We start from the raw sequence: 72,089 nt of genomic DNA on the forward strand, positions 1-72,089 counted from the left end.
AGAACCACCGGGAAATCAAGAGAGGAGGCTCAACGCCGAGAGGAAGAGGCCCAAAGACGTGCCGAGCTAGCCCAAATAATTTCTAGGCAAATCAACAATGTCATACCAATGGTAGCCGCCCAAATTGCTGAGAGTGTGACCGTGGGCCTTAATGCGGCACAAGGACAAATTGAGGAGGAGAGAATGGCGGGAAGAATGCCTCTGAGGGAAACATGTACAAGCCTTTCACGTCATGCCACCCGAAGGAGTATTATGGGACGGATGGTCCCATTGGGTTGCCCACTTGGTTTCAAGGCACGACAGGCGTACCTAACATCATTGGTTATGCACCAGCAGATCAAGTTATGTTTGGAATGTTCACTTATGGAGCGATGCCTGAAGTGAGAAGGATGGTTACTGTGGAAGCCCCCACCACCATTGGGCAAGCCATAAGCTTGCCTACCCAGTGCATGGATGACTTAGTTAGGAGTGGAAAGTGTTCAAGAGGTGAATCCAATGAGAAACGAAGCAGGGGAAATCACTTTAATGATCGAAGGGGGAATGGACCTGATAAGAGACCAAAGGTTGTGAAGAACTATGGTGATGTTAATACTAATTCAAGTTCGTACCGCGGGACACTCCCAAGGTGCAACCGATGTGGTTATAGCCACTTGGGTGAATGCAAGCGTTGCACATCTTGCAACCGCATGGGACACCTTGTCACATACTACCGAACTAGGCCGAGGAATGGAAGGCCACGAAGGAAATGCCATGAATGTGGAGGCAAAGTCCATTTGAGAAACACTTGCCCATGGTTAGGAAGAGCTCAATGAGGACATGGAAATGCGAACAACCATCGTAGCAACCTTCGGAATGTTGGAAGCCGTGGGAGCCAAGTGAGCCAAGGAAATGGTGGGAGTCAAGGAGCTCAAGTGAAAGGAAGGGCATATACAATGGGCATGAATGAAGCACGTGATGACCCTAATGTCGTCGTAGGTACGTTTTCCACTAAATGATATATGTGCATCTATGTTGTTTGATTCTGGAGCCGAAAGAAGTTTTATTTCTATTGAACTCAAAGAATTGATTGATAAGAAACCTAGTGAGCTTAACGAAATTTATTATGTTAGATATGCTAATGGAAACGAGTATAAAACTAAGGAAGCTATCCCCGAGTGCGTGCTAGCACTAGAGGATAAGAACCATAGAATTAATATGACCCCCAAGGAAATAGGAAGCTTTGATATAATAGTAGGCATAGATTGATTGTCAAAAGTACGTGCTAAAATTACTTGTCATGAGAAGATCATTAAGATTCCTTTAGATAATGGTGAAGTGTGGATAGTACAAGGCCACAAGGCGGGAGTCCAACCTAAGTTAGTGTCGTCTATGAAAGTAAGGAAGAATTTACATAAGGAATATCACCTATATTTGGCGCAATTAGTAGACAAGCGAGTAAAAAGTAAGGACCCTCACAAAGTAATGGTGGTTAGAGACTTCTTAGACGTGTTTCCTGACGAACTACCCGGACTTCCACCCATGAGACAAGTGGAGTTTACGGTTGATTTAGTTCCCGGGGCAGCCCCCGTAGCTAAAGCACCATATAGACTAGCGCCCTCCGATATGTGAGAACTCTCTGAGCAACTGTAAGAATTGCTCGATAAAGGTTTGATTCAACCTAGTTCATCGCCATGGGGTGCACCAATCCTCTTTGTCAAAAGGAAGGATGGGTCTTCAAGATTGTGCATCGACTGTAGAGACTTGAATAAGCTCACCATAAAGAACAGATATCTGCTGCCACGAATGGATGATTTGTTCGATCGGCCCAAGAGAGCGTCGTATTTCTCTAAGGTTGACCTTAGATCCGACAATCACCAGCTAAAGGTACGAGGAGAAAATGTACCTAAAACGGCTTTAGGACTCGCTATGGGCTTTATGAGTTCCTAGTCATGCCATTTGGTCTTACCAATGCACCGACCGTATTGATGGACTTGAGGAAGAGGATTGTAGGCCATACTTGAATAAATTTGTGATAGTTTTCATTGATGATATTTTGATATATTTAAGAAACGAGAAGGAGCATGAGAAGAATTTGAGGATAGTCTTGTAGTTACTCAGGGACGAGAAGTTGTATGATGAGTTTTCAAAGTGTGAATTTTGGCTTCGATAAGTGCCATTTTTTGGACACATTGTGAACGAGGAAGGAGTTCACGTAGATCCGTCCAAGACTGAAGCGATCAAGAAGTAGGAGACACCCGAAACGCCAAAAAAGTCAAAGAGAAATTGTAGAAGCTTCCTAGGTAGCACGTTATTGTAGAAGCTTTATTCAAGGATTCTCAAGAACCGCTATGCCTTTGACTCAATTGACTCAAAAGTCAAAGAGAAATTGTATGGGGTGAAGAACAAGATCAAGCATTCCAAACGTTAAAGAACATTTTATGCGTAGCACCGATATTAGCATTGCCGGATGGAATGGAAGGATTCGTCGTATATTGCGATGCGTCAAATGAAGGTTTAGGGTGCGTACTAGCGCATAGAGACAAGGCCATTGCATACGCGTCTAGGCAATTGAAGCCACATGAGAAGAATTTTTTGACACATGATTTGGAATTAGGAGCTGTGGTGTTTTCCTTGAAGATATGGCGACATTATCTCTACGGCACTAAATGCACTATATTGACCGATCATAAGCGCTTATAACACATTTTCGATCAAAAGGTGTTGAACATGAGGTGAAGGAGATGGATAGAGCCACTCAATGATTATGAGTGCGAGGTTAAGTATCATCATGAAAAGGCGAATGTTGTTGTCAATGAACTTAGTAGAAAGGTGAACACTAAAGTGTCAAGAGCAAGGATTAGTCACTTACGAGTGAAGATGTCTCTCAAGGAGCAATTCCTAGAAGATCAAGCAAAAGTCTTTGAAGAATGGAATATTGAGAATGAAACATTAAGTGGTACGGAGACAAGGTTTGACAAAGATAACGAAAGAACTTTAAACCTTGAAGGAAGAGCTTGGGATGAGCACCTACCGTATGCAGAATTTACTTACAATGATAGCTACCATTCTAGCATACAATGTGCACCATTTGAAGCGTTCTATGGGCGCTTGTGTAGATCACCCATGTGTTGGATTAAGACGAGTGAAGGGAGATTGACAATGGTCGATTATGTCCAAGAAACGACGGACAAGGTGGCGATTATTAAAGAAAAGCTTAAAGCCGCAAGAGATCGGCAAAAGAGTTATGCGGATCAAAGAAGAAAGCCCCTGGAATTTGAAGTTGGCGACAAAATTTTATTAAAGGTGTCGCCGTGGAAAGGGACCGTAAGGTTCGGCAAAGGAGGCAAGTTAAGCCTCCGATACATAGGGCCTTTCGAAATTATTGCTAGAATAGGCCCCGTAGTCTATAAGTTGGAATTACCTCAAGAGTTAGGAGATGTTCATGACCCGTTCCACGTGTCAAATTCGAAGAAATACATGGCGAATGACTCAAAAGTGGTTCCACTCGAGCACCTACGAGTGGAAGATAAGCTCCATTTTCGCAAGGAGCCAAAAGAAATCTCATATCACGATGAAAAGCGTCTCAAGTAGAGCAAGAAGCCTATCGTTAAAGATTAGATGGGTTTTGAAATGTGGACCCAAACTTACGTGAGAGCAAGAGGATTTTATGCGAGAGAAATATCAGCACCTATTCCCTAAGCAAATTCAAATTCTGAGACGGAAGTTTTCTAACGGGGTAAGGATGTAACAAGCCCACTTTTTAAATATTACCTACGTACTAGTTAGGTTGTCTATAATCCCGCAAGCCATAGTTATACTTGAAGCTAGTAGATAATACCCTTAAATTAGTAATCTAAAGCTATTGATTAGTTCTAAATTCAATTTAATAAAATACCATTGAACAAAATTTTTATTAATGTTCAATCAAGTTATAAATAATAAAGTGAGTCTCATAAGTTGAGATGGCAATCAAAAATCGTTGTAAATGTCCAACAATTTGTACCATCAAGTCAACTAAATAATATTTAGTCAAAAAAATGCCATGAACATCTTAAAAATATTTATAACTCCTAAAGTACATAAAAGTATATAAATAATAATAAGTATATGTTTATATGTCAAAAATAAATACAAGAATACAACCAATGAGCTATGTAACAAATTAAAAACACAAAAATGTATACAAACATACATATATACACGACACATATATGCATATGTACATAAACTATGACACACTTACATGTACAACAAAGTACACATGACTCCTATAAAACAAATACAAACACAAATATACTTACACATCTTGTACCCTACATACATACACATACTTACATACACTTTTATAAAAAAATAAAAACAAAAACCCCTTTCAATACCCCCACCCATGGCCGGCCCCCTAAACACACACAAACACACACTTTATTTCAAATTTTGCATGCATTAGTTTTGGAACTCACCACTCCAGCACACTCTACACACCATTTTTCACACACAACTATTATTCTCTCTCAAAAACTCTTTCTCCCTTCCCTTTTCCTTCTTCATTTTGGCAGCCCCCAAGGCAAGAAAAGGCAAACAAAAATCAATTTTAACTCATATTAATAATAAGGGTTTAAGTAGATTAAGCAAGGGATATATCAAGCTATAGATTAAGGGTTGTTTCAAGGTTTAAATAAAGGTTATTGGAGCTATATAGGCCACAAACTTTCTGCCCAAAATCCATCTTCAAATCGTGTTCTTCAAGGGTATAATCTTCATCCTCTTTACTAGATTTATCTTGTTTATGTTTATGTTAAAAAGGTTTTATCAAAAGTTCATGTTTCCTTTATGTTTTCTTTCAAATTTACACTTGATGAGGGCAAAGTTGATAGGATCTTTCTTTCCATGCTCATGCATGTTGAATCTATGAAGAAAAATCCAAGGATTCAACTAATTTAAGACCCAAAGGTGTTGTTATAGATTAAATAGCTTTTAAAGTGATTTTTCCCTTGAAAGATGGTTATATTTTTATACATTTTGAGGACATACTTTCTGGAAATTTTATAAAAATATAGACTTTTGTTGTTGTATTGTTGGATCTATAAAAGTTTGCATTAAAAGTGTTGATATATGTTGATAGTTGTAAGATAATCTTTTTGCATGAAAAGATGAACATGTTTTATATAATTTTTATGTTCATATTTTCTGGAATTTTCTGGAAATTTTCATAAAAGTATGTTATTATGTTGATGGGTTAAAGATGGATAAAGATTTATTGTTAAAAAGTTGAGATAATTGCATGCTTGTTAGATTTAAGAAGGTTAGATCTTTTGTTGACTCATGAGATGAGGCTAGGCATATTCTAAGTGAAAAACGCATTTTGAGCACACACATGCACCACAATCTTTTGAACATGAAACCATGACAAACCTAATGGAAATAAGTTATTTCATATGTATAAAACTCAAGTCATATGACTCATGGCAATAACAAGCTCAAAAATCACCATTTCGGGTCAAATAATCACTAACCGAAAGCACAAATTTGAACATATCACACCACCACCACTACCACGACTTGGACTATCAAAATATGATGAACTTTCTGGAAATGTTGAAACAAGGACAAAAATCCAATTGGGAGTACTTAAATTGCTTGAAAAATGAGGCTCAAAACACGTTTTCGGTAAACGATTTTTGATCATAAAGTCCTCAAATAAGCAAGACACAAGAGAGGTTGAAACTATATGAATTTGAAATGTTAAAAGTTGCCTAGAAAGGCCTGGGATTTTCGGACAAAAGCTTGTATGGTGATTTCTAAGTATTTTTGTGATTTGATGAATTAAAATAGTAATTAAAGGATATATAAGTTAATAAATAAATTAAATAAACCATGAACTTGACTAAATTTACATCACCAATGGTAAAAGTAACTAAAACCTACTGGAGAAAAATAGTTACATGTGAAGAACCAAGTTTCCTACAATTTAAAGGTATTTTATTAAGTAAAAATCACTAATTAATCACTATTATTAAAATTAAAAGGAATAATGCACAATTAAATGTATAAACCATAATATTATAAATAAAAAAGCATAAAAACCTGTAAATAATCAAAGTATACTTATCCATGAATTTTAAAGATGATTTAAGAACTTAAAAGCAATTACAAGGAATTATTTAATTGATAAATCAATAAAATGAATAAATAATTAATTAAATAATATTAAAATAAATAAATACATAAATAAAAATCAGAATTATATATTAACATTTATATTATAAGAGCACAAATGTCAAATATGATTATTAAATAAAGTATGCAAAAGAAATTATATATAAAACAAAGCCAAACTACCGAAATTTCAATAAACGTACAAAATTGTATAATTGACCATCACCACCAAATATCTTCCAACCAAATGATTTGAATAATATAATGCACTTGAATTCCATAATTAAACAACAACCAATGATGGGCAAGCCTACTAGCATACGTCTCATGATCTAGCTTACTAGTTCATGCAACACACACTTACGTTGTGTACATTTTAAATACTATGGTTTAGGCTTGCTTGAGGGACGACACCACTAGCCGAAGATCTCGCTTTTGATCAGCCCCTTTTCATACTCCAATCAAGTGAGTCATAGCCCCTTTCAAACTATTTTACGTGTTTAACTATCGAGGTGAAAAGCATGACATAATGATTCTTGATATTATGATTATGAAATGAAATTGTCTCGTATGTTCAATGTGATAAATGTTTTATGATGAGCTTGAGTTCTGTCAACCCGTTTTCTTTCGGTACACTACTATTTACTCCGAAAGTGGAGGCCTGTAGTTAGAGAGTTGCGCAACTAGGTTTCGTCCACCCACACGGAGCGTAACGGTGGAAGGTTGGTTGCCTTTGTGACGACCCTCCCTTCCAGTCTGACCGGAGCGGTGTTCTAGCTACCTTAAATTAAATGGTCGTCTTCATGGCACGACCCTACTTATAAATAAAGCACTTGATTGACAGCTTGTGCTACAAAATGAAATAATATATTATTTAGACATGAAAATGGTAATAGTAGTGGCTCAAGCATTTATTCATCAAGATTCACTTGAAATATGCCCTAGTGGCTAAACGAAATCAATGTTATTATGTTGGATATTATGAATTGAACATACGTTTTTGGAAATGAATATTTTGGAAGAATACTTGGAAGTTTTATGACTCATTATCTCTAATTATATTGGAATAAACATATGTTGTTAGTTAAAAACCTATGAACTCACTCAACTTTCTTAGTTGACACTTTTTCTTCATGCTTTTCAGGTTTAGAGCATTAGGTTCGTAGCTTGGACCGCCTCTTGGACCTTGTTTGCTTGTTATTCGGTGGACTTGTAATGCGCACAGTTTGTCTTTCATTTATGGATTATGGTTATGTAATGGATTCTAAAACGTCATCTTGAACTTATTGTCTTTTGATCTCGAATGATATTTGAAACTTAATGTTGATGTTTTATCTTTAAATCTTTTGTACCATGTCATTCTGTGGCAGTTCGTGTTTCCGCCTTAGTCGGGGTGTTACAACACTGCCTAGCGCCACTGGAGATTACCCAGGTGAAGCTCAACACCACTGGTGACCCTCAAGGTGCAAACCAGCGCCGCTGGGAGCCCCCAGGCTGAGCCCCAACGCCGCTCTGGAGTCCGTCGGCCCATATTCGCGCGAAACTTCATTTTCATCAACTTTCCAAGGAAACGTCGAGACCCAATTCACTTCCAAATGCAAAATCAAGGATGGGTCGACTCTGACAGAATGGATGAAATTCAAAATCCCGAAGCACCGGATGACGGAACACAGTTACCGCAAGCATCATGAGATCCAGGAAGTTTTCTTATCCCTTGCACTATAAATAATGAATATTTTTCGAGTGCATTAGCTGATTTAGGGTCAATTATTAATGTTATGCGTACTGTGATTTATGAGAAACTTACCATTTGTTTGTTAAAACCCGCTAACATGAGCATTCGGTTAGCCGATCAGACTTACCGACAACCCTAGGGGATTGTCGAACGAGTCCATGTCGGGGTTAAGGATTTAGAATTTTGAACTGAGTTTGTTGTGCTTGATTCGGTACGTGAAGTAGTGACACCCATAATTTTAGGACGACCATTTGTGCATGCAGCGAATGCTACCATCCATGTCCTTAAAAGTGAAATATCATTGTCTGATGGTCAAAATAGGATTAGAGTGTCTGACTTAGAAGAGGAGGATGAATTGATTAAAAGAGAATGTCTTAGGATGGAGATAATAGATGATGATCCAAACCCGAGTGAACAATTATAATTGACAATAAGTGAGGAAATCATAGAAACCAAGCCTAAGAGAAAAATCAGTCATGAGAGTTTCATGGAATTAAAAGAATTAAAGTAGAAAGTAGAGAAACAATTAAGGAATGATAGAGAAGTAGCAAATAGGATTAGAAGAATCCTAGGAGATATGAAGTGGAAAGAGCGTGTAGCCGACCTACAAAGAGATAAGATAAATGAGATAATGGCTAGAGAACCGAATGGTAAGTTTTACGGTGACCCTAGCATTTTTCAAATTCCTTGCTACATTAGCTCAAACTGTTTTGAGGATACCTACATAGACCTTAGAGCCACATCCAATATCTTACCCATAGGAATTTATAAGAATAATTTGAAGAAATATAAAGATAGGGTTAGATGGGAAGATTTAGAAATTAGGTTAGTAGGAGGAGCAAAGGTTTTAACCAAAGGCTTCATAATTGACCTAGCGATTAGGCTAGAGGGATTAGATATCCCCACTGATTTCTTTATAGTTGAAGATGATTCAATTACAAGAGATCACGTGATTTTAGGTCAACCATTTCTGCTTTCGGTAGGTTCATCTGTTAATGTGAGAGCAAAAAAAAATAACCTTGACCATGGGATACAACCAAGTAGTTTTGACTAAAGAAGACATTAGTAAGACCAACCCATTTGGAACTAGATGCAAAGCTCTTTGGATGGGAACTTAAGAAAAGAATGATAGAATCACACCTTAGGGATGAATCTGGCCTTTACATTAGATCTCCAATGGGTACCGGCCCTAGGCCTACCCAATATTCTTCCTCAACCTAGTTCCTAGGCCAAGTTTGGCTGAAGACTCGTTAAACTTAGCGCTTCTTGGAAGGCAACCCAAGCCGTATTTTATTTTTATTTTTATTTTTATTTTTAGGAATATGTGACTAATTGCAATTAAATGATTGTTTTAAACTTTATTATTTGTGATCTATTTAATGAGTATGTCTTTAGAATCATAGATGCAAGCATTCAATGGATCGAGGAAACAAGTAATTTATTACAATTGTAATTTGTTTTTATTTTCATTTTTATGTTTTAGCTTGTTATTTTCCATTTTTTACATTATGATTGAAGTGTGTAGGAGTATATTACTTTGTAGTCTGAAGAAAACCATGTACTTGGCCAAAAGATAAGTGTAGGGGAGTTCGAGCATCATATCGCTGAAGAAATCAGATGTCGGAACATGTACATGAGTCACAAGCGCCGCTGGACCTGCACCTGTGCAAGTCCATCGCCACTCACCTGCTATCTAGTGCCACTCAAGCTTCAGCCAGCGCCGCTCCCAGCTCCAATCTGCACACAAGATCATGAAAAATCAAAAAAAAAAAAAAATTAGAAAAACCCAAAAATCAAAAAAAAAACAGAAAATGCCAAAAAGAAAAGAAGATGGAGACGCATCAATGGATCGCCATCAAATGGAGACGACTCAAGTCTTTGAATATTCAACATCATTCAAGTCGCTCCGCAAATGTCATCTTCAACTGCTATCATGCAATAAAGACCCATGAAGTTTCGTTAGTCCCTTTTACTTTTTACGTGTTTTCCTATTTCTCTTTGTTTTTATGTCTAGTACAACGAGGACGTTGTACAATTTAAGTGTGGGGGGATGAAATAGGAAAATCCCTTGGTCTAATTGTTTGATTTATCACAAGTTTTCTACTTTTTGGTTTTTTCAGTTTTTATGGTTATTTTAGTTTTCGATTCGGTTTTTGCTTACTCCTAATTATAAAGATAGATGAGATTAGGAATTTTTTTTTTAAATTAATTATTTTTTCATATATAAAAAAGGGAAAAGAATTTGTTTGTGTATGTAACTTGTCTTCAGCTACTATTATAGCAAAGAAATTTTGTTTTGGTTTATTGTATGTAAGTTTGTCTCAAAACTAAACGAATTGTGTAAGAAATCGGCGTGACACCATCAAACATCTAATACGTGGCCCATTGAAAAACCACTAGATCAGCATTTAATAGATTATTTACACGATTCGTTCAATTAATTAGCAAGTTAATTACATTAAATGAATCAAAACAAAGTTACATATTCTTCTACCTATAAAAAAAAAGAAAAGGATTCCCTAAAATTACTTCAACTTTATAGGTAAAGTTGAAGCAAATTGAACCATTGGATTAAAATCAATGGTTGAGATTAAAAATTCAAGTTTTAATCTCAACCATTAATTTTAATCCAATGATTAAACTTTAACTTTAAAGTTGAGCAACTTTAAAATATCTTTTATCCATACAAAAAATTGTGATGTTTCCAATGTTAAAAATTCTAGGTGTTAACAAAAATAGACCTCCCTATTCTATTCATGAGAAGTTTTGATACAAATCAAACCCCCCCGCCCTAATCTCCCGCCATTCCACAACCCACTTTTAATTTCATTTTAAAAACACACACACTCCAGCCATCCACCGCCATCATTACCACCATCGACACCGGCGGAAATTATCTTTTTTTCCTACCTAACCTTTCTTCCATCAATAATTCCAACGGTTAGCTTCTTCCTTCCTTCGTTCTTATTTCAATTTCCTTTTTAAATTAAATTTCCATTAATTATTATATATACACACTATATCTATATCTACATGTATCGTTTTTAGGTTTCCTTTTTTACTCTTAATAATAAACTTAAATAAGTTCATCACTCATTATAATTACTTACAGGAATACTCCTATTAACTGAATGTAATGTTTATTATTATATTATTGTATCTAGTTTCCAGGTGTGTGTGTGTGTGTGTGTATGTGTGTTGCCAGTTTAGGGTTCACTAAATTAAATATATATTGCTCAAATTTGGACGTAATGTAAGATGAATCGTAGGCCGTTATCCACAAATATTGTTTTCTGAAAAGCCTTTGTCCTTACATCGATAGAAGATGGTATATGAAGTTAATTTTGATTCAAGATATGTGAAGTTAGGTATTTTCACCAGTAAATATTTCACAAGTAAAATGTAATTACAAGTAAGTGTTTAGCGGAAGAAATCTATCCTGGCAGCGTATCGGCTTCCTGACTTGACTTCTTTGTCCATGTTGCTGATACATGGTGGTGAACATTCCCGTGAGCTAGTTAGGTATTTTCATCAGGAGATATTTGAGAAGTTAGGTATTTTTGTTACTTGTATGGACAGATAGTAACTGTACGGTGGTTGATAAGTTAAGTGTTTATGAGCAAGATGTATTTTTTGGATAATTAGGTATGCATTGCTGTGGTTGACATCTCTTTACCATGATGATTATTACTACCTTAATAGTTCTGCCTTAATAGTTCTAGTTCTGCCTTATGGATATGTATACCATAAGGGTGGTGGTCTAGTGGTAAAAACTTGGTCTCAAGTACGAATCCTAAGAGCAAAAAATATACCCCCTTGTTGCCACAAAGGTTCACCATTGACGACTCTAGTGGTCGACTTGGGATTAGTCGGCTTGCAAGCGGGTCAGATACCTAACCAAAAAAAAAAAAACACTACACTCATCTAATTTTAGAAGAAGAATACTGGATTTATGTTTTGCTGATTTCAATTTTAATGTGTCTAGTTCTAGCTAGACATTTATTTGTATAGTAATCCTATATAGTTATTAAACCATGTGTCATAATGGATGCTTCCACGGTGCCACGCTCACTATCGTATAATCATACATGTATTTGCATTGACTATTTATCCGTGAATTTGCTTGTTCAAGTTGTAATTGTGTTTGTCATCTCATCTGTGTGTATATAACATTCATCTCCAGTTGGCATCAAGGGTTTTCTTGTATCATGCTTCTTGTGCTAATATACAAGATAGTGGAACTTGTTTGCTGGTAGATGAGCATGTTAGTGAATGACGGAGGCAAACCACATGAGGTGAAATCTGTAGTTCCTTTTTTCTCTGTATCTATATTTGATGGCTGTCTTTTTTTCTTTTTTCTTTTTTTTTTATAAATCCTGAATGGCTATGGTTGTGGTGGTTGAATATCAGTAGAAACAACTTTGGTGGAAGTTCTAAATATGTGGACAAGCCTATGAAGGATAATTGGTCTCAGCATGCCAAAATACATGATAATATTTCAAACCAAGATAAATTCTTGAAATCCAGTTTCCTTTTTTCCTTGTCAACACAAAAACCATGTGCTGACGGAGCAATGTCAGCAGCTGTAAGGTATGTTTCTGTGTTAGAAAACTGTTGCAACCGTACATGTTAGATTTCTCTGGGATCTGAACTATCTATGTATGATTCTCAATCTATATATGCTGTAATACATCTTCAGGAATGTAATTGAAATTCACCTTTGAGCACGTTTAGGCTTGTAATCTTTATGGCCTCTTCTTTTGGCTTCAGGTGGTTGGTATAATGGTATTAATAAAATTTTGGCTTTTACATACCAACTTTTCTCCCCACTATTTTGGGTACCTGTACATCACTGTGGTGACCTTTCTTTTTCTTTCTTTTTTTTTTTTTTTGTGTAGGGAAGCTTAATCATAATCTGTTTAATTGTTTATATCATTGTTGTGCTATTAATTCTGAAACCTTACCATTTTTTTCTTTGTTGCAGATCGTTGTCTAGCCAAATTGAAAATGTTTCAAGCTCACATCCCCTTGCTGACAAGGTAAACATGTTTTTTGAGTTTACATGCCTGTGACTCATTTTGTTATGCATTTATGTTGTATCAGTACTTGGTCTACTATATAAGTAAGAAAGGGTAAAGGAGGCCACCCTGTCCCTAGTACACATTGGATCCCCATCATGAACCCCCGTAATGTCTTTGATGCCGGGAAAAGACCTTCACTCAATACCCACATAATTTGGGCATCCTTAAGGATCAAACTCACGTCTATCAACTTCACATGTGGGCCCACGCTGCATTGGTAATGGGTACTTCTTCATCTATTGATGGGTTGGTTACTATATAAGTATAAACATTATTTATCCTAAACTTGGAGGAAATAGTAGTGTTTCTTTTTGTCCATGTTTTGTCTTTTTCGTTATTCCCCTTATAGTCATCGTGTCTGGTCCTTGGCCAACTAATCGTCTTGGTCTGAATTTTAACACCCCACAAACTCGGAACCGGGTAAAGCTTCTCCAAAAGGAGATTAATGCAGCCACAGTGCCACACTAGGCTTGTCATTATCTTTCATAACCTTTTTGCAATAGCCAAGCTGTGAACCCTGGATCGGCAGTTTCCCAAGCATTATTAACTCAATGTTGACACATTGACAACCCTTTGGTGGTTTGTTACTTTGTTTTGTCATTGCAAATGTGTAATAGTCCAGAAAAATTGATAACCATACCAGAAAAGAACTTTGTTTCCTAGAATCAGGGAACACCTCCATGCAACATTTAATAGAGGTGGCAAGATGGGCGGGTCAGTGGGCTGGGTAACGGGCCAAAACTTACCCCGCTCCAAATGGACCGTGTTGGTATGGGTAAAGACAGTTTGGGATGTCAACTGTTTTCTGCCCAGTCTTTAAACTAAAACTTAATACATTTATTTATGTTTGAAGCTCACATTACAAATCTAAATACTCCAATATATGATTAAGGAGGTTGTATGCAGCACAAACAAACTTTGGCAACATCTAACTGGTTCTACTCATTTGTTTGGGACAAAGCACAACCCAAATCAGACCTTTCAAAACTTAATGAGTAGATAGTGCCACTTCTAAAATGTACAGAAGAACTCTTCGCCCATTCTCTTTGCCTTGGCTTCATTTGATATTATATTCCTCATAGGTGAAATTTGAGCCATTGCGAATGATTAAATTACAATATCGAGTTTTGTAATATTAGCTTTTGACAGGCCTGGCAAGCTCTTTCCAACCTTAAATTGTCTTCTAAAAAGTATATCAAACCTGGTAAAAGCCGGCCACTGGCTAATAATGGTGCTACAACCTTCTTTCAAGACGTTAGAAGGCCTACTCAACAATATTCCTCTAATATATATGGCAAAAATTTGGGACAAACTCAAGCAGACTGTTCCAGCGGGATTAGGATCCAATATAGTGAGTCGAGACACATGAACAATGAGTTTGAAGCAGCCGCTACTTCTGTGGCTGAAGCTGTAAGATTTGGAGGAGCACCTAATGGGAGCTTTGCATTAAATTCCATGGATGCCACTTCTAGAAATATGAAAAGCTCATACGGCAATGCCACCAGTTCAGGCCATGGCATAGACAACCATACCAAATATGCAAGCCTTAACGGGGTTCAGGAGGCCATTCCTGGGGACATTGATGATTTTGATGCTATACTTGAGGTAATACATGAGACTCATAAGGCCTGAACTAGACACTTTTGCCCTAGGTGGCAAGATGGGGTGGATAGGATAATGGGTCAAAAGCGGTCACTTTTTTGTACAGGTCATTTGATCTGTATAAGTAGATGGGTTGAATTTGCCTTCTCTATCTTGAAAGTAAAAAGCTTTCAACAAGATATATGTTCAAGCAATTTGCAACTAGACATGTTTTGGGTCTACTTTTGTCCCACCAAAGTGTTTCAGTTAACTAGATTTAGATATTTGTTTTCATTATAACCGATAAGGTAAAATAATTAATATTTGAGTAAAATGTATTTTTTTTTAATCAGATATGTTCTTTTTATTTGGCCAGACAATCACTGTATTTCGTCGGAACACTTCAAGTTTCCGGTGGATTTTATATTTCTCTTTTGGTGTTTTTTTTCTTTTTTAAGGCAAATACATATGGGAAAAGTGAATATGTGGCTATCATGTCCAAGCTTAGGTATAGATTTTCTCACATATCAATTTTTTAATATTTGTTGTAAAATAAATAAATCACATGACCCCCATGAATTTTATGGTTTAAAAAAATGACATGTGAGGGCTTTTATACCCAAGCGTAGGTACATGATAGCCACATATTCTCTTCCCCTATATATATATATATTAAACCTACATATATAGTGAAAAGTGAATTTAAGACTGTCCGGCACCTAAGCTTAGGTGTGGAAAAATGCTAGACTCCCCATGAATTTTATGGATTAAAAAAATAATATGCGAGTGTCCACATCTAAGCTTAAGAACCTAACAGCCTTATATAACTATCCCCATATATATATCACACATATAATATATAAACACACATAAATATTACTAAAACAATAAAAAAGAAAAAGAAATTGGTTAGTGGATCATGACATCAGCATGACATTAGAAAAGCATTGTTGGCTAGCCTAGGTGGCTGATGCATATGCTTTTCTTATGTCATGGGGATTCCTCCTTTAGGGGGATAGGGAGATATTATGGTCCTTTAGTATGCTAACAAAAAATAGCATAGAGGATGCTTACATTTTACGTATCTTACAGTAGCTTACTCTTATTATTAATGAACTTCAAATTTCAGAATCTTGATGTGGATAAAATAATTAGCCAACATTACCAATCAGCTAGCACACCACAGTCAGCAGTCTTAAACTTTCCACATGTCACTCCAGCTGTATGTCACAGTGTTGCTAGACATGATGACAGAAATTTGCCTCCAGAACTATATATGGACTGCAGTCATGGTTTTAAGGCAAGTAACTTGAGCAATTGAATTTTTGGCTGTCATGTTAGTTCTGTGACAGATTGTATGCCTAACATTTGAAATTGATTCAGCTGGGACTTTGTCCAGATGCTTCAAACCATTTACAAATAATGAAGGACAAGCTCATTTCCATATCAAATGATCTGCTTGACAATGTTGATCTAAATTCCAGCCAAATAGAAAAGCTTCGTGAAGATAGGTATTCTTCTTTCCCTGTCTTTCTAAAAGGAAGGAGTCTTACTTAATGATTTTCTTTGAATTCTGGATCATCGAGAGGCAGGTACATTAACTTACCACAAAAAATTGAGTCAATAAACAGGTAGGTTTTTATGATATGAGGTGTCAATTGAGATCCATTTACTTATGTATGTGTTGGTTTGGGTTGTGTTTTTATTTCCTATGGGTCAAATAGGGAAAATAACTAATTGGGAATGACTCAAATGAGCTTAACAACTTGAAAGTTGCAAAGTCTGTTGATGCATATAACAATGATTGTTTTGAACATTTACCACATTAGTTATTTATCAAAAATAAGAAAAATGGTCGTGGGTCAACATTCCCCCTAAAGGAATGTTATACCTGTTACATGATATGTTTGATCACTTTCATTATAGGCAAATGTTGAATAAGCAAATTCAACAGCTTGAGAAACGTCTTCAATTTAGTTCGCCTGCTGATAATGTACCCAGATCAAGCTTTGCTGTACATACTACAAGCACAGATTTTCAGTATGAAACTCATTCATTTGCCTCGAGGGTTGACCCCAAGAGACTTGATGATCAGTTTTACATGCATAACGAGGCAAATGGACCTAGTAGATGGAACTCATCATCAGCGTCATATTCCTCAAATGGTAATATTAGTATTTCTTCAGCACCTATAGAGAGAGAACTGTACATTCGAAAGTATGCGGAAGTCAATTATATTGAAGGTTCAGATGACAAGAACTGGAGTAAGCGAGATTTCCCATGGACCAAGAAGTTGGAGGTATGTGCTGCAACCACCATTATCAATTTTCTTATAGTTGAAATCTTATCCTGATGAATTTAGATGTGGCAATTCGAACTCATTTACACAGAGTTGATTCTTGTAGTTGCTTTTCTCTAACAAGCTAAACATTTATAAATTTAAATAGCTTACAAGAAAACATCTAAATGGGTTGAAAGGCTTCTAAAATTTATTTGTAGTGCACAAAACCTCTTATATCATCTAATATTTTTTTGTTATCAATAAAGCTAATTGAGGCACCGTCCTCGTTTTGTTAAAAAACATCTTAATTTATGTTTCCCAAGAAATGGATTGTTTCTGTTTGAACATAGATTATGTAATCACAATGAGCAAACTAATTTTTTATAGAAATGTCAAAAGAATTTGGACAAAAAGTGGTTTGGTCTACCCGAGCTATCTGATATGAACCCATCCCATAATAGGCTAGCAGCAAGCCATAAGCTAGGTGTAGAACTTACTTCCAAAAGCTAGCTCAAAGAAGGAAGGGACGCCTAGGCTTATAAACCACCGACCAATCCCATACTTGGCCGACGTGGGATCGTTACAATACCCTACCCTTTGAAGAGCGAACGTCCTCGTTGGTCACGGCTATGTTAGTCGCGGGTGACACGCTTCTTCATTTTGGTCCAACCCACCACTCCGAGCTCGTTGGTCATGACTATGTTGGTCACAGGTGGCACCCTTCCTTTTTCGGGTCCAATCCACCACTCCATAGGCCACCACTTCGAGGTGTTGGAACCTCGAAAGGTAGGGTTGGCTTTGATACCAGTCGATACGAACCAATGGCTTGTAATCAACTGATAAAGAACAATAATATTGATAGGCTAGTATTCGAGAACCAGTAAACTCCCAATCTAACTAACAAGAACAATATACTTTTGAAATAATATTTCACACCCTGAAGTTACAGCCTTAATTCTCTTTTTATACTAATCTTATAGCTTTGTTAACAAGCTATTATCTATTAAAGAAACTAAATAATAATAATAAAGATATTCTCAAACATCTAAATCTAAAATATAATATATATCTCAATTATAGAATAGTTATCTGTAACTATTATTTGCTGGAGAATATAATACACCTTGCCACAAAATTCACCTTGTACTCAAGGTGTGGCTTCAAAAATTTCTTCAATTAATTCCCAGATCTCATATCATAATTTGAAAAACCATATTTTGATGTAGAGTTTTCTTGATTTGCCTGGTATAATCATGACATCGTTCGGGTGTGCTTGCACGGACTTCTTCCAGAATGCGGCCTGCAGTACTTGGCCTACTGTCGATGGCATATGCGGTGCGGTTGGCGGTGCTTGTTGCGGGCCTACTTTGGATGGAACAGTTGGTGGTAGTGCTGGGACTCCTTTGAAGGTAGACCACCAAAGGGAATGTAGGGGCTGCTTTTGATGAAATTGTGGTGGTAGTGGCTGGTGTAGTTTTGAGATAGGGGATGTTTTTGATGGAGTTTTGGTGTTAGCGATTGGTAGTTCTGAGATAGGGGCTGTTTTTGGTGGAGTGGAGGTGGTAGCGGCAACTTGTTCTGATCACCATAGGGTTGCTGGGTGGAATCTGATTGAGTACCTTCAACGCTTTCAACCAGCCGATGAGGGCCAGTCAGACACATCGCAGCCCCTTGAAACCGTTAGCTCTCTTAATAACATCATGATCTCATTGTGTTGCCTTTCACTCCGTTCCATGTATTTCTCTTGTCTCCTATTGAAATCCTCCATCTTGGCCCGTAAACAATAAAAAAAAATTTCCCTATAGGTTGCAAGATCGATGCTCTGATACCAATTGATATGTATCTGATAAAAACAGAAAACAGGAGAGAAACAGAAAAAAATAACACAAGAACACAATAGTTGGATGATAGGTAGATAACTAGATTCGAGTTCTAGCAACTCTTAAACTGGATTAGAGTTCCAGTGACTCCTAATCAGATCAAAGAACTGACATATAATTTCCTGCCTATATTAATATGGTGAACAAGTAGTTACCAAGAATAACAAATTACTATTAAACAACTAATTCTGCAGCCCTTAGTTCTTTCTTTCGGGCTATGCCCCAGGTCCATATTAATACTTCCCCAAAACACACCTTGTCCTCAAGGACTTCGTGTGATTCCTGGATCCCATTCGAAACACCATCTTCGGATATGGAGAGGACACCTAGGCTAATAAACCACCAAATGAATCCCATACATGGCTGATGTGGGATTGTAACACTATATTCTCCCCTAAGCTGTTTTGACATGGTTTCTAATCTGCCTCTATTGCCAGCTCTACTGATAATTGTCCCTTTGTTTTTCTCAGATTGATAATAAGAAGGTTTTTGGTAATCACTCTTTTCGACCTAATCAAAGAGAGGTGATCAATGCAACAATGAGTGGAAAGGACGTTTTTGTTTTAATGCCAACTGGAGGTGGAAAAAGCTTGACCTATCAGGTACTGCCCCATTTAGTTTTCAATATTCCAAGTTAGTATATATGGTTTCTTGGATTTTTGGTTCTAATTATTCAATCTTTTTATCATGCAAATTGTATATTTTCATTTTCAACAGAGTCAAAGACTTATGTTTTGATGTGTCTTACACTCTGCTTTTGTTGCAGCTTCCTGCTCTTATATGTCCTGGTCTGACATTGGTAATTTCACCCCTTGTTTCTCTGATCCAAGATCAAATAATGCATCTTTCGCAGGTATGCATCTTAATTTTTATAAGCATATTTTTAATCATCAGTTTTTGCTGTTAATCTCTCTTCTTTCAAATGTGTGTTGGGTTTTATTAAATTAAAAAACTGTTGTTGGTTACACTATAGGCAAACATTCCTGCTACTTACTTAAGTGCGAATATGGAGTGGACTGAGCAACAAGAGATACTAAGAGGAATTTGCTCAGATAGCTGCAATTACAAGCTGTTATATGTCACCCCAGAGAAAGTGGCTAAGTGAGTGCTTGTCATCTTTTCTTAAAAGCAAGTCATCAAATTATGAAACCATGCAGTAAGTTTGTAGTTGACTAGAGCTAAGTATAATAATCTCAGATGTATATAGAGTTCCTTGAAAAAAATGATGCAAACATGTGACAAGCAGCTCATTTTGTCTGGGCCTTTCATATTATTGCACAATCAACTGATGACATGCTCCATGCCGGAGTTAAAATGAGTTAGGACTTGTAATTTGTTGCTTTCATCGCAAAATATGTTTTGATTTCATTAGATCACTGAAACTGAAACCTTGAATATTTATCTTGTTTTATACATTCGTTGGACAGATGGGATATAACTGATCTCTGGTTGTCATCAAATAATATTGTTTTGTAGCCATTTGATGGACTAGCGGTATATTCAAAATAAGATTCCATGCCAATACTTAACGGGGAGAAATATGTAACGTGAGGGCAAAATTGCATCTTGCACTTAAATAATAAATTAGGGTTTTTAGTAATTAAACACTTCATGCACTTATTTCCAATGAATATGAACTTTCTTACAACTGTAAGCAAGAGTAATATTAAGGAAAGATAAGTGAAAGCATAAATTTGTTATAAGTTCATTTTAACCGATGCTTCTGCCTATTTTTGTTTTGCTAACTACAAATTTGATTGGTATGTGAGTGCAGAAGTGATTTTTTGCTGCGGCAGTTGGATAACTTGCATGCACGGGAGTTGCTAGCTAGAATCGTCATCGACGAGGCACATTGTGTGAGCCAGTGGGGGCATGATTTCAGACCAGATTATCAGGTGATGGCTTTGAACAGTAATAGATTATGCACGTTGTACCAAAATCTGTAAACAATCTCTATATGTTTTTAATAAGGGTTAAGGGTGTTTGTGGTTTGGTCAATTTTGAGAAGGATAATGATATATCCTCCTACAATAATCTTCTAGTAATCCTCCTAACAACAAGAACATCTGCATGGCAAGATCAAGAGATGGAATGATGAAAGCGAATTAGTGGATTACATGTGTCATAAGGTTGTAGTTTTATGAGGATTATTAGGAGAATTTATCATTTTCTTTTTGAAACCTTGAATCTATTCTATTCCAGATAGCGTGTCGTTCGGTTAGCTATTAAAATCTATAGGATATAGGAAAGATAAAAAAGAACGCATTCTATGATTATATTTATTAGACAACTCTAGCATCAGAAAAAATTGATATATAACAGACTCGACTTAAAAAAGGATTAAAGAATTTTTTGGACGTTTCCGATGCTTCGGGAAACCAAGATATTGCATTCGAACTCATGCTTAACCAAAATGTTTTTATTTTCTGGTTAAGAACTGTAGCTTAGTTTGTCTTTGATATGGATTATGGACAAACGAACTGTTTCAGTTTGGTTAACCACTTTTTCATGGATCAGAGTTTTATTGATATACACCAGTTTTCCAAACCTAAAACTATTGACACTGGAAAGGCAATCTTTTTTTTGTGTTCATATATTATTTAGTAGTATATTTTAGCAGCCCTGATAAGGGTGCTATGTACAGAGTCTTGGTATATTGAAGCAGAAGTTTCCAAAAGTACCCGTATTGGCTTTAACTGCCACTGCTACCGCCAGCGTTAAAGAGGATGTTGTGCAGGCTCTTGGTCTGGTTGACTGTGTCATTTTTCGCCAAAGTTTTAATCGCCCAAATCTAAGGTATGAGTTTAGTTTAGATAACTGTTTCTATAATTTTTCAATTGTCTAATATTGCTAGTATTGCAGGTTTTCGGTCCGTAAGAAAAAAAAATGTATAGAGGATATTGACAAATTCATTAGGGATACTCATTATGAACAATGTGGAATCATTTATTGTCTTTCGAGGATGGACTGCGAAAAAGTTGCTGAGAAGTTGAAGGTTTAGTTTCTGATACTTGTTTTTCATCTTTTGCTGACAGTGAAATTTAGAATGTAGTGTAAAAGGTTTAACTTGTGAACTAGTTTTTTAATATTGTTTTGCGGTTTTGCCTAATAATGGGTGTATGCGAGGTAGCAGTTTTTTCTCATCTACTTTATGTTTTAATGTCCAGTCTATATACTCTTAAAAACCAGTGTTGAAACTTTTTATTTTGTACTATACCTACTAAGTAATCAGTTATGACCAACCTAAGCTTCAATGCTAGAATTAGAACAATTACAGTTAGAAGTTTTGAACCTTAAATCTAGTTACTCATACGGAGAGAAACACCTTTTCAGGAGCGTGGGCACAAAGTAGCATTTTACCATGGTTCAATGGAACCTGATGTACGTGCCTCAGTTCAATATCAGTGGAGTAAAGATGAGATTAACATAATATGTGCAACTGTGGCATTTGGAATGGGTATAATCCAGTTCTCTGTTACTACTTAGATGAATTATGAGTATTTATCTATATTTGCACGATTATTTTCAGGAATTAACAAACCTGATGTTCGGTTTGTTATTCACCACTCTCTTCCTAAATCAATTGAGGGGTATCACCAGGTAATTTTCTTGCAATCATCTATGTTACTCTTGTACCAAGAAATAATAACCAAGATACAATGGGTTTAGTCGATAATTAACTACATCCTCTGTAACTACATTGTAGGAGTGTGGCCGCGCAGGTAGAGATGGGCAGAATGCTTCATGCATATTGTATTACAGTTACGGTGATTATGTAAGTCAATTCACTAGAAAAAATGGGAAAGTTACGAATAAATGGATTTGGTAATAGACCAATCTTAACCAATCTGGGACCAGTCACTACTTTTCAACAGATTTAGTTCCAAAACAAACCATATACAAGGTGTATTACCTTGAAACATATAAATACAAAACGATATAGTATCAAGTTTGCAAAATTAAATATTTTGAACAGAATTACTTTGGTTCTGGTTTCTGATCGGATTGATATAAAGTCCAAACTAATTCGGTACTGGTCTGGGTCTGAGTTTACAACTGGTGGTTCCAAATCAGATGTCAAACTAAATACAAAATGATGGCTATGTTTGATTTTTTCATGTTTAAAGATGAAAAAATCTAGAAAAACAGTTTGGTTCCAGGTCTGAGTACCTGACTGAACCCTGAGTGGTTTTCTAGTGATTTTAGAACTCAATTAAACTGGTTATTGCCTGTACCAGTTTTCTTCGCTTTTTGTCTTGGTTGATTTTCGGTTATCAGTATGAACTGATTTTTGCACACCCTTACTTTCAGCTTGTAAAGAGTCATAAGTCTGCTAGTCATTTGTTTTGCAACTATGAATTTAGTTTATGTTCAATGTCCATCTAATTTTCACTATTTCAATTCATGATGAGCATCTCTCTTTGTGTTAAAGCTCCGGGTCAAGCAAATGCTTAGACATGGGACTGTAGAGCAAAGTTCCTTCGCGTATGGACAACCTCGTACAAGTTCCACAAACTCAGGAAGGCTGGAGACAAATTCTGAGAACCTTCTACAAATGGTGCTTTGCTTTTTTCTTTTTTGTGACATATATTGCAGTCTGGTACTTTTATTATATACTTATTAGAAATATGTACTGAATTTAACAGGTTAGCTACTGTGAAAATGATGTTGACTGCAGACGTTTTCTACAGCTTGTTCATTTTGGTGAAAAGTTTAATTCTTTCAACTGCGGTAAAACATGTGACAACTGTTTGAATTCTCAAACTCTTGTAGACAAGGATGTCACTGGGATAGCAAAGCAATTGGTTAGGATCAATATGAATATTTCTGTCTATTCTGTGACATCAGAAACTGTGTAATACACTATACAGTGATATATTCTGGTAATTATGGTTGTTTGCTTTAGTAATTGGCTGAATCTGCAGGTTGATTTGGTGAAATCAGTCTGCCAGAAATTCTCAGCAGCTCACATCTTGGATGTCTACAGAGGTTCCACGAGCCAAAATGTAATCCTCACTAATGGTAGTTCTTAGAGGTGGCAAAATGGGCAGGTTGGATAACTGGTCAAAATGGTTCGATTGGAGTAATGACGAGCCTACCAGTACATCTATTGCTAAATATCTATTGCGCGAAATATGATTATAATCTAATGTTTTTCAGTAAAACAATTTATGAGCTATCTTGACACATGATTACGCCTCGGATGCCTTTCAATCCATCATAACTCAGTTACACCTTTTAGCTTAAATAAAACATAACCAACATGACGCATATTATTTCATGGTAAATTATTGAAGATTGCCACCTCTAGTATTTTATTTTATATGTATGTGTTTCTGACTTTCTGATCTTCACATTGTTAACTTGATAATTGTGAATGCAGGTAAAAAAAAACAAGCATGATAAATTATGCTTGTATGGATCTGGAAAGCATTTAGCTAAGGGAGAAGCTTTACGAGTGTTACGTCATCTTGTTGTTGATGGGATACTTGTGGAGGATGTAAAGAAAAGTGATCTCCATGCATCTGTATCATCAGTTTTAAAAGTAAGGCTTATTAAATGATTTGGTGTTTCTTAGTTGTCACAACCTGTCTAGTGTTTTAATGGGTTAGTCCTGAATCGTATCTTTCGCTTACCATGTGTATTAATTTTGTTTGATAGTATAAATACTTGTGTAATTAGTTTCATATGTGACTAAAAGTATTGGTTTTAAATTTTAATTATTTTCTGTGTTGTCTACAGGTGAATGAAAAAAAGGCGGGCAGTTTACTTGCAGGTCGGCATAACATAACTCTAAGGTCCATCTCTTCCTGTTACACTTCTGACTTCTAATGCTGTTATGTTTTCATATTCCACTTTAGGGGTAGGAATCGAGTCAAGCTGTTCACGAACAACTCAAGCCTGAGCTCGTTTAAACGAGTTCGAGTTTAAAATTTCCGAGTTCAAGTCGAACTTGAACAAGAAAACGAGCTCGATTAGTTAGATGAGCCGAGCTAAAAATTTTATTTTTGAGATCGGCTCGTTCGAAAGATTGTTTAACTGTTTCGATCTGAACGAGCCGAGCCGAACGAGCTACTCGAGCGAGCCTTACTGTAGATAGTTAAAAATCCCACTAATTTGTTGATATAGGGAACTCATGACCTTCAAGTTAAATGCATAAAGCTTTAACCAATGAGTTCAACCATCTTTTTGTTTATATTTTTACTGTATTTAGATAAATGCTTAGAATTAGTTATATTTCACCATCTACACACCTATCTATACTATAACTATAAGAGGAGGTTAAGGGTACACTTGGCACCCCTTAAATCACTATTTAGGCCTAAAATTCTCTCCTAATTGCTCTAGCTCTCTCCTTTTTTCTAGGTTTTTTTTGTTTTTTATTTACTTATTAAATAAATAATAAGTTAATTGCAAGAATCGTCCATGTGGTTTACTCATTTTCGTGGTTTTCATCCCTGTTCAAGAATTTTAGTGAAATTGGTCCAAAGTTCATGATTTTGTTGCACGTTACATCCTTGAAATCGATTCCGTCTATTTATCCCTGTTAAAAGGCGTCACGTGCCTCTCACATGACGACACTTTAGTCATTTTAACTTCTATGACTTTCTTTCTCTTATGCTTCCATGCCTATATCAGGGTACCGAGCATATCCGTATATTTCTTTCTTATCAATCTATACATATCATTATGCTAACAAAAGTGATGATATTGTTATCATCCTCATATACCAATCAAGAATCATCAATTTTCAACAACTAAAACTACTGATCAGCTTGTTGGAGAATTATTCAGCGGTAATACCACCGTAGTGACCACTGTAGCGGCAACCACTTTAACACCATAAGGGCTCTTCGGAGGAACAAAACGATCAGATCTCATTATTGGTGATTTTTTTTAACGTTTGTGGGTTTTTTAAGTCAGGGAAAAAAACAGATCAGATCTCGTCATCGGAGAAAAAAATGGATCAGATCTTCCTTCACCGTCTGTAACACCACCATAGCGACCACGGTAATGAGACAACACCGTATGTAAACAATGATGTGAGAAATTCATTAGAAATTCAAGGTTAAGGTTGCCACACCACTGTGCACGACTATGGCGACCACTTTTTTTTGTTATAAAAACCAAAAAGAACAACATTGTATGGCTACAAATCAAACTTTTTAATCATGGCATAAAGCGTTGGATATTGCAAAGTGTCAACGGCATGTGATACCTTCTTTTTCTTTGTTATATTCTTGTGTGATGTTTGGGTACATTTTTGTTCCAGAAGAAAAAGATTTGGGTTTTTTATTAAACTGAGAATGAAAAGAGAAAAGAAAACCCTAAATATATATATGAAAAAAAAGGATGGTAAAAGACTAAAATGTCCTCATGTGAGAGGCACGTGACACCTTCAAACGGTGATAAATAGACGGAATCGGTTTCGGATGTAACGTGCAACAAAAACATGAACTTTGGACCCCAATTTCACTAAAATTCTTGAGCATGGATGGAAACCACGAAAAACCACAAGGACGATTCTTGCAATTAGCTTTTAAATAATTATATTTAAAACTATCATTAATCTTTTTCTATCAACAAATCTTTATTAGTTTTAAAGATAATATCCTTAAAAAAAATTTCAATAAATATATATATACAATTACCATTCAATTATCCCTTTTTAAAAATTATCTATAATCCCTTATAAAGAGAATAGGGATTAAGACTTTCAACATCTTTTTTCTTCCAAAAATACCCTTACTTCAAATTAAAACCCCTATGACTTCTTTCCCCCGTTTCTGACTAATTGTAACACACACCCGACCCTTCATCACCACCACCTTCCATCTCATCACCGCCTTCCATCTCCACCCCATCCTCCATCTCTACCGCTGCAATCAACAACATCAGCACCGTTCATCACCGCCGCCTTCCATCTCCACCATCGCCGTTTAATATTGTGATCACCTTTTAAGCCGCCGCAATGCGCGGACACCAGGCTAGTTATATATACAACTGAATATTTCATTAATCATTTTCAATCATATTATTTTTCTCCCTCCTATCTTTAATAAACAAATCAAGGTCAGTAAATTTCACAACAAAAACAAACATACGGTTTTTTTACATCACACAATATTATTTTTGGTATTTTGTTCGCGTTTGTTTATTATTTGATATTGAATTGTTATGTTATTGTTATTTTTCATCTCTTTTAATTTAGTTTGTTGTCAATTGTAGTTTGATTATGGCTTCTTCTTATACTACAAAAAGGTTTATTCTATTAAGTTTGTTTTGTTCATGTTTTGTTATTTTTCACCTGTTTTGTTTATTTATTATTGGGATAAGTATCTTGCAATGTAACAAACTTTGAACGAATGTTTATAGTAGGAAATAACTAAAGTTGTGTGTATTGTATGTAAACAACTCGAAAATAATGTTTATTGTATGTAAGAAAATGTATTCAACCAATTATAATCAGACAAGTGGCACCTCTATATGGTTGCCACGTATGTTTTCTTACATACAATAAACATTTTTTAAAGTTGTTTACATACAATACACACAACTTTAGTTATTTCCTACTATAGACATTCGTCCAAAGTTTGTTACATTTTCGGGATACTTATCCCTTTATTATTTTGATATTTACCTTTGATATATATTTTTGAGACTATCCGTCCATCGGACGGGTCTGAAGACTACTACCATAATATAATTAATGTACTAATGATTATTAATATCAAAATATCTTTGTAAATATTGAAATTATAACATCTTAAAAAGAAAATAAAATTATATAATTAATACTAATGATAGTTGAATTCAATGACGACATTTTGCTTGTTAGACTATAATATGTAGATATAATATGTTTTGTTTAGAGGATTTATTTTTATATTTTAAATAACATAATTGGATGGTAATTGTGTATATATATTATTGAAAACATATTATAATACCTTTTATATTATTTTTTGTGAGGTAGCTACTTTTATAAACAAGCTTTGATCACATTTGTACTATTGATTAAAAAAACACCCTGATATTGAGGGTTATATGAGAAAAATGTCTAAAATGCTTTCATGATTCAATTACACTATCAATCCTTTATCTTTTAGAATATCCTCATAACTTTTTACATCAATTATCTACACCACTTGACGCCGCCTCCATAACCAAGAGTCGCCCTCACCATTACACTATAATCGCCATAATTACCGCTGTGGATCGACGGTTGTATATAGCATATCTCCCTGTGGATCGACGGTCGTCAGGGCAACCAGCCCAGTCAGCATCAGAAAAGGCACTGAGGTTATTGTGTCGAGCATCAGTATACGCATGTAAGCTGGTTGTCGAATTTTATTGTATTAGTAGACCATGCTTAACAATCCATTTTAAGCATCGAAGTATGCGTTTAACCGTAGAGTAATGGTTGATCGTGGGAGAATGCATGAACTGCAGACCTTGTTGACCGCATAAGCAATATCGAGACGAGATAAAGTCACATATTGAAGTGCACCAACAATTTGACGGTACTTGACAGGATCATCGAAAGGGGGGTTGTCACCCAGAGAGAGATTAGCATTAGGAGCAATCGGCATTGGCATCGGATTGGCGTTAGAAAGGTTTGTGATACGTAACTAGAGCAGAAAGAAAGTCTAGGGTGGTTAAGTGACAAGTTACAATACTTATTTAATTATATTTGGTAATTACTTTGGGTCCAAGTTAGGTTACGTGATGTTTATGTTTAAATAAGGCTGCCAGCCATTAGGGTTAGGTATGGAGATTATTATTAATTGTTCTTAGGAACTAGGGCTGCTGGGGCGTTAATCCAAATAGGGCCACTGGGGCATTAATCCAGATTATCAATAACAACCGACTTTGGCTGGCTTTCTTTCTCCTCTGTGTTTTCTTGCTTATTTTCTGTTTAATCGGTTGATACATATCAATTGGTATCAGAGCTATCCTTCTTGCAACCTGTGGTGCGTTTTTCTTTATTTAAACTGTTCATCGTGCGTACTGTTCACTGTGCTCATTCGGGAAGTTACTGTTCATCGTATTACTATTCATTCTGGAAAAAAATCAGCAGGCAACATGGAATTTTCTTTAGAGAAGATAATGGCAATTAGCCAAGAAGGCAGTGTTAAAGAATAATGCGTTTCGTTTCAAATCTTATTAAATCAAGTTAAATATCTAGAAGAGATTTCTAAAACTTACGCTATATACCTATTCATCGTGGGTTGAAACCTGAAATTAGGGAAATCTTTGTTGAATGGCATCAATATAGTGCTCTAAGCTGAAAGATGTGATGTCATTGGCTTTAAAAATTGATTCTCATGGCTTGCAAGATTCTCTCTCCTTTTGATCCTACTTCTTCTATATATAACAAAGTTTTGGAGTTTGATATTAAAGAAGAACATAATAAAGCTGATGTTGGTGCTGGTGTTAAAGACATGGACGAGGAGCCAGGGGAAGAAACAACATTGGTTGTTAAACTAGCGGTGGGGGATGAAGACCAGTTCACACACTCGGGGCTGAATCAGTTTCAATTAACGCAACTAGAAGAAAAAACTGATAGTTTAGAATTACAACAGCCTAGCAAAGGATCAAGGAAAACAATTAGTGTGGTTTCTCAGCAAGATTCACAGTATAAGTTTAATGAGCAAGTTGAGGCACGCATCCACTCATTCCAGCCGCCACAAGAGAAAGAGAAGCAGATCAGTTGTTATTGGGAAGTCCAATCAACAGTGAGTCCCAGGAAAAATATGGAGACATCAACCATGTTTTGGAAGAAGTTTGTGAATGCACCAACGCACCTGGAAGACATTCGTGTTCATATTGGTGCAAATCAGAAAACTCTGGCAGACAGACAACAAACTTCTTTCTTTAGTGGGCTCGCTTTTTGTTTAGATCACCAATTGTCTACTTTGGAGTTGCAAAGTAAGCAGATGGATTTTTTGATGATGTTTCGAATAATGGTATGGGATCCTGGGATCGCCTGAATCTTTGAAGCCACACCTTGAGGACAAGGTGTGTTTTGGGGAAGGGAGTATTGATACGTAACTAGAGCAGAAAGAAAGTCTAGGGTGGTTAAGTGACAAGTTACAATACTTATATAATTATATTTGGTAATTACTTTGGGTCCAAGTTAGGTTACGTGATGTTTATGTTTAAATAAGGCTGCCAGCTATTAGGGTTAGGTATGGAGATTATTATTAATTGTTCTTAGGAACTAGGGCTGCTGGGGCATTAATCCAGATTATCAATAACAACCGACTTTGGTTGGCTTTCTTTCTCCTTTGTGTTTTCTTGCTTATTTTCTGTTTAATCAGTTGATACATATCAGTTTGCACGATCAAGAAGCTCAAGAATGTATTTCTATTGTGATAGAATGATATTATCTCCACTTGGAGTAATCTCAACAGCCAAAAAATAAGAGAGTTTGCCCATGTCTTGAATTGCAAAGTAGTGACCTAAGAAGTGAACCACGTGGTCAATCGCACTGGGTTGTTTCCAGTTAACACAATGTCATTAACGTAGACAAGCATGTACATTAATGTGCCAACCATGGAATACATGAATAGAGATGGATCTGTTTTTGAGCATGTGAATCCAAGATGTTGAAGAGTAATTGATAATCAATGGAACTACGCGCGGGGAGCCTATTTGAGACCATATAGAGACTTGTGTAAGCGACATACATGATCCGGTTTGTATGGATCAACAAAACCTTCAGGTTGTTCTAAATAAACTGTTTCTTGGAGATCACCATGTAAAAAGGCATTTTGGACATCAAGTTGTCGTAATGACCATTTTTGTTTGGCTGTGAAATAAAAGGAAAATGGTGTTCATTAAACTTCACGTGACGGGCAATATAAATGCGGTCAGAAGACGGATCAAGACAACGATAGTCATGATGCGTACTGCTATACCCGAGAAAAACACAAGGTTTAGAGCGGAAATCCATTTTGTTTGGATTGTAAAGGCGAAGGTGAGGAAAGCATTGACATCCAAAGATACGAAGAAAGGATAAATGAGGTTTGATTTTGAAAATGTACTCGAATGGAGACGTGTTAGAGCTGGTATGAGTAGGCATGCGGTTTATAAGATAGACAACAGTTTCAAAAGCATAATGCTAGAATCGTCGTGGAACATGAGATTGTGCCATTAATGTAAGACCGGTTTCAACTACATGACAGTGACGTCTCTCAACAATACCATTTTGTTCACTGGTGTGTGGACAAGAAAGACGATGTATAATACCAGGACAAGAAAGACGATGTATAATACTAAGTGAGGCAAAAAAAGGAGAGTTTCCTGAATTCTCCTCCCCAATCAGTTTGCACTCTTTTGAGGTTTCGTAGAGAATTGTCATTCAACCATGGCGACAAAACGTTTAAAGACCTCAAACACATCAGATTTTCATTTTAAAGGAAACAACCACATAAATTTGGAGAAGTGATCAACACATAAGAGAAAGTAGTGATGTCCATCATATGATGTGACTGGTGCGGGCCCCCAAACACCGCAGAAGAGAAGATCTAGAATATAGGCACTTTTATGTTCGGGTCAGGACAAATGGAATTTGGATGATTTTCCAACCGAACAAGAAGTACAATGGAAATCAAAATCTTTGGTGGAGATAGGTAAATGATATTTAGAAAACATAGTTTGAAATAGTTGGGAATGTGGATGTCCCAGACGTTGATGCCATGTAGTGGTAGAGGCTCGGGCGGTTAAGAAAGCAATTTTGGGAATTGGTTGATTGGCTGGAAAGTTGAGTTTGTAAAGTCCTCCATCACTATGACCCATAAGGAGTGTATTGTGTGTATGTATGTCTTTGACAACAAAGAAGGTGGGGTAAAAGCTAAAATAAACATTGTTGTCATGACAAAATTTTTGAACAGAAAGGAGATTTTGTTTGATTTCTAGAACATGGAGAATATCCTTTACAGAAAAGGTTTTGCTAGGTGAATAATAACGAGATGAACCAATATGTAAAATGGGTAAGCCCTTACCATCACCAACATGTAGATTATCACTACCATAGTAGGGGTGAGCGATATCAAAAGTTGACAAATCCTTTCCAATGTGGTTGTTTGATCCGGTGTCGCAAAGCTATGAACCAGATGGCTATGAACGATGATGGTTGGTATAATTGACAAACGATTGTCTCGTCTGGAAAGTGGACGGGTCACGATTCGGGCGTTGTGATGGAATATGAACAAGTCCACAGTTGTTACACGTCCCATAAACTTTATTTCAAAAACTAAACATAACTGAGTTTCGATTACCTCCTTGGTTGCGGTTGTTAAATCTTCTATAAAAATTTTCATTGTTTTTCAAGTGACTTGTGCAATACTTCTGTGAGTGGGTAGAGACCGGTCCTATTGTAGACCAAGTTGAGCAACCAATTGTTGTAGTTGTTGTAAGGTCTCCATATATGGCTCCATATTCTTTAAATTAATAAGTGTATTTGGTGGATTGGATATAACTAATTGTAAAAGAGACTTCGAGCTTTTGTTTTTTTTTTGTTTGTTTGTTTTGGAAGTGAGTTCTGATTTTTTCCAGAAAAATAGGGTTCCGGTGACGGCGGTCCACGGTGGTCAACGGCGGCTACAGTAAAATCAAAGTGGTGGGTTTTGACCGGATGTTGTCAAAGATAACAACGGTGGTCGCGGTGTATACTAACTCGCCGGAAATCGGCTTTAATTGCCGGATTTCGATCCAAGGCTAATGGGGGTGGAGGTGTTACGTGTTGTCTAATGTTGTTGCTACTGTTGGACTTCGAAAACCAAAAAACAAATTGTTTGTTTTTGGGTTTTTGTCTTTTGTTGGCTAAAATTAAACCCAACCGACTTCAACTTTGTCGGTTTTTGTTTTTGGGTTATTTTTTTTTGGTCGAGACTAAGAGAACATGAATTGGAGATTAGAAACAAATTGGTTTTGACTTTTTTTTTTTTTTATATATTTCGATGATTGCTTGTACGTTTCGAAAAGATCGAACGTTTTGTTGTTTTTTTTAAAGGTTATGGTTGTGATACCATACAAACCTTGTAAGTTATTGTATTGAATTGTTTATTGATAAGGATTACAAGAGGTTGTATTTATAGAGTAGCCTAAACTAATACATGGAAAGTAATATAAGGAAATTAGATATATAGAAACTAAAATATGTCTAATATAAATAAAGTCTCATTTAATGTAATAAATCGAATTTTGTACATAATCTATTCTATATTGATAACATATTTTACTATATGTATATTAATCGGGCTTCATATGTGAGACCAAGTTGCATTGGTAATATGTAACGTTCTATCTATTGATAGGTTAATTCTGTTTAAGTATACACGAATGAGGATCGAGCTTAAATGATGAATGTAGTTATGGATATTATTTTCTCAATCTTGTCCAAAACTCCATTAACTCAAACCCCAACTAATGGAAAAATTTAAAAGGTTTTACCCGAGTCCTTATGGATTGAACTAGCTTATCTCAACTTCCCATGTGGGCTCAAACTCCATTGGTAACATCTACCGTTGTATAACACAAGCTAATCAAGCTCGAACTCATAAACATGGAAACGAAACTCGAACTAAGTTAATCCTACAAGTATTCAAATAACTATATGAGCTTCGAGCTCGAGCTCAAACACTAAGGAGTCAAGTCGAGCTCGAGCTCGATTCGAGTAATAAATAAACAAACAAGCCTAAATATCCTGAAACTCGACTCGACTCGGCTCATTCCTACCCCTAATCCACTTTCTGCTCTCTTTTTTTCTTTTATTTTATTTTATTTTGCTTTGGCTTCCTGGAAACATAATCATACTCCCTTCATGCACAGTCTAAGATATGTACATTCGTCGACTTTCATCTACTTATTAGTTATTAATATGTCAATTTACCCTTGATGTATTTAAGATACCAAATGAGTTGAAAAACTTACCAGACTCAATTTTCCAAAAGCTGTAGATTGGCGGGGACACCCTTGACCCAGGTGCCTTTTTGGCACCAATCATTGTCCATACCACAGAATAGCTCCAGGCAGCTCCCCTGGCACAGCGGGACAGGCTGGAGGCAAGGCTTGAACCAAGGCCCCTTATTCCCCAAAGTCCCTTTAGCGGGACCATGTGTTTTGCAAGTTTGGTTACCACTTCAGCACAAGACTTAATGACAAAGGTAAAAGGGAAATTTGATAAAGTATAACTACTCATTTATGCATGTGGACAATTTGTTTAGGACAAGTTACCATAGAATGTTGGACAATAATAGTAGGATTAAGGGATTACTAAATCTTCATACTTACATAGAGCCAGAGACTATACATTTGATGTCAATAACGAAAAGGCTGATATCATTGTGAGGTGAACAGAAATCAGTCAAAGATGCAACCATTGCTCATTTTATCATTTTTTTTATGTCGTAGATTTCCGTCTTGTGAAAAAGCTTCGAAGCAATTCAAAAAAGGTGCAACTTCAGCAAGAGGATCTTTAACATCATTAAAGCAAATTCCCGTGCTAGTGGATACTCCTAATCTTGCTTCTGATCAAGCTCAAGACAGTGTATGTTTTTTTTGTACTTCAATAATCGTAATAAAATGAAAAGTTTACCATACTGTTTTATATTGTTAAAATTTGTACAGACGCTTTCAGCGAATTTATATACAGCTTTGCGACAGCTTCGCACTCATCTTGCTGGGCAAGAAAAGGTCATGGCACATCATATATTTAGGTAAATTTTCATGTTGCAAGTATACAAAATTTATATAAACCTTACAAAGATTATAAATACTCCTAAATTTCAATGAAACAGCAGATACCTATCATCTTATGTATAAATTTATTCTTATATGATTTGTATTGCTAGTAGAAATAGAAATGTTTGGACACATACATAGTTTGTCACGTTTTGGACCAGTGTTATAACTTAAGGTATTAATAATGATACTGAGTTAGACCTTATGAACATGTTAAGAAGTAGTGACCTTTAATATGTCGGAACAAAAATTTCAATTTTGAGAACCTACCTTTTATGGTTCTTTCGGCTTGGGATAACATTGTCAATAACATTGTTTTGATAATGTCAAAGTTCATTAATCTGTAACTTTTGTGGTTTTGGACAATTAAAATGAGAAAGTGGGAATAACAAATTGGGATGCTTTTTTGGTGCCAATTATAGGGACCTTCCTTTGATTGAAGGAGTGTGATTTCTTACCAGCAACTCAGCAAGTCAGATTTTATGACTAATTATACCATCATACTCAATTTTCTTGATTCAGGGATACAGCCCTACATAGTATAAGCAAAAATATCCCCAGAACTATTAAAGAGCTCCTTGAGGTTCCTGGCATTGGCAAGTAAGTTCTTTACATTTTTGATAAGAGGTGGCAAATTGGATCTAATTACTTTATCTGGGCTGTATTTCATCTTGAACTGGTCAAATTAATAATTAGCTAAAAGAAGCACAAGTTTAGTTGTTTGAACAGATCAAGTTTGTTCAAATTTGCCAACTTTCATACAACCTTCTGAATCAGTTTTCAAAGATTTAAATTATTTTGGTTTATGTACTCAATCAAAAAAACACTAGCTATTTATATGCTTTATATGCCCATATGCATGTTTCCTTTTTTTCATGTTGGCTTACAATACACACACTTGCATGCCACTTGTATTCTGCTACACTTTGATGTCTTTCTGGAAGCAATTGCTATACTCTCGAGTAGAGATATGGCTGTTTACATCTTACCTCCGCGACATCCCCCCTTCGACTGGATTGGGTATTGTTGTTTCTAGAGATTGGAAACATAAAGGGTTGGATCCTACCCCTGTTTGTGCTAATAAACGTCATGTTTCAACTTGAATTTGTTTTGACTTTTGACTGTTACCCGAACTACTCATCCTGCTACTTCTAATTGACTGAATCTTTGTTTCGTAAGTAAACGCTAATGACAAGCTTAACACAGGGTTACAGGAAACAAGTTCGGAGATATAATTTTGGAAACCATTGAGAATACCATTAAAGAGTACAATGATAGCGCCCAACCTAATTATAGTGAAAATAATCATAACTCAAACGTAAACATTGGTTCCTTTGCCTTCAAGAGGCAACCGTCTTTGAGAGTTGGCATTGGCAGCAGCGGCGATAGTTCTGATTCTGTAAAGAGAAGAAGAAACACAAGTAAAGATCCATACGAGGATCCAAGAGATGAAGATGATATCATTGCAAGCACTGCACGTTCAAAGAAGAGGGTATTGGAGACGCCGAATCCAGATGCTGACCCTGTCGACTATTTTGATGAAATTCCTTTTGAGGATCTGCATTTCTATGATGTTGGGCCAAATACTTCAAATTTAACTACTGAACAGTATAGTGGAGGAGGGGTACCATCTTGGTAAATGGTGAAAGAATTCTGCATAAATTTCATTCAAGATCCAAGAAAGTATATGCTTGCTTTCTCTTATTATAGGAAATCTGTACAGCTGATGTTCCATTGTTATAATGGTCATATTTATGTAGTAAAATTGTTGGTAGCAACTAGCAGGTATCTAGTGATAGCCTCTACAATTCCTTAGTTCTCATGCTTCCGGAAAAACGAACATGACACTTTCCTCTGATCTTGTATGTAAGTTTTGTAATTTTGTAATGTCCTTGGTGATTAAAAAATGGGGGACAGAATATGCAAATGAAGAATAGCGATAATAGTTACAACAAAAGAAAACTATATGCATTCCCCATATAGCCGTCATACTGCTTTTATTTGAATTTTATTTTATTTTTATTTTTCAAGAGTTTAGTCCATTCTTGCATTAAAATGGTCATAGTAACCTCCATTAAGACATGAAATGATGATACCAGACCACCTGATATTGATTTTATGCTTTATAATGGTTCATGTTACCATGGTGCCAAAGTTGCTATTCAATAAGAGATTGGATGGACAATACGGAATCGCCCCCGATCAGAGATAATGATATTATTAAACAAGAATTATTGTAAATTTTCTGAATTTGAGGTAGAGAAGAAAAATAGTTTTTTTTTCTAAAAGACAGAGCTGATAAATGCTAACACTCTCAACTTTGATGCGCTCGGCTTCGAATCCTGGCAATGCCTTAAAAGTTTTGCTCTCCCATGTATAGATGGGTATAACATTGCTAAGGCCCCTTTACCATATTTGCGTGTCAGGATTTGAACCCATGACCCCTTAAGAAGAAACCACAAAATGAAAAACTCCCTAATCACTATACTATCACCCCAATTGTGAAAAGATAGTTATTTAACATAAGTTCTATAAATGTATAAGAAAAGATTAAATTTTACATAAATTTTAGTTATTTACTTTATTATATAATTTTTATAACATATTTTACAAGTTAATAATGTATAATTGTGAGATGTAAAACAAAAACAAAAGCAACATGTATATCTTCCAACTTTTGTAAACTATCCTACAAAAGTGATGAAGAATTAAGTTATATATAAAGCAAAAAGTATGATATTTACGTCACTTTTTTGTGTGTATTTAAAGCAAAAAATATGATATGTACACAAGGTAATGTTAATTTATTCATACTTCAACAAATAACGAGAACAATTATGGACCAATTATCTATATTTATATATATAATATAAAGTTGAGTTATAGTTGCTTTTTAACATAAAAATTATGATTAAATTTATGATGGAATTTATGAGGTGATGGAATTTATGAGGTAAGTTAATGCATTGATGTTATTATGTGTAATTCTAATTGTTTATCATCTTTGTATGTTGTGTATGATTCATGAAAGTTGAGTGAAAGAATATGATGAAGGCATTGATGAGACAAATTTTATGATTTTACTGTTGAATAACGCATAAAATTTAGTAGTCTCATTAATATAAATAAAGAACACGTTCTCTTGTAGTTAATCTTTGTGTTTAGTGATCGGGTTATTTATTTGAGTAGATGGTAAATATTGTCTTAATGATGACTCTTGAGTAAGCCACTTTAGCCTTTGGGCCGTGCATTATGTTTTATTGTTTGGTTATTGAATAATTAATTAAAGAGTTAAAGGCATTACATTCATTAACTCTTCAGGTGAGTTAATTGCGATGTCTTTCGGTATTTTTTATTGTTAAACCCACAGTGCATATTTTAACCCAAAACTTAATCCTATCTATGGATATGTATTATGATCATATTAGTTCAGTATTATTATTGTTATTATTATTATTATTATTAATATCATATTTATTCTTATTCTTAATTATAGAGATTGGAATATAATTTTTCTCGCCTAGATGAATTTGGGTATTGCATTTTGATTAACTAATGAGTTGTTTTCTCATGTTTTGCAATCTTTGATCTTTGTTTCAGGGGATTTAAAATTTATATGGAAGTATCGTGTCATGTGTCGTCATTCCCCGTTTTAACTTTAAATTGTGTATAAATTGTCATTTGATCACAAATGGTTAGAATGCGTTTTATGTCTTTCACTTTGGTCATTTGATCCCATATATTAATTTTTGATTCTGAAAGCTTTGGTGTAAAATTGTAGCCGCTTGAATGTCATTTGGGTCAGAAACACTTTGGTAGTCTAATTTGGGTTATTTAGCCCGTTAAACTTTTTTGTGCCAATTTTGGTAGTCTAATTTGGGTTATTTAGATTTTCGGAGCTGATAAGTTGTTATTTGAGAGTAATTTGTAGATTTAAGGTGTATTTTCAAGTGATATTAGCTTATGAAAATAGGTCTATTCATTAAATTTGCATAAACGGGTCACCTGACAAATTGGGTAAAATGCAAAAATGGCCTCGCGACAGTTGTTGAAGGGCTGTAAATTTCTGTGTATTTGGGTTTAGTTAAAACTAAAAGTAGCTAATTGAAGTATGATTGAAGTTCTTTCAAATGGTGTATGGTTTGCATAAAACGCATGTGTCTAGGTACTTCAAAATTGGGCTGCAAAACTGCCGGTTGGAGTTGTTAGGCAGAGTTTCCAGCAGCCAAAATGACTTTTGCCAGTTTTTGAGAAGTTGTAAGTGTTTAAGTATAATGTTTTGGTAAAAACTGAAAATAGGTAATGAAAGTAATGGTGAAGGTCTTTCAAGGGAAATAAAATTTGCTGAAAACAAGTGTCCTTAAGTAGGTCAAATGTGAGTCCAAAAATAGTCGTTAGAGTTATATGTTCATAACTTATAAACTCTGATTTTGTTTCTGTCGAATGAGTTGTCTACGGAAAGCTGGAAGCCTACTTTTTAATGATTAAGGTTTTAAAGTCTAAATCAAATATTTAATTTATAACTAATAAGCTATTGAGTAACTAGAGTAAGGATCGACTAGCGTTTCAAAGATGTATGAGTATCGGGACCTATTGTATATGTATGTATTCATACGAATACTTATGTTTATGTTATTAAAAAGTGTAGATTTAGGGCGTAACACGTAGTAACCTATTATTCAACCTACCCATTTTGCCACTTTGAATCTGAAGCATGTAATAATGCTATGATTTTATATTTGTGCTTCAGTATTGGATCGAACGTGGAGCGGCTATAGCAGTAGATGGAAAAAAAGGCGCCCCTGATGTTTGTGTCATTCAATTAGGCGGTACTATAGGTACACTTTTTGCCACTTTGAATAAGATGTTAGAATATGAACACATAAAACATACAAGATCACGAATAAGCGCAACGGAAGAAATCGAAACATATATGTAATCACATTAATTAACAAAGAGAGAATTGAGATGTGTACCTTATATGCAAAGATCCAATTGAGTTAATAATAATAAGATTATTATTAATACTTAGGGTTTAAAGCAAAACCCCTCCACGATCGCACACTAGACACCCCGAATAATGTATGCTAGTGCCCCGATCACGAACCTAAACAACCCTTTGTTTAACCCTAAACTTAAAAGCCGAAAACCCCTTAGAGAAGGGAGGAGTCGGCCGAACCAAAGAAAAGGAGAGAAAGAGGAGAGAATTACTTTGTAATTGTGTGTGAAAAACGTTAAGCTTAACCCTCTATTTATAGGACAATATCAGGTTAACCTTTTCTTGGAAGTTAAGCAAACATCAAGGCTTTGGAAAGCCTTGATGAGCCGTCCCCCTATATGGACTTAGGTCCAAGTCCACTTTCCAATTTTCACATTTTAATCCTCTTTTTTAATCAATTAAATATAAATAATCCTTTAATTATGTTTAATTAATTATTTCGTGATCAAACTAATTAATATATTACTTTAATATATCAATTGTTATTATCGAGTTACCGTGTCATTTCGTGTGACCCCGTAGGCTTAAATTATTCCCGGACATGCGACTTATAATAATATGATCATATGCCAATTAACATGACATGAAGTTTAGCTGTGGTTTTACTAATGCTATGCATAGTTTAACCTTTCCAATTGCCCATGAGTACCTCTTCAACTAGAGTACTTGAGGACTAACCGATGTTCCATGCTCGTGTCGCAAGTCATGAAGTTGATCAACTAGGTTGAACAACTCCACTCCAGCTTGCTTTTAGTACAAAGACTTGAGTTCAGTGAGCATATCACATGGAAATGAATGCTTAAATTGCTTTTGAATCGATAATTGCATATCACATAGAAATGATGGCATTCAAAAGGTAATCGAGAATCGATAATTGCATTCATGCAACTCCTAGGTTTATGGGACTTACAATAACACTGTAAAGGGGTATTAAGTGTTTTGTAAACATGTTTTGTCCCATCTTATGCCACGGGTTAAGGTCTCACCTCTTAACTCGTTTTAAGTCGCCCAATTAAGAACATGTAGATAGTCCACCGCTGTCTCACAACGAGTGGTAATCCACCTTGAAGAGATACAATTCACCTACGTCTCACGTAGAGCAAAAAGCACTGTCAAGTGTTCTTAGCAAAGTGGGTGGCATTGACTTAACTTTAAATGGGTAATGCATTTGATGTGAATCAAAAGTTTATGTTTGAAGACTCATGCATAATCTTCGAAACATAATATTTTAATAAAATCATTTTTATAGTCTTACAACACAAGAGAGCTCGGTAGCTCCATTTGAACGCACAAAGAAGCGCAAGGGCAAAGGTATGCGATAAACGCGATTTAAAAACCCACCCTTTTAGAAGGCTAGCGCACTCCGACTTATACCTCTCTTAGAGTTTGTTCAAATGGGTGAGCCGGTGTATCTCAAGGTTGCAAGACTCCAATTTTATTAATGAAATCTCTATTTCAATAGTTCTTAGTCAAGTTTATTTTCAAAACCAATTTTTGCATCACCTTTATACAACTTATAAACAAAATACAAAAATTAATAAACTTACTAATTACCGAACTATTTAATCAAGTAACAAGTTAAGGTGGGCCACCTAAACATGGTCACTATGGTTCATGCAAAAGTTCAATTCCGGCTCCCCCTTCCGAAGAAGAGGACCACATGCATCAAGTTACCTTGATTGCGTAAGCCTTTAAACAAATTAACTTAACAAGTTGCAAATAAACACATATACATGCTGACTGGAAATTTCCAGCAGCTTGAATACCAGTTTACTCCTGTTTCTGGTTCGATTCAGATTTCGACCAAAACTACAAAGTTGTAGCCCTATATGTTGGGCTTCTACAGTCCAAAGCACGACTTCTAACTCATTACGTATTATTTTATATGATTTTTCTAGTAAACTGTCGCACATCAGAAAATTTACACGCAAAAATCACATTGTCACATAATTATCTAATAATTAACCCTAATTATTGGATCAACATGCTTTGCATAATATAACTCTTTATATATCCAGTAAAATCACAATAAATGTTTTGCATGAATTTCTTGTGATTTTACTATTTATTTAACAATATTAAATAAAATGATACACATAATCATGCAATTCATCACATAATTTATATCAATTCACAATTCAAAACTTGTTTGAGGGTTTCAATCTCCATTGAACAAGGTTAAAACTTTAATTAAACAAAAACCCTAATTTTTATTTAATCAAGAACCGATTTAATTAATTAAATTAAAAAAAAACAACCTTTTAATTATTTAACAATTAATTAAAATCAACCAACCCTTAAACCCCCCTTCAAGTTTTGATCTTTGTAATTAATAGATCACATATGTGGCTCGTGATACCACTATTAGAATATGAACACATAAAACATACAAGATCACGAATAAGCGCAACGGAAGAAATCGAAACATATATGTAATCACATTAATTAACAAAGAGAGAATTGAGATGTGTACCTTATATGCAAAGATCCAATTGAGATAATAATAATAAGATTATTATTAATACTTAGGGTTTAAAGCAAAACCCCTCCACGATCGCACACTAGACACCCCAAATAATGTATGCTAGTACCCCAATCACGAACCTAAACAACCCTTTGTTTAACCCTAAACTTAAAAGCCGAAAACCCCTTAGAGGAGGGAGGAATCGGCCGAACCAAAGAAAAGGAGAGAAAGAGGAGAGAATTACTTTGTAATTGTGTGTGAAAAACGTTAAGCTTAACCCTCTATTTATAGGACAATATTAGGTTAACCTTTTCTTGGAAGTTAAGCAAACATCAAGGCTTTGGAAAACCTTGATGAGCCGTCCCCCTATATGGACTTAGGTCCAAGTCCACTTTTCAATTTTCACATTTTAATCCTCCTTTTTAATCAATTAAATATAATTAATCCTTTAATTATGTTTAATTAATTATTTCGTGATCAAACTAATTAATATATTGCTTTAATATATCAATTGTTATTATCGAGTTACCGTGTCATTTCGTGTGACCCCGTAGGCTTAAATTATTCCCGGACATGCGACTTATAATAATATGATCATATGCCAACATAAGAACCATGTAATAGTGTTATGATTTTATATTTGTAGTTTAGTTGTACCCCACATTGGTTTTTCAGGATTGGATCGAAAGTGGAGCGACTATATTTGTAGATAGAAAAGGAGTCGCCCCTAATGTATGTATCATTGAATTAGGCAATACTATAGGTACATTATTGGTTGTAACATGTCCATGAAACATTTTAACTTTGCGGGGGTATGGTCTTACAAATTTCCTCTGTGCTAAGGACATTGAATATATGTTGTGTATTGAGGCTCTTAGACAGTTTTCATACCGTGTTGTAGGGACGAAAAACTTCAATCTCTTAGAACAAACTTTTTTCTTTCAAGCTAGTATGATGCAACGAAAACATTTTTTGGGTTATTGGTCGTATCGTTGTTTTACTAACCAGTCACAGGGATTGATAAAGTGCTGGTGATTTTCATTCCTGATAGATCTCAAGCAAATCTATTTCAATACTTTTGACATATTGGCAATGATTCCCCTTTCTGAAGCAATTTATAGAGGTAAACATCAAGTGTAAAAGTTTTGAGGTAGCTGGTAGTTTTATTATTAGTCTCGATTTGGAGCTGATGAAACTATACCTCGAGTCAGGGGGTCTCATGGCTGATGTTTTTACACAACTGATTTGTAATCAATAAACGGGACATGTTTCAATTTGCGTTAGCACTAGAAGTCAAGTTTATACATTCAGCTTTATTATATGCCTTATGATGTTAACTTTCATGGCCAGGTGAGTCGCCATCGATGACGAACATTATCGACCAAACAACGTGTGCCGCCGAACAAGGCATCCACTTCCCAGCAACAGGTTATCCAGAACAGGAACATAGAAGGTGACATTTTAACTGAGTAACCATTATGCTATTGTCACCTACCGTACAATAGCAGATATCCCCGAAGATAGTAAATATTTGATATAGTATTCATGTTTGACAAACTATCCAGGTACCTATACGAGGACTCTTAAACGGGTAGCTTTCTCCTCTAAAGGTGAGTTGGCCTATTTAAACACGTTCTTATACATTAGTTGACTGTATCACACCTATATCGGCTATATATTTGTGACGTTTCTACGGGATTCATTGTGTGGTACATTGCTTATATATTTAGGAACTGCTAACAATGTATGTTTCACATGTGCAGGTGCACTTTACACGATGACTAAGAAGATGCTTATGCGTTCCCTCCAGTTTTGGACAACCTGGTGGGTAAAAGCTACACTTATGAAAAAAAGAGCAATACATACCACCACTATGAGGACAATGAGAATTTTAACTGCGCCCAAGTTAGCATGCCTGAAGTTGAAGTCGGTGAACTGGAAGTGGCTTTGGTTAATGCGAAGAGTACCAGGAGCGGGCGAACATAGGCAACGAAAGCATTAAAGAGAATCTCATATCTTTCTACTCCAGCAAAAAATCTGAATAAATGAAGAGGAAAACGTAAGTTGCATATAAATGATAGGCCAGTGTATTGTGTACCTTCATTATACCCCGTGTTTTCTCTATTTGTTCATTTCAGCTATTTTGAGGATATGGATTGTAACATCCCGAACTTTTTTATTCATTTTGTTGAGTTTGACCGTTAGTTAATGTTGACCTAACGTTAGGTGACCTTATATTTTATGTGGTAATTAAGTAGAAAAATGTGTGTTAATTACGTGGAATAAGTGCCGTTACTTATGTAGTTAATGCCGGGTAGTTCTGTTAGAGGATGTAGGCGTTAATTGAAATTACATTGTTGATAAATATGTCAAGGGGTCTAGGTGTGAAATTAGCGAAATCCCAAATTCTAATTGTATATTAAGCCTTTAGCTAAAAATATATATACCCTAAACCTCCTTGCTGCCGAACTAGAAGAAAAAGAAAATAACATGAAGCATCTTAGTTCCGTCTAATAGCCACCAAAGTAGAAAAACGAATTAGAAAGGTTGTTGTGTCTTGTTTGTAGCCGATCAAAAGAGCAAAAGGGGAAGGATTGTTAGGTTGGGGTCCCTAGCTGAACGAAATATATAAAGCAAAGGAGATATATATATATACATATACTTGTGTTTGAGTGTCCAGAAGGATCAACAAACAAATATATATCGTTTGTTTGCTAGCTGATCTAATCATCAAATAAGGTATTAAACAAATGTAAACTATAATTGTTATTATTTATTTTCTTTGATTGTTGTGATCGAGGTGTGTAAAAATGTGTGATAATATGGATTATAATTGTACTGTTGTTTTGATAAGGCTAGAGAAGAACTTATAAAAATATAAATGGAGGGATTGTAGTCATATGATTTCAAAGCAATAGATTTAAAATTTGTTTTGGTTTGTTCAACTTTTGAGTCAAAATGGCAGAGATTGAAAAGAAATAAGTACTTTGCACTTTGTAAACTTTTATGATCATACTATAATATATGATATATGTACTCAAGTGACATATGTGTGGGTGTAGCTGTAGAAAAAAATTACTTCATTCATTGTACCAAATCAATATATTATAATAATATCAGTGTAGTAACCTACATGAATGAAAATCTATTTTATTTACATGGTCTTTTGGTTAAAATGGGATAGTATAATAATAAAACTATCATGTTTTTATTGCTTATGGGATTGTTGCATCATAGTAAGCAATATATATATATATATATATATATAAAAGAATATTCGATAAAAGAGGGTAAACCAAAGTTTTGTTTTCTGGTTGTGGCTCCTTGGCTTGGGTCGAGCAGCAGCCAAATATTATTGTTTTACTTGTTTCATTTAGTTGTACTAGGCAAATAAAAGTATTTAATTTCAGTATTTAAAAATTTAGAAGTTTAGTGTATGTACCGTTGGTTGATTTATTATTTATTGTTGGTCGACTATAGGTTGTTGGGAATACATAGCAAGCTTGGTAAACATATTGTGGTTGTGTGAAGCTGTCAAGGTAAGATAACTTACTTTTGACACATGGGGGACACAACAAAACATAGATTTTATAATTACTCCCTTTTTTATGATGTTTAACTATCTCATGCATTTGTTGGGTATGGGATGTTTGTGGGGGGTTACTTGTGGACATTTTATGCATGATTATGTATTTATGCTTGTGATAAATGGTTTGTTGTGTGATAGTTGTTTGTTGTTGGCCTGTACACATAGTACACTAGACTTATTTAAGTTGCCATGTCACAAAGCACGTTAAGGGCCCTAATAATGTAACGAGGAATTATCGTGTGTTAACGTGGAATTTATCGTGTGTTTAAGTCTCGAGCACAACGTGGAAAAGTGTTAAGCTTAACCCACATTAGTCCAATGGACTCTTGTGTACGTGGATCACTCGGGGGCAATGTACATGCTTCCCGTGTGACTTAATCATCGTGGAAAGAGTAGACCGGGTGGAGTGATTGACCACTATACGTGCGGAAACGGTTTGCTCATGGATTTGGTTATGCCTATCCATAACGACGCCGATGGACCCCGAAAGGTTACCCATCATGTCGGGTGTGAGGTTCCTCAAGGTCTTATGACCGCCTACACACAAATATATTTTATTGTTGACTATAATGGCATAACTATACGTGGATAACGTGGAACATGGAAATTGTGTTGTATTGCGGAATAATAAGGATTGCTAGCACTTTATAGGATTAAATATCCTTATGATGTTGTTAACGTGGAATTGTGTGATTGTGCCTATACATATGTGTGAGATTATCTGATTGTGCCTATACAAAGTGTTAACGTGGAATTATGTCGGTTGTCTTTTACGTTGATTGTGGATTTCATTTGGGCTATTGTGATGATATTGTTGGTAACACCTTTTAAGACATTCATTATGTTTATTGATTCCGTTAGGGATCAAATGAGATTTTTAAACGACGCTTCCGCACTTTACTTAACGGAGTTATGTTTTATTTTGAAAATAAAAATTTGAAATCCACATTTTCATAAGCAGGGTGTTACAAGTTGGTATCAGGGACAGGTTTAAGTGAACCATTGGCCATAGGTGTAGGTCTTGGACTTAAACTAGTGATATATTGCGCATTTGAGCTTTAGCATGATTGCCTTAGGACGGGTTTGGGTTGAAAGTGAGAGTAGGATTAAGGCTTATATGTATTTGTGGTGTATATGCACATTTTTGTAGCTTAGCGTTATTTTCCTGACTTCTCTGTATATCCGTCACTAAATTCTTCGTTGTGACTTTATAGAATTATGGTGAACACAAGGAGCATGAATGGTGTTAACGGAGCGGGTGTCAGTAACCCGACTAACAATGTGAATCCTCGTCCTACTGAAGCTGAAATGGCTGAATTGCTTCGCAGTGTCACCAATGAATTAACCAGGACAAGAGCTGAGTTGACTGGAATCAGAAATGAGATGGATTATCTGTTGAATCAGCCTGAAAGGTCAGGAGAGAGTTACCCTCGCCGGAACCGCCGGAATGAGGAACCATCTCCCACCTGTTCTTTCACAGGTAATACTTCTTTGATTCACTTTATTCATCGACAGGAGGACAGGACCCTTGATGGTCGGGATGGTGATACTAATAGGTGGCGTAGGGATGATGGTGATAGGATTATTGACAGAAATAATCATGATCGTGGGGGTAACCGTGATACAGTTCATGAGTATAATAATTTTATGAAATGCAAGCCAAAGATTTTCAAGGGTGGTCACAATCTAGTGGCCAATAGACGTTGGATTATGCAAATGGAAGTTGTATTTGAATCTTGTGATTGTCCAGAGAATAAGAAAGTGTTGTTTGCCTCGAGAATGTTTGAGGATAAAGCTTTGGATTGGTGGAATACTCGTCGCACTGTTTTGGGTTCAGCTTACATTTCTAGCATGACTTGGTAGTCTTTTGTTGGGTTATTTGAAAGGGAGTATTGTACTGACAGAGACTTAGAGGTATTGAAGCAATCGTTCTTGACTCTCAAAAAGGGGGATAAATCTATGGAAGAATATGCTAAGTTGTTTACTGAGAAGATGACATTCTGCCCTCACTTGTGTGCTACTGAAGCAGCTACTGTTACCAGTTTTGTGAATGAGCTTCCAGCTGAGTATCATGGGTTCTGTAGGAGTAAGACTACCTTGAGTTTGGATGTTGATGAGGCCAAGCGTGTGGAGTATGACTTGGGGTCCAGGGTTAGGAAAGACAATAATTCTGGTTTTAAAAGGAGCAATGACAGGTCTTCAGGGTCGAATAAAAGGTTTAAGGGTAATTCTTCCAATAGCAGTAATGATAAGAGGATTTGGAATTGGTGCGATAGATGCAGGTCTAAGCATACTGGGCAGTGTACTATTAGCACTTTTCGTTGTAATAGGTGCACCGCTACAGGTCATTTGGCTAAAGATTGTACTGGGGAGGCTCGTTGTTATAGGTGTAAAAAGACTGGACATCAAATTGCTGATTGCCGGCAAGCAAAAGAGGGTGAGAAAAAGAATGAGCGACCGAGGACTACAGCTCGTGCCTTCAACATGACAGCTGAACATGCTCGATCAGATGATGAGGTAGTTAGCGGTACCTTTATTATTAATTCTTCTCTTGCTAATGTGTTATTTGATTCTGGTGCAAATAGATCTTTTGTGTCTACTTTATTTGCTCCTAAGCTTGGTACAGTAACTCACCCATTAGATACACCAATTGAGGTTGAAATAGTTGATGGTCGTACTTCTATGGTTCGTAATGGCTTCTTTGATTGTTCTATTGAGATAGAGGGTCGTTCTTTTTCTATTGACTTGTTGCCCACTACTGTTTCTAGCTTTGATATTGTCGTGGGTATGGATCGGATGTCTAAAAATGGTGTTGTTATTCTCTGTTCTAAGAAGATTGTGCATATCACTACTCCAGATGGTGATGTAGTTTCTGTCTATGGTGATAAACAAAAGGGTAGTGTGAAGATTGTTTCTCTTGTGAAAGCTCTTAGGTGTATCCGACAGACTAAGGAGCATTGTAATCATTTTATGGCTTATGTAATTGATTGGCGGACGGCTAATCCTTCGGAATCTGATGTTGATGTTGTAGCTGAGTTTCCTGATGTCTTTCCAGATTATCTTCCTGGTCTTCCTCCTGATATAGAAGTAGAGTTTCATATTGATCTTATTCCTGGTGCTAGCCCTGTTGCTAAAGCACCTTATCGTCTAGCTCCTACTGAGATGAAGGAGTTGATGTCTCAGCTCCAAGAGTTGCTTGATAAGGGGTTTATTCGTTCGAGTTCCTCGCCTTGGGGTGCTCCTATTCTGTTTGTAAAGAAGAAAGATGGTTCTATGAGGATGTGTATCGATTATCGTGAGCTTAACAAGCTAACAGTGAAGAATAAATATCCTTTTCCTCGTATTAATGACTTATTTGATCAGTTGCAGGGTGCTTCTTATTTTTCTAAGATTGATTTGCGGTCGGGTTATCATCAGTTGAAGGTGGATGGCGTAAGTGTTGCTAAAACAGCTTTTCGTACTCGTTATGGGCATTATGAGTTTTTGGTCATGCCTTTTGGTTTGACTAATGCTCCAGCTGCTTTCAGGGATCTCATGAATCGTGTTTGTCATCCTTATCTTGATCATTTTGTCATTGTTTTCATTGATGACATTCTTATTTACTCTAAATCTGTTGAAGAGCATCGTGAGCACTTGAGGACTATTCTTAAGGTTCTCAGGGAGAAGAAGTTATATGCAAAATTCTCTAAGTGCGAATTCTGGCTTAAGGAAGTTCATTTCCTTGGGCATGTCATTTCTAGTGAAGGTTTGAAAGTTGATCCATCAAAAACTGAAGCTGTTATGAAATGGGAGCAACCGAAGTCGCCGACGGAAATAAAGTCTTTTCTGGGTTTAACTGGCTATTCCAGGAGGTTCATTCAAGATTTTTCTCGTATTGCTAAGCCAATGACTGAGTTGACAAAGAAAGGGATGAAGTTCTTGTGGACTTATTCACAAGAAAGATCTTTTCAGATTTAGAAGAAGAAATTGTGTGAAGCTCCAATTCTTGCTTTGCCTGAAGGTACAGAGGATATGGTGGTTTATAGTGATGCTTCGGGTACTGGTTTGGGTTGTGTCTTGATGCAGCGTGGAAAGGTTATTGCATATGCTTCACGCTAGTTGAAGCCACATGAGAAAATTATCCGACTCATGATTTGGAGCTTGCAGCAGTTGTTTTTGCTTTAAAATTATGGAGGCATTATTTGTATGGCACAAAATGTACTTTATTTACTAATCATAAAAGTTTGCAATATGTCTTTAACCAGCAAGACTTGAATGTGAGACAGAGGCGCTGGATGGAGTTGTTGAAAGACTATGATTGTGAAATTAAATATCATCCGGGGAAAGCTAATGTGGTAGCTGATGCCTTGAGTAGAAAAGGACAGGGTCCAATATGTCGACTTCATTCCATGATTACCGAGGTGAAATCTGGGTTGCTTGAGCATATCAAGTCAGCCCAAGTTGAGGCTTTAAAACCGGCTAACTTTGATGATGAAGGACTAGGTAAAAAGAATAGAATTGAAATGGAGGTGAATAGTCGTGGTTTTCAGAATTTGAATGGTAGGATTTGGGTGCCCAAACTCGGGGGTATTCGAGAATTGAATCTTGAGGAGGTTCACAGGTCGAGATATTCTGTTCATCCGGGTGCAACTAAGATGTATCGTAATCTTAAGTCGTTGTATTGGTGGCCAGTTATGAAGTTAGATGTGGCTGTGTTCGTTCAGAGGTGTGTGACTTGTGCTCAAGTCAAAGTTGAGCACCAAAAGCCTTATGGTAAGTTACAGCAGTTAGTGATTCAGAGTGGAAGTGGGATCACATTACCATGGATTTTATAACAAAATTACCTAGGACGCCTAAGGGTAATGATATGATATGGGTCATAGTGGATAGATTGACTAAGAGTGCTCATTTCTTAGCTACACGTGAGACAGCTTCGCTGAATAAGTTGGCCGAGTTATATGTAGATGAAATTGTGTCGAAGCATGGGGTTCCATTATCTATTGTTTCAGATCGTGACAGTCGATTTAATTCTAACTTTTGGAAGGGTTTACATCGAGAGTTGGGTACTAGAATTCATTTGAGTACCGCTTATCATCCCCAGACTGATGGACAGAGCGAGAGGACCATTTAGAATTTAGAGGATCTGTTGAGATCTTGTGTGATTGAGTATGGTGGTGCTTGGGATGATCATTTACCTTTGATCGAGTTTTCTTATAATAACAGTTATCATTCGAGCATTGGGATGCCGCCATTTGAAATGTTGTATGGGCGTAAGTGTAGGACTCCTAGTTGTTGGTTAGAACCCGGTGAAAAGCAGTTTGTGGGGCCGAAAATCGTTTAGATAACGGCTGATAAATTGAATATTGCTAAAGAAGCGCTTAAAGTGGCTAGAGATCATCATAAGACTTATGCTGATCAGAAGAGACGACCTATGGAGTTTAAGGTGGGTGACATGGTTATGTTGAAGGTGTCGCCTTGGAAGGGTATTATTCGGTTTGGTAAACGAGGTAAATTGAGTCCGCGTTTTATTGGACTATTTAAAGTCTTGGAACGGGTGAATCAACAAGCCTATAAGTTGGATCTTCCTCTAGAGTTAGATGGTATTCATAACACTTTTCATGTCTGTTACTTGAGAAAGTGTTTGGCAGAGGAGATGAGTGTAATTCCTTTGGAAGATATTAGCATTGATCCAAAGAAAAAGATGGTGGATGAACCGGTTGAGATTCTTGGCCGGAAACAAAAGAAGCTTCGTAGGAAAATAATCGACCTTGTGCTGATTAAATGGAGGCATAATAAAGGTGAGAGTTTAACATGGGAGACTGAAGCAGTAATGAGGGATCGTTACCTGCATTTATTTGTTGTTGAGTAGATTCTGAGGACATAATCCTTTCAAGGATGAGGTAACTGTAACATCCCGAACTTTTTTATTCGTTTTGTTGACTTTGACCGTTAGTCAATGTTGACCTAACGTTAGGTGACCTTATATTTTATGTGGTAATTAAGTAGAAAAATGTGTGTTAATTACGTGGAATAAGTGCCGTTACTTATGTAGTTAATGCCGGGTAGTTTTGTTAGAGGATGTAGGCGTTAATTGAAATTACATTGTTGATAAATATGTCAAGGGGTCTAGGTGTGAAATTAGCGAAATCCCAAATTCTAATTGTATATTAAGCCTTTAGCTAAAAATATATATACCCTAAACCTCCTTGCTGCCGAACTAGAAGAAAAAGAAAATAACATAAAGCATCTTAGTTCCGTCTAATAGCCACCAAAGTAGAAAAACGAATTAGAAAGGTTGTTGTGTCTTGTTTGTAGCCGATCAAAAGAGGAAAAGGGGAAGGATTGTTAGGTTGGGGTCCCTAGCTGAACGAAATATATAAAGCAAGGAGATATATATATATATACATATACTTGTGTTTGAGCGTCCAGAAGGATCAACAAACAAATATATATTGTTTGTATGCTAGCTGATCTAATCATCAAATAAGGTATTAAACAAATGCAAACTATAATTGTTATTATTTATTTTCTTTGATTGCTGTGATCGAGGTGTGTAAAAATGTGTGATAATATTGATTATAATTGTACTGTTGTTTTGATAAGGCTAGAGAAGAACTTATAAAAATATAAATGGATGGATTGTAGTCATATGATTTCAAAGCAATAGATTTAAAATTTGTTTTGGTTTGTTCAACTTTTGAGTCAAAATGGCAGAGATTGAAAAGAAATAAGTACTTTGCACTTTGTAAACTTTTATGATCATACTATAATATATGATATATGTACTCAAGTGACATATGTGTGGGTGTAGCCGTAGAAAAAAATTACTTCATTCATTGTACCAAATCAATATATTATAATAATATCAGTGTAGTAACCTACATGAATGAAAATCTATTTTATTTACATGGTCTTTTGGTTAAAATGGGATAGTATAATAATAAAACTATCATGTTTTAATTGCTTATGGGATTGTTGCATCATAGTAAGCAATATATATATATATATATAAAAGAATATTCGATAAAAGAGGGTAAACCAAAGTTTTGTTTTCTGGTTGTGGCTCCTTGGCTTGGGTCGAGCAGCAGCCAAATATTATTGTTTTACTTGTTTCATTTAGTTGTACTAGGCAAATAAAAGTATTTAATTTCAGTATTTAAAAATTTAGAAGTTTAGTGTATGTACCGTTGGTTGATTTATTATTATTGTTGGTCGACTATAGGTTGTTGGGAATACATAGCAAGCTTGGTAAACATATTGTGGTTGTGTGAAGCTGTCAAGGTAAGATAACTTACTTTTGACACATGGGGGACACAACAAAACATAGATTTTATAATTACTCCCCTTTTTATGATGTTTAACTATCTCATGCATTTGTTGGGTATGGGATGTTTGTGGGGGGTTACTTGTGGACATTTTATGCATGATTATGTATTTATGCTTGTGATAAATGGTTTGTTGTGTGATAGTTGTTTGTTGTTGGCCTGTACACATAGTACACTAGACTTATTTAAGTTGCCATGTCACAAAGCACGTTAAGGGCCCTAATAATGTAAGGAGGAATTATCGTGTGTTAACGTGGAATTTATTGTGTGTTTAAGTCTCGAGCACAACGTGGAAAAGTGTTAAGCTTAACCCACATTAGTCCAATGGACTCTTGTGTACGTGGATCACTCGGGGGCAATGTACATGCTTCCCGTGTGACTCAATCATCGTGAAAAGAGTAAACCGGGTGGAGTGATTGACCACTATACGTGCGGAAACGGTTTGCTCATGGATTTGGTTATGCCTATCCATAACGACGCAGATGGACCCCGAAAGGTTACCCATCATGTCGGGTGTGAGGTTCCTCAAGGTCTTATGACCGCCTACACACAAATATTTTATTGTTGACTATAATGGCATAACTATACGTGGATAACGTGGAATGTGGAAATTGTGTTGTAGCGCGGAATAATAAGGATTGCTAGGCACTTTATAGGATTAAATATCCTTATGATGTTGTTAACGTGGAATTGTGTGATTGTGCCTATACATATGTGTGAGATATATTTCTTTAGAAAAATATTTTAATTGGCAATCCTTGTTTTGTACTAACCTGTTATCTTACTCTGCTTTTAAGCTGACACTTGTGTTTTGTGGAAAAATGTTGTGCCCTCAGGTTAGGACTTGAAGCTGATCGATAGATGGTGAGATGGGTAGCTACTTGTGGAGCTTAAGGATTATGGTTTTAGTTACCCATAGTTGCATTTACTTTCGTAGATATTTATTCAGTCGTTTGGCCATTATTATGTCGGTTGTCTTTTACGTTGATTGTGGACTTCATTTGGGCTATTGTGATAATATTGTTGGTAACACCTTTTAAGACATTCATTATGTTTTATTGATTCCGTTAGGGATCAGATGGGATTTTTAAACGACGCTTCCGCACTTTACTTAACGGAGTTATGTTTTATTTTGAAAAAAAAACTTTGAAATCCACATTTTCATAAGCAGGGTGTTACATGGATTCAGAACTGAGCGAGCATGATAGAAAAGGAGTGAATGTGAAGAATATTATACCCCTCCGGAGGTAGAGCTCCGGAGGGGTATATCATCAGTAAGCATAATCAATCCCATAGTAACCTCTCAATCATTCCCGAATACATATAAACATACAAACATTCATTTGGGGGAAGTTAACTTATGAAAACTATGTTTTGTTGTCCCTCATGTGATAAAAGATGTTATCTTACCTCAAATAGGTTCATTGTGCAACTTAACACGCTACACCTTCAATATCCAAGAACCTAAAAGGTTACATGAAATAAAATGCAAATATTAAATTAAGCTATCCTAACATGTCTACAATATATACATGCACTTGTTACGTAGACATATTAGTTAAGTATAAACATGACCAGTCGTTATAGGGATTATGTCACAAAAATGTAAGAAAATATGCCAAAATATCTATGTTATGTAGTGTACTATACATTTGTCTATTGTATGTAAGAAACTTGTTATTTTGGTCAAAAGCATGTAAGCGATTACCGATTTCAAAGTTACCCGGTTACCTTTCACAATTTTTGTTTAAAATATATGACGTGGCGTTGACTGTATATATTATTCGTTTATATACAGTTTACATTATATATACATACATACACATATAAACAAACACTATTTCGATCATAAAAACACACCCCCAAAAAACCCTTTGTTTTCAATGATGCACCCGATTCGTATGATCTGAAACATAATATTCAAGAATTAAATTCTGCTATATTCAGGTAATAATATATCTATTTCCTCGTATGATCAGAAATTAAGGGGTATTTTAGGGTTTCAATTTTTATTTTTTTAATCGAATATTTAATCTTTTAATCGTTCTATCGATGTTGTAGACAGAAATTTAGGGTTTTTTTTTAAGGTTTCAATTTTATAAATTTTTAATCGAATATTTAATTATTTCAGTAATTAAATATGATATTTAGTTATTTATTTGTATTTTCTTGTCTTTTTTCATAGAAACGCTTCGAGAGTTTACGATTCACTTGCATTATGATGGGGTTTTTTTGTTCCATCCATTACGATATGAACATGGCCAGATGAAGGATCTTAGAATGTCACCAATACCATATGCCAACTTTATACAAATTATTGAGCAACAAGCTGATGGTCACTTATATGAGGAAGTTAGTGTGTATTTGGATTATCTTTCATTGAATATGTCTGAGTTTCTTCCAAAACCTAACCAAGAAGAAGAGGAGGAAGGTGATGAGGGTTCTGATGAAGGGGATGAATATGTAGCTAGTGAGGAGTCTGATGCGGAATCTATTGTTTCCTTGGACCATTTAAGTAAAGGTGAGGATGAATTGAGAGAAAAGTAAGGAAAGGAAATGCTATAGCAAAGATTCCAACTTCAAAGCAATTACCAGAACTTGGTGGAAATGCTGGCAAAGATACTCAAGGACCATCTGTCCAAGAAGAGCATGATGATTTCATGAAGGACCTCCTTAAAGCATTAAAAGAGAAGGATTGGGATACTGAAGGACCTTATAATCCAATGGAACCACCAGCACCAGAGCCTCCCAGGTTTCCACATCATGACTCTCAAACTCATTGGAGGTTAAAGAAACCAAAGGTATGAAACTGTTTAACGTATTTTGCTTAATTTATTGTTTAATTTTTTCCTAATTTGTAACTGTTTAATGTAAAACACAATTATGAGAACTGTATATTAATGTAAAACACAATTTTGCTTAATTTAGGTTGGTGAATTGTATGAAGGACCAAAACAGTTGAGGGAATGCTTGCTTATTATGCTTTAGCTAATGGGTTTTCATTGTGGTTTGAGAGATCTTGTAAGGATAGTATGATTGTGAGATGTGGAACCACACCTAAGATCAAAGACCCTGTTAAAGGTAAACAAAGAAAGAACAAAAGGTTTCCTGCAACTCAACAACAATGTACATTTAGGTGTTATGCTAAGTGGATGAAAAAAAAAGGTCTTTCCAAATTTCTACTTTGATAGACTCACACACATGTGCTAGAAACTTTAAATATGGATCACTAGTTCACTATAAATGGATTGGAAAGCATTTTGCAGCTAGAATTAGATCACAACCAGAAATTAGGTTATGTGATATCCAGGATCTAGTCATGAAAAAGTACAAGTGTACTATATCTCATCAGCAGGCTAGAAGGGCTAGGAGTTGGGCTTTGAGTGAATATGAGAAAACTTTGAAGGAACACTATGGCATGCTAAGGTCATATGGTGATGCAATTCTAAAAACCAACCCAGGGTCAACAGTGCAATTAGGGGTAACAGTGAATCCAAGGTCATATGAAAAAACATACTTTGATAGATTTTATGTATGTTTATCTGGATTAAAACAAGGGTGGAGATTTGGTTTCAAAAAAGTAGTAGCTTTAGATGGATGTTTTTTGAAATCTGCATGCAAAGGGAGCTATTAAGTGCTATTGGGAGAGATGGAAACAACCAGCTGTACCTAATTGCTTGGGCTATTGTTAATGTTGAAAACAAACAAAATTGGACATGGTTTCTTGAGTTACTAAGTCATGATCTTGACTGTCCAGATGGTTTTGAGCTAACTTTAATGTTTGATGGCCATAAGGTAACTTTCTAATTTCACTTGTTAACTTTCTAATAACTTATTAACTTTAATCTTAAAAAGTATGTGATTGTACAGGGTCTACTTGAAGCAGTGAAGGATGGTATGCCTAGAGCTGAGCACAGGTAGTGTGCTAGGCACATATATGAGAACATTAGGAAAGTTTATAGTGGAATGGAGTTCAGAAACGTTTTCTGGAAGGCTGCAACATCATATCCTGCACAATTTGAGGCTACAATGAAAGAAATAACGTCAGCCAATCCTAATGCTTATAAATATCTTATGGATAGAAATCCTAAGTCATGAAGTAGGGCTTTTTTTGAATTACATAGGGGATGTGAGGCTGTAGAAAATGGATTCACTGAGTGTTGGAATTCAGCGCTTCTAAAGGTTAGAAACAAACCTATTATAACCCTTTTAGAGGCATTGAGGGTTATTGTCATGATCAGATTGGAAACAATTAGGGAAATCAGTGAGGGGTGGCAACATGATCTATGTCCAACCATTAGGAAGAAGATAAACATCATCAAAAATGATAGAGGTGATTGGCTAGTGATATATGCTGGGGGCATACATTTGAGGTTAGAAATTTCCAGTATGCATATACTGTGGACTTAGAGCAGTGTAGTTGTACTTGTAGGATGTGGGAGCTTAGTGGCATTCCCTGTGTGCATGCTGTTAATGCTATTTTTAAGTGCAACATGGAACCAGAGGATTTCATATCAAGATGGTTTAGGCAGATGGTGTATAAAGAAGCTTACAACAAGATCTTGATACCTATTGGAGGCATGGACACATGGCCAGAAAACAACCTTAACAAATGTTTGCCTCTTAAACCTAGGAATATGCCAGGCAAACCTAAAAAGAAGAGACAAAGAGCAGCACATGAGCCTAGGGTTGGTTCTACAAAGGTTTCCAGACATGGGGCTGAAATGACATGTCACAACTGTTGGGCTGTTGGTCATAATACTAGGACATGCACTTCTGAACCTTGTCCTAGGCCTGCTCATATTCCCAAACCAAGAAAACCAAGAACAAAGGCCCCTAAAGCAACTCAACAAAGTCAGTCATCCCAAAGTCAGCCACCCCAAAGTCAGGCAACCCAAAGTCAGCCACCCCAAAGTCAAGAAAACAGTGGTAAGGGTAAGGAAAAGGTTTCTGATCATCCTACTCAAGAAAGTCAACATGTAAGTCAAGAAAGTCAGCCACTTAACCATGTAACTCAAGAAAGTCAACCTAGTCAGCCAATTAGAATTGCAAGTCTAGGAAGGAAGTTTGGGGTCACAAAAGGAGGATTCAAATGGGGTGGGGCAATTTTTGGTAAGTCAGTTCCATGCTTGAATTTATATTCTCTTAACCTTGTATTCATTATGAATTTATATTCTCTTAACCTTGAAGTTACATCCATATTTGTTCTAATTATGAATTTATATTCTATTAACCTTGTATTCATTATGTGTTTATTGTTTGTAGATGATAATATTGCTCAACCAAAATGTCAACCAAAAAAATAGGTTTTGGGAGGAGTATGAATTGGTTAAGCAGTGGTATTGGGTCATCTAGCATGATTACAACAGACCAAGGAAGACCACAACCAACTGAGGAAACAATTTCAGTAGTTGCACCTAGGATCAATCCTCCAATTTCTATCACCCAAGAATCAGTGAATTCAACTTCAAAGGCCAAGTCAAAGAAGAAACCATTTCTGCCACCTAGGAGGGTACCAAGTCAAAGGGCATTAAGGCAAAAACTTAAAAAAGTTGTTCCAGGACCAGGAAACAAACCAGATGATGCATTTGTAGTAGAATAGAGTCTTATGCTTATGCTTAAACTTCAAATTAGCTAATTATCTTATCTTTTGGAATTTTCTTTTGGGAATACATTTGTAATTAGCTAATCATCTTTTGGGAACACAGTTCCAAGACAATGTATGGAGGTTATGTTTATATTTCTTGAACAAGGTTTATGGGATGTTATGTTTATGTTTCTTGACTTATATATCTGGCAGTTTTTTCTTTTTGATTTTTTTAACAGTGCATAACAAATACATACATGTAATTCTTTTTTTTTTCCTAATTCTTGACACTGCATATGGCATAAACCTTTTTCTTTCATTCAATAAACTTTCACAAGACATAAATATGGCATAAACCTTAAATTTTCATTCAATAAACCTTGTTCCAGTTACAATAGAAACACATTGATCCTACACAACAAGTGCAACAATTGCAAAGCTTAGCATTGCTACAACACCTATGAGTACATAAACAACACAATCTGTCACTTTTTGTGTAGATAACACGATTTGATCTCCGAATTCACATATTCAATGGTGGATTTGTGTGTGTGTTCTTGGTGTTTTAGTGTGTGTTTTAGAGAGAGAGAGAGGAAAGATTGGGATTACGTGTGTGTGAAATTACAGGAATGAAATGAAATGGGAAAAAGGCTTAAAGTTATTATGATTTCTAAGGTGTGAGGGGTTATTTATAGGCTAACTATATATTTATGCTAATTATCACATCTAGTCCCTCAACCTTAGAAATCATTTATCTATGACTTAACAACAAGTATGTCCACTAATCTTAAATTACAATTTATCACTATTTTGAATTTCTAACATTCTCCCCCTTAGTGATATATTGTAATGAATGAAGTACGTGTTATCTTGTCTTGTAGGAATGAAATTGATGAGCCCGGTGGTGAAGACAATTGGTTTGTTGAAACAACTATTTGGATAACTTGATTTAATCTTGGTCTTGGACTTCTTGAAGTTAATTCATGAGATGATTCTCAATGTTCTTTTCGATCAGAGAATAAAGAGTGTGTGTATGTCTTGAATCTTTGAAGATTGTTAAATCATGAATCAGAGTTAGTCTTTTGAGGTGCGGAAGGTATGAACTTGGTTTTGGTTTGTCAATCTTCGAATCTTGAGTGAAATTCATCTTCTTGGAATGAAGTATCATGAACTTGTACTCTCCCCCTTGATGTATGCATTGGAGCTTCTTGAATGAGTATAATTGTATTACTTGAAGATCTTGAATGGAATATGTTGATGAAGACTCTTTTGAAGCTTTACTTCTATGTCTAGAATCTTCCAATCAATCTTTCAACTTTTTGTAGCTTTGATCATTGTCACAATAACTTGAACACTTTGGAGAGTAAACTTTTGAATGAAGTTTGGATAAGTCTCTTATGATGTGATCATGCTCCCCCTCAATCCATGTAAACATTTTGGAGCATCTTTGAACATTTGTTCCATCTTGAGATAATATCCTTTCATCTTTGGTCTCATTCTTATCTTTGTAATCAATGTAGATTTCCTCCTTTTTCAAAATCAAGAACTCAAACAACTAAAATCTAGTGAGAATCTGAGCTCAATTGACTGAAATATTTTGTAAATCTTTGACAAGTTAATCTGAAGAAACTAGATAAGAAACTAGATTTAAAAGTAATCATTCCAATTCACTCTAATTATTTTCTCTCAACTCCATCTTCAACCTCCATACACCCAATCAATACAACCTTTTCTCCTTGCTATCTTATTTCTTCCCCAATTAATCAATCATAATCTTTCTCCCCCTCATAATGACAAAGTTGGGAACCAATGTCATTATGCAAACATTGATTGAGAAAATGTCACAAGAAATATGACAAACTAAAACTAGATACACATGGAGAAATATCAACCATCAATGTATCAACCAAAACCATTAGCCCAACCCAAAGAATCCTAAGGGTAACTAAAATGTAAGGTTGAAGTTGTTGATACAAACGATATAGAGTGGTGTTGGTGGTTTTTGTGTTTGTGAGATGAAAAATGAAAACAGGATAAGAATGATCCGTTAACATGTTCAAAAATCAAAAGGATTAATGAAATGACCGATAGAAATGTATAACATTTTCCGGATTTCCTATGTATCATTGAGACATGCACAAAGCAATGTTCTAACATAGTTCGGTCTGCGGCTTTTCAACCACTAGATTGCTCTAAAGAATATAAATCATGGTTAGTACAGCTGAAGAGTTCGATAACCACAATCTATTATCCTTAAAGACTTTTAGGTAAAATCCGAGGTCACTGTTAGACTTCTCGTTCACTCAATAATCACATAAATGTAATTATGAGACCTACGTTCAACGTTGGAAAAAAATGTTAGCATTGGTAGGATTTCCATTTGATCATCGTGGAATATCAAAGGATATCACTACAAATGTTCCGACTATATCACAAAGATAAGCAATAATATCACAAAGATATGACTTGAATGTGTCCTAAAGAAATGGATAATGATCAAATGAATGATCAAACAAGATAGCTCTAGACACAACATGATTAAATGAAGGTGGGGATTGGAGCAAAGTGTCGCCCTTATTCAATATCAACATCTTCCAAATGAAGAGTCAATAGAAATGTGAAAATCTCCGTGAGAAATGAAACAAGTATTTGTTAAGAAACACTTGAGTGGTTAGGTAAAGATGTGCATCGCTTCACTGGGTCCATGAAGTCTTTATCAAGATATCAACAAATGACATCCGATAAAAATTTGTTTCACCCGGCGATTTGAGAATTTAGGGAAGGGTATCATTTCTTTTAACCCTTTTCTCACAACATATCACCGTAACCTCTCACTTTTTGACTTTACTCCCTCCATCCTATTTGCACGAAACCATCATCACTCAAAATACCCTTACTATCTAATGAAAGAATTGAATACTCCTGGGGTAGAACTTATCGGCGATGATAAAGTTCATGGAGTGAACGAATCGCTCAAGTGCAAACTAATCACCGAACTTCAATTGATGAAAAGTCATTTGAAAATTATCAAACGTGTGTATGAAAAGATTTAAAAACACATTTGAAGTTTTGAAAGTTTTGAAATCACAAACTCCCCCTTAATCTATGCAAAGGCAGATCAAAATGTTTTTCATTGAAAGGTAGAGCAAAATTTTGTTTTTGTGAAAACAAAAAGAGTAAAATCTTTGTTGTGATATATACAGAAAAATTTGAGAGTCTAATGTGAACAAGATTTTAAGAAACACAAAGTTTTGCTTCAACAACAATGTTCATAGTAAGATTACTAGGGAGTACACAAAGGCGTTCGATCCTTCGCATCTTACATCAACAAGTTGGATGCAAATAAACACTTTAAGCAAAAAAAAAATAATAACTCAATCAATTGTTCAAGATGAGACAACTAGGGAGTACACAAAGGCGTTCGATCCTTCGCTTCTCATATCAACAATTGAGAGTTTTGGAAAAAAAATTTGTTTAACAATAGAGAGTAACAAATTCTTTTGGCGGGAAAAATAATTTTTGCCCAGGGTCTTCAAAAGAAATCATGAAAGCCTTTTTTTGGAAATAAATAAAATTATGAAGCACGGGTTATACACAGAGTATGTATAAGCCACTTTGATATAAATAAATCATTGAAGCACGAGTTACATACATAGTATATGTAAACCACTTTTAAAGAAGAAAAAATAAAGAAAATCTTTTTGTTAATTTTCAAAATTTTATATTTTTGTATTTGATTTTGTCTTTTCAAATTTTGTATTTTGTTTTTAAGAATGTATCAAGAACAAAATAAGTTAAGGTTCAAGATTTAACATGCCAAGCTTAGAGATAAGAAAGTTAAATCTCTTTTCATCCAATGGTTTTGTGAACAAATCTGCAAGTTGATAGTCAGTTCCCACAAAGTAGAGCTCGATGTCACCTTTCTCAATATGATCTTGAGAAAATGATATCTCACATCAATATGCTTTGATCGAGAGTGGTTTACTGAGTTGACTACAATAGCAATGGCACTTTGAGAGTCACAATAGATAGGGATATGATCATATTTCAGACCATAATCAGTTAGTTGCGTCTTCATCCATAACACTTGAGCACAATAACTAGCCGCAACCACATATTCAGCTTCAGCTGTTGATAGTGACACACAATTCTGTTTCTTGGAAGACCAACTCACAATTTTATCACCTAAAAATTGTAAAGTACCGGAAGTGCTCTTGCGATCAAGCTTACAACCTGCATGATCTGCATCTGAATAGGCATATTGAATCCAGTATCCCTTGGATACCAGAGACCTAAATTGGGTGTACCCTTCAGATAACGAAATATTCGTTTCACAGCTTGAAAATGTAAATCAGTTGGAGCAGCTTGATACCTAGCACACATACATGTTGCAAACATTATATCTGGGTGAGATGCTGTAAGATACAACAATGAACCAATCATGCTTCTATATCTCTTTTGGTCAAATGGTTTCCCTTTTTTATCAACATTTATGTTTGTTCGAGCAGGCATTGGGGTAGAAATTGAAGAACATGAAGTCATATCAAACTTTTTCAACATATCATTTATGTATTTACCTTGTGATATAAAAATACCATTTGGTAATTGTTTGATTTGAAGACCCAAAAAGTAGTTCATTTCCCCAATCATACTCATTTCAAAATGATCAACCATTAGAGATGAAAAGTTTCGGCAAAATGTTTGACTGGTTGACCCAAAGATAATGTCATCAACATATATTTGGATAAGAAGAACATGCTTACCTTGTTTGCGAATGAACAGGGTAGGGTTAATTGTGCCTTTAGTAAAGCCACCTCTTATCAAGAAAGTAGTTAAGGAATCATACCATGCGCGGGGTGCTTGCTTAAGACCGTAGAGAGCTTCTGGTTGTTCAACATAACCTTCTTCTTTGAGGTCACCATTCAAGAAAGTTGTCTTCACATCCATTTGAAACACAGTGAAGTTTCTGAATGCGGCATAAGTTAAGAAAATCCGAATGGCTTCCATTCTTGCAACTGGAGCAAAAGTTTCGTCGAAGTCAACACCAGGTTGTTGACAATAACCCTTTGCAACAAGTCGAGCTTTGTTCCCTACTACCACTCCATTTTCATCCTTTTTGTTCTTGAAAATCCACTTTGTTCCAATTGGTTCATCTTTTCTCGGATTTGGAACTAATCTCCATACTTTCAGTCTTTCAAACTAAGCGAGTTCTTCTTGCATCGCTTTCACCCATTCTGGATCACGAAAAGCTTCAGAGACAGTTTTGGGTTCGATGTTGCTGAGTGAAAGTGCAACAAGACACTCGTTTACAGAAGTACGAGTAGTTACTCCAGCTTGTGGATCTCCAATTATTTGATCAGTAGGATGATTTTTCAGCATACGTGACCATTTGCGATCATGAGGAAAAGGATCTTGTTGTTGAACATCAACATCATCATCATTAAAACCTAAGTTTTGTTGAGAGATGGAATCATAGCTTGGTAGAACAGCTTCCTCATAGGATGGATGATCGAAGTCAAGTGGCACATACAAATTTGGAGTGTTCATTGGGTTTGTTGTCTGAGTAAATTGGGTAGGTTGTTCTTGATCATTCACTTGAGAAGAATTATTAGGAGAGGGTGGTGAAGAAGAATTGTTAGAAGAGGATGAAGAACTACTACTAGAAGATGTAGCACCTTGCTCAGGAGAACTTGATGATGATTCATGATTGTTGTCAGGAATTGGATTATTTGTCTGAATTGGTTCAACGATGACTCGAGGTTCTTCATCATGAATCGGTTTGGAATTATAGAATTCTTCAAAAAGAATATCTAATTCATCACTTGTTAGAGTTGGAAACTTCTTGAATTTAGAAGCTAAAGTAGAAGTCCTTGATGAAGTACTTGAAGCACTTGGATCATTACTTGTTGGTAACAAACTTTCTTGTTCAAAGATCATGCCCGACATCTCATCAAACCAAATATTCATAGTTTCTTGAATTGTCTTTGTTCGGCGATTGTAGATTCGTTAGGCAATTGATGTCTTGGAATAACCAACAAAGTAACCTTCATCACCTTTCTTCTAGAACTTTCCAAGATTCTCCCGATCATTCAAAGTATAACAAACACACCCAAAGATATGAAAATAGTTGATGTTGGGTTTACATTTGTGAACAACCGCATAAGGAGTCTTCTCGAAACGCTGATTGACAATGGACCAATTCTGAGTGTGACAAGCAGTGTCAACAGCTTCAGCCCACATATTGGAAGGCAACTTGGAATAAGCAAGCATTGTTTTTGCTGCTTCCACTAACGTTCAATTTCTCCTTTCAACGACACCGTTTTGTTGTGGGGTACAAACCGCAGAGAATTGGTGAGTAATGCCCTTGGATTTACAAAACTCATCAAAAACGACATTCTTGAACTCAGTACCGTTATCCGAACAGATGTAACGAACTGGAAGTTGAAGATTTACTTGGGTAGAAGTGATGAAATCAATCAAAATCTGAGTTGTTTCATCTTTGGATGCAAGAAACTTGACCCAAGTATATCTTGAATAATCATCAACAATAACCAAGATGTATTTCTTCCCATTTCGGCTTTGTACTTTCATCGGCCCACAAAGATCCATGTGAAGCAAATGAAGAGGTGCTAACAAATTTGGAGATTTCTTTGGTTTATGAGAAGCTCGTTTAATCTTCCCAACAGCACAAGAAGGACAAACATGCTCACTCTCATACTTATAGTCCGACAGGCCTTCAACAAGATGCTTGTTGACCAAAGTATTGATGGTTGGAAATTTAGGTGAGAAAGCCTTCTATGCCACAACCAAGAATTCTTTGATGTAGCTTTCGAAATGAGACAAATATTATCGGTTGGTTGGTTATCATCAAGATTGACGGTAAAAAGGTTATCATCGCGGTCGCCACACAAAATGTCAACTCCATCTAGAGTTTGAACTTTGCTAAGAGATTGTCAAAAAAGAACTTGAAGATTATTGTCACAAAACTGTCCAACACTGAACAAGTTATGACTTAATCCTTCAATATAATGAACTTTCTTAATGACAATTCCATTGTGTTCAATGTCACCATAGCCTAAGATAGGAGCGAAATTGTTGTTACCAAATCGAACAGTTCCCATGAATCGTTTGATAAAGTTCTTGAGCAATGCTTTATTTCCAGTCATGTGTTTTGAACACCCGGAATCGAGTATTCAAACACAGATGGTTATTTCCTGCAATCAAAGAAATTTAACCGACTTTAGGTACCCACTTGAAGACGGATCCTTTGTAGTTAGTTAACACAGGCAAGGTATATAACTTAGGAATAACATTCAAACATGCTTTGGAATCAACATAAGCATTAACAAGCATATCATCAATAAGCACATTTGGATAAAAGGTACGAACATTCCACACATGAATTAATAGTCACATGTCTACAAGCATTCACACCAATCACACGAGAACATGAATTAACATTGTTTACAACCACACAAGGCCTTGCCTTGGCACCATTGACATTGTTTAACACAGAGAACTTAAAAGATGAATTGTTTGAAGAAACATTCTTCTTGTTATTACCAGCTTTTCTCCTTGGCCCTTTTCTTCTTTTTCTCAACATTAGTGAACTTAGGTACTAATGACTTAGCTACCCATTTAGTATTACTAATTAAGCTCTTTCCACCTATTGAATTGACACTAAGAAGATTAGAACGAGGGTTTTTGAACACTTTCATCTTTTTAGAGTCTTTTGTAGATGAGGAAACTTCTTGTTTCTTTGGTTTATCGTGAGAAAACCACCCATATCTATCCCTATATCTAGTTGCACCATTTGAAGTATCCCTAGTTAGTGAAACTGAGCTAGACTTAGATACGTTAGGTAATAAGCTAGATTGAGAGTTAGATGAAGAAACATTAGGATTGTCTTTCGGAAGTTTCACTTTAGTGTACTTTGTTCTGGGAATGGTCTCAACTTGTTTGATTTTGACATGTTTATCCGGGGTAGGACACTTTGGTTTTGACTTATTGATTTTTGTGATGGTCTTTGATATGGTCTTTGGTTCAGTCTTGACGAGTTTGGAAATAACTCGTTTTTTTGAATAATATGAAGTTGGAGCTTTGGAAAATAGGTTTTGAGATTCCTCATTTGTTTCAACTTTGATTTTGGTAGATTCAATCTTTTTCTCAGTTTCTGAATCAAAAACATATTCTCCCTCCATGAATTTATCAAAATCATCTTTTGTGAAGAATTTCACCGGAGGTTGATTAGTTTTAAATTCTTTTGAAATTTTTGAAAAAACAGGAATCTTGGGATCCAACTTCACATCATGGGTAGTCTTAGAAATTAGGTCAACTTGAACTGACACATCTTTGGTTTCACAAGAAATTTGAGTAGAAGTATCGACACCTATACTAGCACTAAGCTTAGGGTGAACAACTAACTCATCAAGAGTATCACAAGTGAAAAACCTATAGAAGTACCATATCAAAACTAAACTATGCGCAAGTTCGTCATTAGATAAATCAGATTGCACATAATCATTAGCTATAGTAACAACATTTTGACATGAACATTCAAGAGAGTTAGTCAAGGTTTGAGTGTAGGTATTGGTAGATGAAACACAAGTAGTCTGGGTAGAATGGTCTACTAAAACACTTAGGTCAGTTTGAGTAGAAACATTCACACAAACTTTCTTAGTATCTACAACAATCAATTTATACTTCGAATTCGGACTTTGAGACTTTAAGTGATTAATAACATTTTGTTGAGATTCCACCTTTTGTTGCAAACCTTCTATTTGTTTTTCCAAAATTGTGGATGGAACATACATTTTAGTAGGTTTAGGTGAATCACCAATGGACTCTTGGTTTTGAAAATTTGATGCTATTTCTTCCAATTTAAAAATTGAAGACTCTTTTTGTTTTGTAAGAAGCATTTAGAGCATCATAATTAACCAAAAATTCATCTTTTGGTTTCTCAACTTCATCGGTCTCAAATTCGTTATCCAATGGACGAATAAATTGGTGTACCATACCAAGTCGAAGAAATTTTTCATCATACAAAGGTTCTATTTCATCCTTGGCTTTTTGCAATGGTGTGATATTCTCAAATCCCAACCCGAGAAAAAGATCATCTTTTGCAATTTTCGACTTGTTAAAATAGGCAGTGAAATCCAATAGAGGGTTTTATTCAACTTTATATAACTTCTTTTGATAGAAAAGTATATTCTTTTTAAATTCCTCAACTTGGTTTTCAAGATTTCCAATCTCAACGCCTTTTAGAAAACAAGTATGATTTAAGTCAGAAATCTTCCTTTCGAGTTCAACATTGGTTTGGTTTAGCTTCTTGAAGCTTCTTATTGAGAACATCAACATCCATTTGTCTAGCATTTGCCCGAAGCCATTCATTGGTTTTTTGAATTTCAAGATCTTGATTGGCTTTTTCAAGATCTTGAATGGTCTTCTCAAGATTAAGACATTTTTGTAATAACCTAGAATCAGGAGAGGTATTCAACTCACATTCTTTAACCAACATCTTTTCTTTATATGATTGAAAGTCTTGTTTAATAGTATCATGATCAAAAAGTAATTTTGAATGTTCTTCAATAAGTTTTGAAAATTCACTTTTAGACAATGAAATACTATTCTGCAAATTTTTGTTTTTGTTGGCTAAAGTCTTAATATGAGTTGTCAAGTTAGATAGAGCTAAATTAAGTGACTTTTTATCTCTAACTAATGAAAAGGTAGAGTTAAGATTTACCTCATCATTAGGGTACTCATCATCAGTGCTTTCAGCCTCAAAAGCTTTGTTCTTGGCCAACCTCGCCATAAAGCAAACATTAGCAGAAAGATCTTCATCTTCATTATCTGAGAGCAATAGCCATTTGTCATCTTCAACAAGCAATGCATGACCAGCTTCCACTTGCTTGGCTAATAACATCTTCTGCTTGTAGTACTCATAGTTCCGCTTACGAGGTTGTTTGCAATCAATAGCAAATTGACCAGGAATACCACAATTGTAGCACTTTTTGTCAGATGCTTTACCCTTCTCAACAACTTGTTTCTCATAACCTTTTTTCTTTTCAACATGCTTTGATCCAGCTGATTCACCTTGTTCATAATTCTTGGACTGATAGTGTTCCTTCTTGGGAAATGCACTTTTGGAAGAAGTGCGGAGATTGTTGTTTGTTAGCCTTGCTTTGTAGAACTTTTTCTTGAAATGCTTAGTTACCGCGGCAAGAGCTTGATATAGTTCATCTGAGACACCATCTCTTGTAGCCATCATATCATCTTCCTCCTCTTCAGATGAAGAAACAACTACCATTTGCCTTTTAAGAGCTTCAGAAACCTTCTTTTCAACAATCAATGCCAAAGGATCAGAAGATACAACTTCTGGCATTTTGTTTGATGAAGCTTTGTTTAGAACTTGATGTTCATTGAGTTTGAAGGATTCATGAAGATTATGGATGGTGAACTTGGCTAGATTTTGATGTTGCTTAATCTGTGTTCCAAAATCTTCCCATTCAGGACGAAGAGCTTTGATGAATTTGATATTTAACTCAATCTCTGATTTCTTGACATTGTTCTTTCTAAATTCATTTATGACATTGCAGAATCTACAGTAGACAGCCTCTAGAGATTCATTTGGCAATTTGCTAAAGTTGTCAAACTCAGTCAACACATTTGTCAATCTTATTGTTGAAGTCAAGTCAGATCCTTCCATTTGTCTTGCCACCTCATCCCATATCTCCTTGGTTGTATCATAAGAATCAACAGAACCATAGATTTCATCTGGTAGTGCTTTGTATAAGCATGATCTAGCTCTGTTATATGCAGCTGTTCGATCTTTTTGTTCAGCATTCAAAAGATCAAGAGTGAGTATTGCACCGGTAGTGGGATGGCGATGAACTGCAAGTCCATTAAGAATGGAATCTTTAAGTAGGTGACCATTTGGTTCACATTCCACATAGTCCATGAATCTTTTCTTCCATAGTCCATAAGAACCACGGTAGAGAATTGGAGGTCTTGTATCGGAACCTAATGCCAATGCTTCACGAGAAGCCATTTGTAAGAGATTTGTTTTGAAACTTGAAATGAAATGAGAGTTTGTAAAAATCAGGAAGTGAAACGATCTTGGTGAAGATCGTTCTAGGTGGAGATCGTTTTTGGAAGATCATCCTAGATTTGAAGAAAGAAGCAAGTCGATTTAATGGAAGATCGTCTTGGAAGAAATTCAGTTGAATTTGTCTAAGTATGAAATGAACTTGAAATTGATATAGTTTTTGGATTTTTGAAATCTGGAATTGAAATTGAATTAAAGAAAATTGAAATGAAAAATGAAAGATTAGAGATTTGGAAGTAAAACGATCTTGAAGGAAGATCGTCTTTTAAGTTTCAAAGAAAATGAGACGGTCTTGAGTTGAAGATCGTCTTAGGTTCTGTGTATTTGAAGAAATTCTCCAAATAATTTTTGAAAAATTGGACAGAGTTTCAGTATGAAATGAAGTGAAAGAAATTTGAGCAAAACCAATCAATGAGATTAGTTACCCAGGAAGTGTATGATTCCCGATCACAACGACTTCAAATGATCAATCAAACCACACCAACTTTCAATAGAGACACTGAGACGATCTTGAGCAAGATCGTCTTAGGCTCAGTGAGCTGAGACGATCTTGGCAAGATCGTCTTAGCTTTCTTTTGTTCAAGATACACTTTTCAAATACTTTTTAAGTATTTGAATTGACCAAACCGATCCTTTCGGATTAGTTAGCCACAATCAAACACTTCACACCACAACTACTTGCCAGAATGATCTTGTGAAGATCGTTCTACAAGCCACAACACACAAGAATGAAAATTGAAATCTCAGACACTAAGACGATTCTGAAGAAGATCGTCCTAGTGAAGATCGTCTTGGCATCATCTTCTTCATCAGGAAACAAGTCATTTTCATGAACTCCATTGATGACTTCTTAAAACTTCAATATCTTCTGAATTACTTGGAGTTAGAACTTGAAATCACTTGCGAAATGTTTGTTTTCACCTCCGCAACAAATCCTTAAACAAAATTCAGCTAAAAACATAACAGAATCAAATCCCAAATTTTAGCGCCAAAAACTCAAAATTCAATCTCGAGTTGTAGATCGAATTGGAACTTGAAACTTGACAGGAATGTGTTTCAAACTATCAAGAATCTAATTGTAAACAAAAATCTATGATTTTATGCGATTTTATCGATGAAGAATGAAGAACAAGTTATGGTTTGAAAAACGGTTTTGATTTTGAATTGTTGATGAAACTGTGATTGAATTCAGTAATGGATCGATATCAAAATGATGTTTTTCTCTGATACCACATGTAGATAACACGATTTGATCTTCAAATTCACAGATTCAATGGTGGATTTGTGTGTGTGTTCTTGGTGTTTTAGTGTGTGTTTTAGAGAGAGAGAGGAAAGATTGGGATTAAGTGTGTGTGAAATTACAGGAATGAAATGAAATGGGAAAAAGGCTTAAAGTTATTATGATTGCTAAGGTGTGAGGGGTTATTTATAGGCTAACTATTCATTTATGCTAATTATCACATCTAGTCCTTCAACTTTAGAAATCATTTATCTATGACTTAACAACAAGTATGTCCACTAATCTTAGATTACAATTTATCACTATTTTGAATTTCTAACATTTTGTTTAATCTTGGTAACTGCCAACTCTTCCATCACTTTCACCATGTTCACCTTTGACTCATCTTGCTCGTTTTCCATAGGCTTTGTTGTTTGTGAGTGAAGATCAAAGACCAAATCCTTATAGTATTGACTTGGGAGTTCACCATCAATGAAAGTAAAACCAATACAATACCCACTTTTAGCCTGTTATATAATCAATTCTTTAATTTTGATAGTATATCAACCCTAATTAAAGTTATAGAAAAATTAGGCCAAAATTAAAAATACTTACTGGGGGCATTTCACAAATCGTCTTCCAGGATTCTTTGCAGTCCATGAAATGAAGATTTTCATCTTTATTCCACAACGACAGTACATGTATCGAGTTGTATTTTGATTTAGAGAAGAAGAAGATGAGCAGAAAGCCATATGGTGGTGGCGGGAGGATTTGGGGAGGAGGAGGGAAAAGTTTTGGGGAAAAAGGGGGTGATATATTAGGGTAATACGTGGCCTTTTATTGGGGAATAATAAAAAAAATATGGAGTAACTGGTACACGTAAGCTGGAAACCAGTGGCTTACATGCTTTTGACCAAAATAACAAGTTTCTTACATACAATAGACAAATGTATAGTACACTACATAACATAGACATTTTGGCATAGTTTCTTACACTTTCGAGCCATAATCCCGCCGTTATATATAAATAAATGCTTTAGTGTCTCTTCCAAAAAGACTATATGCAAATGATTTTAGAACATACTACGTTATAAAAAAAGTTACCATGAATTTGAACTAAACACAATTGACTTAGTAGGCAAGACCTTATCAACTTTGCATAAATCACTTTTGCCTTATAATTTATTAAACAAAAAAGACATGATATATATTGTTTTGGAGTTGGGCTTTCACAAGCAAAACTACAATTCACGTTTGACCTTCCTCGTGAAACCAACCCAATCCTCCATTGTCAAATGGTAAAGATATCGACTTCCATGTACATAGCAAAATTGTAATTTTCAATGTATCGTGAAGACGTCTCAATTCAATACAGACAAA

General features: G+C 35.6%; 2 protein-coding genes and 1 long non-coding RNA gene across 3 annotated transcripts; all 3 read left to right on the top strand.

The window, feature by feature from the left end:
• Window positions 1–8,447: 8,447 nt before the first annotated feature.
• Window positions 8,448–36,330, top strand: LOC122601322 (ATP-dependent DNA helicase Q-like 4A). The gene is made up of 25 exons (XM_043774089.1): window positions 8,448–8,695; window positions 12,281–12,460; window positions 12,855–12,909; window positions 14,101–14,556; window positions 15,662–15,832; window positions 15,916–16,043; window positions 16,459–16,831; window positions 19,164–19,295; window positions 19,460–19,546; window positions 19,667–19,794; window positions 20,468–20,588; window positions 21,338–21,489; window positions 21,556–21,688; window positions 22,027–22,150; window positions 22,223–22,293; window positions 22,400–22,468; window positions 23,126–23,251; window positions 23,340–23,498; window positions 23,619–23,699; window positions 24,077–24,238; window positions 24,436–24,491; window positions 34,114–34,249; window positions 34,330–34,418; window positions 34,966–35,043; window positions 35,650–36,330. The coding sequence occupies exons 1-25, from the start codon at window positions 8,448–8,450 to the stop codon at window positions 36,080–36,082; spliced, it is 3,948 nt and encodes a 1,315-aa protein (XP_043630024.1). The 3' UTR covers window positions 36,083–36,330.
• Window positions 36,331–47,454: 11,124 nt separating this feature from the next.
• LOC122601323 lies at window positions 47,455–49,452 on the top strand. Its single transcript, XM_043774090.1, has one exon. The coding sequence runs from the start codon at window positions 47,455–47,457 to the stop codon at window positions 49,450–49,452; it is 1,998 nt and encodes a 665-aa protein (XP_043630025.1).
• Window positions 49,453–51,692: 2,240 nt separating this feature from the next.
• On the top strand, window positions 51,693–53,824 carry LOC122598907. Its single transcript, XR_006323775.1, has 3 exons — window positions 51,693–51,962; window positions 52,697–52,755; window positions 53,636–53,824. It is a non-coding gene; the product is annotated as an uncharacterized LOC122598907 (long non-coding RNA).
• The last annotated feature ends 18,265 nt before the right edge of the window (window positions 53,825–72,089 follow it).

The sequence above is a fragment of the Erigeron canadensis genome, chromosome 5, assembly GCF_010389155.1.
Source record: "Erigeron canadensis isolate Cc75 chromosome 5, C_canadensis_v1, whole genome shotgun sequence".
NCBI classification, from domain to species: Eukaryota; Viridiplantae; Streptophyta; class Magnoliopsida; order Asterales; family Asteraceae; genus Erigeron; species Erigeron canadensis.

What these genes read in the sequence shown, in the direction of transcription:
- LOC122601322 (XM_043774089.1), top strand. Translation starts at nt 8,448, where the DNA reads ATGAAGTGGAAAGAGCGTGTAGCCGACCTACAAAGAGATAAGATAAAT. An exon ending in AAATAATGCATCTTTCGCAG is followed by an intron (nt 19,547 to 19,666) that starts GTATGCATCTTA and finishes GTTACACTATAG; the next exon opens with GCAAACATTCCTGCTACTTA. An exon ending in AACTGTGGCATTTGGAATGG is followed by an intron (nt 22,151 to 22,222) that starts GTATAATCCAGT and finishes GATTATTTTCAG; the next exon opens with GAATTAACAAACCTGATGTT.
- LOC122601323 (XM_043774090.1), top strand. Translation starts at nt 47,455, where the DNA reads ATGGAAGAATATGCTAAGTTGTTTACTGAGAAGATGACATTCTGCCCT.